The sequence below is a fragment of the Eurosta solidaginis genome, chromosome 2 (assembly GCF_040869045.1).
Source record: "Eurosta solidaginis isolate ZX-2024a chromosome 2, ASM4086904v1, whole genome shotgun sequence".
NCBI classification, from domain to species: Eukaryota; Metazoa; Arthropoda; class Insecta; order Diptera; family Tephritidae; genus Eurosta; species Eurosta solidaginis.
This window is the reverse complement of record NC_090320.1, coordinates 287417337-287489425: the sequence shown is the minus strand read 5'-3', so window position 1 is coordinate 287489425 and position 72089 is coordinate 287417337. Positions and strand designations below refer to the sequence as shown.

Here is a 72089-nt window from a genome sequence, read left to right as displayed (position 1 = left end):
CTGCGCGTCTTTGTAAACGTTTTGCTAGCTCTTCTGCCAGTTTTTTTCGTTCTTTCTCTTCTTCACTTTCTCGTTTCCTTTCTTTCGCTGCTGCTGCTGATAGTGATGATGATAGTTGATGTTCGGTGCCTTGTGTGCAGGCGCAACATTTTGTTAATGGTACTCCTTTCCTTTTGTTGCATGAACATTCCGTTTGGAATTGTTTTCCAATACGTTGACAATGTTGTTCACTCCTACTTTGACTTCTTGAGTGACTGCGTGAGCGGTCAGTACTACGTTTGTTGTCCTTATCTGAAGTCTTCCGGCAGCTGCAACAGCCATTGGTTTTAGTCTGTTTATTGTCCTTTTCTGGAGACTTGCTTGGTGTTGAATCTTTACTCTTTCGGCAACTGCAACAACCAATGGTTTTAGTCTGTTTTTCATTTCGTTTGATCATCGCTGCTTCGTAGTTTTGCGGCGTTTCTTTGTTCGTTCTTTTTCGTGTAAAGCAGCAGCAAGTTTCCTTTTCATTTCCTCTCTCTGGCTCAACTTCTATTTCAAGATCTGCCACTGTTTCATTCTCTTCAATTACAGCTGTATAGTCACTTTCGGTTTTTTCCTCTTGATTTTTACATTCACAGCACATACATCCCCTGGAGTGGGCTTCGGTGTCTTTTGAAAATCTTCTTGATTTCTGCAAATTTTTACTTTTATCTGTAGCTCTATCCCGAGTCAGTGTATAGTCGTCGCTTCTATCGCTTGTTTTCTTTCTTTGTTCTCTGGAGTGTGCTTCGGTGTATGCACTCTTTTCGGTGTCTTTTGAGAATCTTCTTGATTGTTGCAAATTTTTACTTGTATCTGTAGCTCTATCCCGAGTCAGTGTATAGCCGTCGCTTCTATCGCTTGTTTTCTTTCTTTGTTCTCTGGAGTGTGCTTCGGTGTATGCACTCTTTTCGGTGTCTTTTGAGAATCTTCTTGATTGCTGCAAATTTTTACTTTTATCTGCAGCTCTATCCCGAGTCAGTGTATAGTCTTCGCTTCTAACGCTTATTTTCTTTCTTTGTTCTTTGGTTTGGTATTCTTGTTCACTTGTTATACTTTCCTCTCTTATATAACTATTGTTTAGTCTGTTGTGATTGATTGCTAATGAAGATCGTGGTGTTCCAGGCCTGTCTTCAGAGTTTTTACTAAAATTTAATTGTTGCTTTGGTGATTGCTCTGAAATGGTATACGGGAGTTAAGATAATAAAATAATTCGGATCTTATATCGGTAAACTAATCCAATCCAAACTAATGACTAATCATTTGGAAATTAATTTGAATTAATTGATGTGATTAATTGACAAACTATTATTGACTTGTAAATTGTGGGAGTGTTTATTATATTTGATGGGCCTCTCAATTTTTGTTAGTGAGAATTAATTTTTTTGAACACTGGTAAAAAAAAATTTGACTTAATTTCCTTTAATTTTTAGACTTTTGTAACTCAACTCCCAGGGATGATTGATATACAGACTTGATTAAAAATTTATGTTTAAGTGTTCTTTTAAAAAATGTTAAAGATTTTTTATGATTTAATTACTGTTGAGTTTTCAATTTGATTGTTTTGAAATTGTCATTATTTCTATACCACTAGTTTTAGTCTATTAATTTCTTATGAAAAAATAAATTCTATTCCGAGTACAGCTGACTAGTCAGTAATCTTTCTGTTGTTTTTTTTTTTTTTTGGAACTAAAAAACATACGCAAAATTTCTGACTTCTGATTATTCATAAAGTCTTATTCCCTTATGATTAACATTCGAAGAACTCGAATTTTTTTCCCCCAAAGTAAATATATCAGATTATTATATTGGTTTACTAATTTGAAATTGTTTTATTCATGACAGAATTAGTGTTGTTCAGTTAATTCAGTCAATTATTTAGAACAAAATCGTCGCCTGAATATTTTTAATGAGTTATTTGTGCATAGATTAATACACAAATATTTTTATGTACCAAGTTATCTAAACTAATTGACTAACCAGTTAATCCTTGATTCGATTAAGTGATTAATTTATGAATTACTTATTATAATTTTGGTGTCATGGTGGTATTTGTAAATAAGCTCAATTTAAAGGAGAATAGTCGTGGTCGGAAATCTGACGAGTGTAAAATTAAGTTGACAAACTGTTAGTAAAATACTTTTTTTTTTTTACTGAGTTACTTCATTGATTGATCTAGTTTATTGATTACTAGATTGTATTTTGCACTCAGTCAGCAGGTTAGTGATTGGGTACTTAATTTCTAGATCCTTATTTGAAAATCTTGCCTTTTTTCATCATTTTGGAATTAAACGATAATCAGTACATTGACCAACTTTAAGACAAAGTTAATAAGCAGGAATAAACATGTTTAATCAGATCTTCTTGAATTGATGAACTAGCTACATTTTTTATTTAATTTTTGACCATTTGATAGAATTAGCTTAGTGATTATTTAATTGAAATGCAAGGTTAGTTAACTCTTGACTTTTATACGGATTAATTCAGCATGTGATTAACTAATAAATCCCCATTTATTCTACCGCCAAAAAATGTATAGCAATATAATTATGATTATAAAATAAGTAAGCAACGTATTCAAGAAATTTTTTGAAATTTTAAACACTTTTTTAGTTTTAGTTCAGAAAGCTGCAACTGAAAATCAGAAAATACATTTGAAGTTCAGACTTTCTAAATTTGAAATAAAAACTTCATAAAAATAAAATTGAAGTTCACAAAAATAAAATTAATGTTCAGAAAAATACAAATGAATTTCAGAAAATTATAATTGAAAATTCTGAAGGTCGAACTGTTATTTTCAGAACTTTAATCAAAATTTTCTGAGCCTGTATGGTAATTTTCTGAACTTCAATTGCACCTTTCGGAACTAAATTTGGAAAAGATGTAATCTGTGATCTTTTCATAAATTTTATAAAATTTATTTTAATAAGAAATTTTCTAACCACAACTGTAATTCAACAACTTACCTTCAACTTTATATTCAATACTTCCTATGTTCATAGGTTCAGCTGTCTTCTTACAATCACAGCATCTACAGCTTTGCACATGGGTTCTGTCGTCGTCACTTTTGTCACTTTCTGTAGGCCTTTCTCTGCGCTGTTTCACTGCAGGCGCATATGCGCTGTCTGCATCCTCGAGTTCTGGTGCCAGATTGGACTTTTTCATAAAAACTTCCCACATAGCTTCCCGCTCACTTTCTTTCCTTTCAATAACATTTTGGGGAGCTTGTTTATGATTACTTTGCTTCTGATTTCGTGGCTGCGAACGTGTCTCGTTTCTTGCTTGCTTTTCGGGCATTATCTTTACTTCTTCGGCTTGTATCTCAACTTCAATATCACCTACAGAAATATCTGTTATATTATCCGGTACTCTTGTGGGGTTGTGCTGCTGTTTGTTACAGTCACAGCATCTGCAATCTCTCGCATGTTTTTGTGGGACTGAGGGTTTTATAGCTGCATCTTCATCGAACTCGTCGCCCGCTTCATTTAACTCTTCATCGTGGTCTGTACTCTCAGGCGTATGTATGTATTCATCTTCTACAGGTCCATCGTTATTCTCTTCATCACTTTTTTCGTCTTCACTTTCTTCTTCTTGCTTTATCTCACCCATTGGCGCAGCTATTGCGCATTTACAACATTTTTGCGCTCGTTTTGGATACTCCTTGAATTGCGTGCAACAGCAGGTATCCAAAAACGGTTCAATGTCCAAATCTATCTCAATCTCATCATCTGAATAATTACTTTCCTCATCAATTTTTGTATTACACATGCAACATTTGTGTGCCTTCTCTCCATTTCTCTCCTTTCTAATAATCTCCAGCGCTCTTTGACGTTCTCTCCGACAATATTCTTGTATTGCATCTGCTATGGCTTGTGCTTCCGACAGCTTACCCATTTGCCCTTTGCACATGCAACATTGGCAATTCTTCTTTTCGGGTTCTAACACCGCTTGTAGTCCATTTCTCTTTTCCATTCGCCGTATTTCTCTTGCACACTCACAGCAAGTAACCGCTTTCTTTTCTGACCGCCTTTGCCGCTTTGTTGACATTTCTCCTGCTTTTGCTCTCTCTTTCAATACCGCCTCTACTTCTTCTAGTTGTTGTGAGGCTGTAAGTGGCTCCAATGTGTATTTGCACTCACATGATTTTGAACGCGGAAGTCGCGTTTGCGGTTCTTGAATTTTTCTCATCACACAATCGAGATCTTTGTTTTTGTTGTTCTCGCTGATTTTACTATTTTTTTTACAACATAGCTCTACTAATTTGCTATTAAACTCGTCGTCATCGGCTCTCTTTCTCGCTCTGCCTTTGTTGCAATTAAGATCTCCTTCATTCGTAAAACTCACGCTCGAGTAATTCGCTGCGATTACTCGACTCTTACCGTTGCCCATTGTTTCCGTACCAGAAATTCATCGATTTACACTGTTTAACACGTTAAGCACATTGAATAGAGTTGAGCTGGCGGATTTTGACTAAATTTTAAATTTTTTTGCTTCCAAAATTTGTAGAACTTTTTTACATAAAACAATTTTGATGACAACAAAACAAATTGCATTATTCGAAAAGTTGTTTGAAAAACGTGTTTCGTTTTGACTTGAACTAAATCAGGTAACTTGGAACACAGGAACCGCAAACCACAAAAAAAAAAAACAAATTTTGTTCAAAAGTAAAAGTTTTTGCGAATTAAGGGCGGGGTGCTGCTGTGGTGGACGGATGTTTATGTTATAAAGGGATTATTGTTGTCGAGGTCAATACGCGTCTTTTGTCACCTCCCGGGATATTTTTGGTAGCGTATTAGCAGTCGACTCCTCAACTAGACTTTTACCTTATAAAGCTAGTTCGGGTAATTCTTTACGATTGATTCTCTTCAAGACACAGAGTAATAACGATAAGAGAGACACGAAGGGATGATGGTAGTACTATAAGTTCTTACTAGGGGAAGGAAGATAGTGGGCTGTCAACTAGTTCGGTGTGGAACTGGGTTCTACTAACTTACCAGAAAAAGAAGAGCGAGCATGAAATAGAACAGAGAGCAAGATGATCATATAATGTACCGAGCAGCATTGCCGACGCCGTGAGAGCCATGGCCGTCTTAACTAAATATGAAAGAGAGTACTTGACTTAAGCACGTTAGCCTGTGGAAGGCGGTTAAAGACAACTTTATAACAACATCGGGTAGTGCGCAATACTGCGAAGAGCTAGGGTACGAATAGGCCACTAATGGTAGAAAGACACAACATTCAGAAAAAGGTGGTAGGCTTGAGTTCAAGAAGTGGAATGAAATAGTATAGGGGCAGTCAGTGGAATGGCTCGTGTGTACAGCTTGCGAACTACTGGAAATGTGCCCCAGAGGTAGTAAGAAAGTGACAATAGCAATAACGTTTGCACATCGAGAACTGCAAAGAATATACGATATAGTGATAACGCACCAATTTTACTGTTAGAAGAAAGAGCTGAGGAAGGCATTCACAAGCTACAAAAACTTGTATGAGTAAATGTATAGACATTTCTAGTGAGGCTGTGAAAAAGATAAAGAAAAAGAGAGCGGTTCACGTAGTATTGAAGTCTCTTTAGGTGTTCATTGACGCACATTTTTCTTCGCTGAAAAGACGCAGAAGTTGCGGTAGACAGTACTTAAACTTCAATCACAGAGCGAATAGTGCCAGAATTGGGGACTAACTCCAAGATCAAAAATGTGTCTTGCAGGTGCATTCACCGCAATTCTTTGCAAGAACGCCCTATTATTGCCAGTCGCTCCAGCTCCGCCGCTGATACACGGTCCGCCGAACTGTTTGCGGCTATTAGGATCAGACGTCCCAGAAAGATATATAAAATAAACTTATTGTGGTTATGCACTACAATCTCTGGGTCTGTTGTCTTCAAAGGTCACCCCCAAAGTTGAGCACCCTTAGGAAGTTCAGAGTGGTCCAATTCAAGAAGCGTATGTACCTGCCCATTTCCAATCCTTACATCTGCAGGGACATGCTTTTGGAGGGTTCATCATGACTTTATATTGCACCCTGCTAGCAATACCTTTTTCGCTGTAATTGTATTCCTTCAAAGCAATATTTTTTCTAAAATGTACCTCTCCTCATTCCTTAACTTTTTAAATGCTAAGTAGTATATCTAGACATGTTGGCACTCGGAACAAACATTTCCGCTCAAATTACATTTTTGCATGCTTGCTTGTCTAAAAACTTAATTAAACAAAATAAAACTACTAAATTGCCTTCGCGGTAGTCATCTTGCGCGTGTCATACAAAATCTGCTATCAAAGCGCCTCTCTGCAAAGGACGCTGCTACATACATAACTTTCGTTATACGACGACGTAATTATGTAGCTCGCAAATTCTCTCAGCTTATTAAATGTAAAATTAAGTACATGCTATATCAACATCATACATACAATAAACAGAATTAAGGGATAAAAACTTGTAACACTCTAATGCAACAAAATGAGTCAGGGAATTGCCGCCTTCCGCATGACGCATATTTACCGCGCAAGCAAAGCGATTTTCTTCGTTTATTTGCGTTCTCTGTGACCAAATAAAGTGAACAAGTTTGCTACATAATTTCCAAAAAAATTAAAATATTTATATTTCTGTTGTTCTCGTGCACACCACTAAATACCTCGCTGATTACCACTCTGCAAAATAACCATTGAGCCTATTTGCATGTCTAGTGCATGCTGTAAAGGCCGCTTGCTGCAGAGCTGCAGGAAAAAGTAAAATATAACATGCAATTATAGTATATAAAGGGTGTTTCAATAGACTCTATATCTCATCCCCATCCTCATCCTCATCCTCATCCTCATCCTCATCCTCATCCTCATCCTCATCCTCATCCTCATCCTCATCCTCATCCTCATCCTCATCCTCATCCCCATCCTCATCCTCATCCCCATCCCCATCCTCATCCTCATCCTCATCCTTATCCTCATTCTCATCCTCATCCTCACCCTCATCCTCATCCTCATCCTCATCCACAACCTCATCCTCAACCTCATCCTCAACCTCATCCTCATACTCATCCTTATCCTCACCTTCATCCTCACCCTCACCCTCATCCTCATCCTCATCCTCATCCTCATCCTCATCCTCATCCTCATCCTCATCCTCATCCTCATCCTCATCCTCATCCTCATCCTCATCCTCATCCTCATCCTCATCCTCATCCTCATCCTCATCCTCATCCTCATCCTCATCCTCATCCTCATCCTCATCCTCATCCCCATCCTCATCCTCATCCTCATCCTCATCCCCATCCTCATCCTCATCCCCATCCTCATCCTCATCCTCATACTCATACTCATCCTCATCCTCATCCTCATCTGCATCCTCATCCTCATCCTCATCCTCATCCTCTACCTCATCCTCATCCTTATCCTCATCCTCACTCCCATTCACACCCTCATCCTCATCCTCATCCACTATATGTAACATCATCTATTCACCAACACATGCACACTTCCGACGTCCCTGCATCTCACTGCGTTAAACAATACTTATTATTGGTGTTTTGTGCTTTCAGCGATATCACCACAACACAGCGCTAATGCCTCGGTCAGTAAAGCTATTAAACTTTTGCGCCTTTTAATAATATTAACAAAAATATGTTGCAAACAACATTCAATATTTGCGTATGTGTATTTTTCCTGGTTTCGTAGTTGTTGTTGATTGTTTTAGATTGTCGACATTTGCAACTATATTTATGGCGTTATTTCCTGCATCCTGTTTCCGTTGAATGCATGTTTTACGCGCCATATCCGCTTGTGTATATAGTGTCACTAAATTACAATAATAGCATAAAGAACAACAACAACAAGACCACAACAAAAAATGCCTAACAATGTATGCTATTTAATTTTAAAATTATTTATACTCCTATCATATTAAATGTCATCGTAGTTTATGCCTCGAGGGTATGATATACAATCCAAATATAAGCATACATGGTTATTAGAGTGTATCAAGACTTTTAGACAAATATAAATGGTAAGGTTTTAATGTAGCCATCGACATCGAATCAAGTTCGAAAGTGTACGTTGGCTTGTCTATGTTTTGCGAATGAATAAAAATGCTCTACCTAATGAAGTAAGGCATAGAAAGATATCCACTTGGTTTCCCAGCGAGTTAAGGTTATGCCTGATTTGCGAAATTTCACGCCAATCGGAAGCACCAAAGGATATCAAGTCTTACTGTGTCTCCTATCTTAGTAGATGCCTACCTCTTGTTCTGCTTCCAAATACATACGTGTGTTTAAAGTAATAGTTTTTGGGATGGATCGTTTATTGCCACTTAGATGACCTCGACAATGCAAGTCACTCTTCCCAAAAGAGTAACTAAAAAAATAGCTGGTACGAAAAATAAGTTAACCCAAAAATGTATTGGTTGCAGAGAAGTCACGGTTTCCATTAAAGCACAGATTCCCAAAAAGTGTCTGGTTCTAGAAAAGCCACTGCTCCTTAGAAAATCGCCGTTTCCTAAAAGGCCACTCTTTCCCAAAAAAAAGTGTCTCGGTTGCAAAGTCTTTACTATTTCTTAAGAACTAACTCTTTCCTAAAAAGTAATTGGGTGCAGACAAGTAAATTATTCGTATTTTGAGATAACTGAAACTGTTTGATAGTCGTTGTTTTTGTGCCGGATCTACTTCTTACATATTGTAGCGTATTTACTTGCAAATCCTCTTATTTGCAATCTTCTTCTAAGTTCGAATCACTAAACTGTTGAATAAATAACTCCACTATTCAATAATGCAAAATGGCTTTTATTAAAGTACTTCACAATAAATAACTCTACTATTGCTCGACAGATAGCGAGCTTAATCAAAACTGATTCTCACGCCTCTACCGTTGGTGTTTTATACTCTGTGATTTCCTGGTTGCATCTTCTAGGCGCTTCCAGAATTTACTTAGTTACTGCCATATAATTATAACTACATATGCACGTGTAAAGCTTCTCCTATGCGCGTGTATTTGTGAGCGACACTTCCACAATTACAATTGCATATTTTTGGGAGCATCTCAGATAAGATATCTGCATATGTTTGTGCATATCTTCTTCGCTGGGTGTACGTACATATGTGTAGACATAATGATTGATTCGTTTATGTAGATACATAATGATTGATTTATGGATGCGCATACAAGTCATTCTTAGCATCGGCTTAGAGATGACAGTACCCCTTAGTGTTGCTAATATTAGTAACAATATGTTTGCAAATTCGAAGAGAATCTCGGCCTAAAATCTCTTCGGGATTATCGCACCTTACATTTATTTTGTTTTGTTCAAAATCGTAACCAACTTTAATTCTGACAAGTTGAAACGAGATATAATAAAAAAAATATCGAGCTAAATAAGGGAGGGTACGCATTTCATTTGAGTAATGGAAAATATTCATGCATCAGTGATTGTGTCACACTGACTGAAAAATCACGGTAAATCGCAACGACTATATTGACAATAACAATCCCAATCACAATTACCGCTTGCAGCTTATCTGAAACCATATGAATCAACGTATTTGTGAGTGTGCGCTGTCTTCTGTTAGATGTCGCATTAAGAAATTAACTGCGAAATCTGGCATATCAGCATAAATTGCCAATTTAATGATTCAAATTATCGCTGGCAGTTCTTTTGAGGTGAAGAGAACCGTGCCTGGGGTTGCAGTTATTGGGAAGCGTGAAAGTGAACTGTATTTTGGATCATAATTCTATTTTATCAATGACCAGATGAATACAGAGAAAAGTCGCTGCGACTGCCAAGAAGTCACAGACCTCACTGATCGTCAAAAATAAGCAGTGGCTATTTGTCGCGAAAACAAATTGTACAGAATAAAGTACAGTAAAGAAAAACAGACTAAAAATTATAAAAACACCAAAAAATTGCGGAAAAAGAACAGCCCTAAAAGAATACATATTTTTTAAAAAGATTATCACAAATGAATAAGAGTGTTTGTTGAAACAATGTCACAAACAAGTTTTGCTCGCGATTCGAGACGAGTAAGGGGTCCATGTGACCTAGGTATCACTGTTTAAAGAGGTAAAACTGGAAAAAAAGTGTATTTGATTTTTAAGGACCACCCTAATATATATGTATGCATATTGATATTAAATGCATTTCATATTGTAGTTGCACTCAGGATATTATTTCACCTTCAATTAAATTATGTAGCTAATTTTCTGATAACAAATATATAGCAGACAAATACATACACAAACACGTATGTATTACATACATAAATTTCCAAATTTAATCGCACACACTTTTGGATAAATAACAAATTAGTTATAGTGAAAAATTTAATGTGTTATCCAAACAATTCTTTTAACTTGCATTTATTAAAATTACATTGTTTAGCTATTTTAGAAGCATTGGCTGTGGAAAAATTATCCCAATTCAAGATTAAATATTTAGACCACGTGCCTTATTTCACAACAAATCGTCAGTAGATAATCTAGGTGTATACATGTGTTCCATCTCGGAAGTAGATTATTTCTGTCAAATTTTCAACATTCCCTTTTATTTTGCGCTTCCAAATAGAGATTACACTCTAGAAGTGAAACATTTTCTATTAAAAAACTTGCATCTCTAAAACTTGTCCATAATTACCGATTATCGAAGGGACAAATTTATATGGGAAAAATAGTTGTATAATTAAAGATTGAGAGTTAAATACGAAAATGAAGATAATCTCATTATATGTAAACTAGGTCTTAGACTATGTTTAGACTTGAATAGTTTCGAGCTACATATTTAGACCACGTTTACACATGCCCTAATCATCATATATATTATTCCTAATTGCTGTTTTTATGTACGGGTCCCTTTTTCGCTCTTATTCGGAATCCAAATCTATAAATAAAGCTTTGTTTGGAAAGATGGAGATTCGGGCAATTAGCGAGCTTTGGGAAATTTTGGTCGTAGAGCTTTTGTTTAGCTATAGTTTATTAAAATAATTTGTTGAAAATAAACGATTGTGAGCACACAAAGAAATCTATTTGTACTACGGCACTATTGTGAATATTTGCACTGCATTACTGGCAGTTGCTATCATACGCTAGATGGCAGCGCAAGCTGCAAGTTTTAAGTGATTGATAGAACAGCTGATTTTTTTTTGATATTTGATAAGAGGTTGTAATATTGGTTGCGAAAGATGCGCACGGGTCCGGCTCGTATACAACAAATCCACAATAGACAATCTAGGCGTTCACATATATCCCATCCCTAGGAACTTGATTATTGGCTTTAAATTGTCAAATGCTTTTAATTAGCGAGACTTGCTCATATTGCTTGATACAATGGTTTTTGTTATTGATATTAGAGAACAATTGCGAATATTACAAACGGCAATGGGTACAGGATAGGAAATGTTTCTGAATTTCACTTCTTCATCAGCTAGCTGAGTATTGAACTCGAATTTCCAACATTCATACTTCATACTGGTGTAAAGTCAGATGCCTTTAACCACTCAGCCATATGAATGCCCCGCTGCTCGCTTTGCAATTGGACTCTAAGAATTACCTTTTTTGTTGCTATTTCTTTTTTATTCACTATTAGGTACATGCACTCTGTATGTTGTTTAATCCTAATTGTGTGGAATGTTTTAGGGAACCTTTTTGTCATGTTTCTTTTTTATTTTGTTAATCCATACTTTTGTATATGAAGGCATCGGATTCCCTAAAATTTGTCCATTTTTACTGATTATCGAAGGGAAAAGTTTATGCGGGAAACCTAGTTATTGAAAAAACAATTAGGAGTTAATTAGGAATATGAAGATAATCTCGTTATGTGTAAACAAGGTCTTTGTTCTAATTTGGGGATAAATTGGCTGTGAACAAACTAATGTTGCCGCGCACAATACGTACATATATAAATTCAAATGAGATTTCTTAGTTTATAACAAATCGGAAATAGAAGACACTCAGTAGTTAAGTAAAACTAAACATTTTTGTACATACTAGGGCTCCATAAAATTCGACTAAGACCTAGTTTGCATGTAATGAGATTATCTTCATTTTTGTACTTAACTCCAAATCGGTAATTAAGTAACTAGATTTCTCATATAATTTTTTTCCTTCTATAATCGGTAGTTATGAAACAATTTTTATACTCAGCTGAGCAGAGTTCACAGAGTATATTAACTTTGTTCGCATGATGGTAATCCGTAACGGCATAAACTAATCGAGATAGATAAAGACTTCCACTTCTACATCAAAATGATCTGGGCGAAAAAAGAAATTCATTTAGCCATGTCCGTCCGTCCGTCCGTAAAACGATAACTTGACTAAATTTTGAGGTATCTTGATAAAATTCGCTATGTAGGTTCCTGGGCACTCATCTCAGGTCGCTATTTAAAATGCACGAAATCGGACCATAACCACGCCCACTTTTTCGATATCGAAAATTTCGAAAAACCGAAAAAGTGCGATAATTCGATACCAAAGACGGCTAAAACGATGAAACTTGGTAGGTGAGTTAACTTATGACGCAAAATAGAAAATTAGTAAAATTTTGGACAATGGGCATGGCACCGCCCACTTTTAAAAGAAGGTAATTGCAAACTTTTGCAAGCTGTAATTTGGAAGTCGTTGAAGATATCATGATGAAATTTGGCAGGAACGTTACTCCTATTACTATATGTGTGCTAAGTAAAAATTAGCAAAATCGGATGGCGAACACGTCCACTTTTAAAAAAAAATTTTTAAAAGTCAAATTTTAACAAAAAATGTAATATCTTTACAGTATATAAGTAAATTATGTCAACATTCAACTCCAGTAATGATATGGTGAAACAGAATACAAAAATAAAAGAAAATTTGAAAATGGGCGTGGCTCCGCCCTTTTTCATTTAAATCGTCTAGAATACTTTTAATACCATAAGTCGAACAAAAATGTTCCAATCATTGTGAAATTTGGTAGTGGCATAGACTTTATGAAGTTAACTGTTTTCTGTGAAAATAGGCGAAATCGGTTGAAGCCACGCCCAGTTTATATACACAGCCGTCCGCTTGTCCTTCCGCTCGGCCGTCAACACGATAACTTGAGCACAAATCGATATATCTTTACTAAACTTAGTTCGCGTATTTATCTGAACTCACTTTAGCTTGGTATAAAAAATGGCCAAATCCGACTATGACCACGCCCTCTTTTTCGATATCGAAAATTACGAAAAATGAAAAAAATTCCATAATTCTATACCAAATACGAAAAAAGGGATGAAACATGGTAATTGGATTGGTTTATTTACGCAAAATATAACTTTAGGAAAAACTTTGTAAAATGGGTGTAACACCTACCATATTAAAAAGTAGAAAATGAAAAAGTTCTGCAGGGCGAAATCAAATGCCCTAGGAATTTTGGCAGGAATACTGTTCGCGGTATTACATATATAAATAAATTAGCGGTACCCCACAGATGATGATCTGGGTCACCCTGGTCCACATTTTGGTCGATATCTCGAAAACGCCTTCACGTATACAACTAGGGCCACTCCCTTCTAAAAGCCTCATTCATGCCTTTATTTTGATACCCATATCGTACAAACACATTCTATGGTTACCCCTGGACCGTCCACAATTATGGCGATGTCTCAAAAAGGCGTCCACCTATAAAACTAAGGCCCACTACGTTTTAAATAAATAATCATTAACACCTTTAATTTGGTACCCATATCGTACAAACAAATTCTAGAGTCAGGCCTGGTCCACCTTTATGGCGATATCTCGAAAAGGTGTCCACCTATAGAACTGAGGCCCTCTCCCTGTTAAGATACTCATTAACACCTTTCATTTGATACCCATATCGTACAAGCACAATTTAGAGACACCCCTGGTCCATCTTTAGGGCGATATCCTGAAATGGCGTCCACCTATAAAACTATGGCCCACTCCCTTTTGAAATACTCATTAGCACCTTTCATTTGATACCCATATCGTACAAGCACATTCTAGTGTTACCTCTGGTCCACCTTTATGGCGATATCTCGAAAAGGCGTCCACCTAAAGAACTAAGGCCCACTCCGTGTTAAAATACTCATTAACACCCTTCATTTGATACCCATATCGTACAAGCACAATCTATTGTCACCTCTGGTCCACATTTATGGCGATATCTCGAAAAGGTGTCCACCTATAGAACTGAGGCCCTCTCCCTGTTAAGATACTCATTAACACCTTTCATTTGATACCCATATCGTACAAGCACAATTTAGAGACACCCCTGGTCCATCTTTAGGGCGATATCCTGAAATGGCGTCCACCTATAAAACTATGGCCAACTCCCTTTTAAAATACTCATTAACACCTTTCATTTGATACCCATATCGTACAAACAATTCTAGAGTCACCCCTGGTCCACCTTTATGGCGATATCTCGAAAAGGCGTCCACCTATAGAACTGAGGCCCTCTCCCTGTTAAGATACTCATTAACACCTTTCATTTGATACCCATATCGTACAAGCACAATTTAGAGACACCCCTGGTCCATCTTTAGGGCGATATCTCGAAACGGCGTCCACCTATAGAACTGAGGCCCACTCCATGTTAAAATACTCATTAATACCTTTCATTTGATACCCATATCGTACAAGCACAATTTAGAGACACCCCTGATCCATCTTTAGGGCGATATCCTGAAATGGCGTCCACCTATAAAACTATGGCCCACTCCTTTTTAAAATACTCTTTAATACCTTCCATTTGAAACCCATGTCATTCAAACACATTCCAGGGTTACCCTAGGTTAAGTTTGCTAAATGGTGATTTTCCCTTATTTTGTCTCCAAAGCTCTCAGCTGAGTATACAATGTTCGGTTACACACGAACTCAGCCTTCCTTACTTGTTGAGACTCAAATTTTTTTTCATAGAAAAAGTACTACCTCTATAGTGTAATCTCTAATTGGAAGTACGAAATAAAAAAGAAACTTGAAAATTTGACAGATGATAATCTACATGATGAAATGATAAAGGTGATGTCAACGACATAACCTCACTTTTTCCGCAGCTCTATTGCTTTCATGTATGTATTTTAGGGTAGCGAAAAAGGGGAAAAATTTAGTACTATTACGTACTAGGTTTTTGGTATTAATTCAGTTTTTGTGTAAAAAGAAAAACCGAAATACCCAGTGCAACCAGTAGCCTAAAAAAATATATCTTCAACTATCAGACGGCTTGGGCTAACTTAAGCCAGTTAACTGGCATAAGAGGTGAAATTCTAGAACGGCAGAAAAAAATGGTTTCTACAATTTTTAATGGCGGCCACCGTGGTGTGATGGTAGCGTGCTCCGCCTATCACACCGATGCCCTGGGTTCAACTCCCGGGCAAAGCAACATCAAAATTTTAGAAATAAGATTTTTCAATTAGAAGAAATTTTTCTAAGCGGGGTCGCCCCTCGGCAGTGTCTGGCAAGCGCTCCGATTGTATTTCTGCCATGAAAAGCTATCAGTGAAAACTCATCTGCCTTGCAGATGCTTTTCGGAGTCGGCATAAAACATGTAGGTCCCGTCCGGCCAATTTGTAGGGAAAAATCAAGAGGAGCACGACGCAAATTGGAAGAGAAGCTCGGCCTTAGATCTCTTCGGAGGTTATCGCGCCTTACATTTATTTTTTTTTTATTTTTATTTAACCGGGGATTGCCCGTATCGCTTTAAATGTATGAAAATATTTATTTCACGCAATTTTTAATTTTATAATTTATTTAATAATTTGGGAAAAATTTAAACAACGTGACATCAGGACGGAAAAGGCGACAGCTCTTTCGATTATACCTTGTAAATCTATCCAAAGCCTTTTCTGCCGGGAGTGGGGGTCGAACCCGCACTCCTACGATAGTTGAAATGGTTATAAACTCATTCAGATACGTCATGCCTTAGTTGTTGTAAAGTTTTCCCAATTGCCTTCGTTTCGCATATATTATCTTCCACACATCATATAATTCGTATGTAGTTATGTGTTGAAGTTATGCCTGTTTGTAAGCCGGTTTCTGCCTTAAGTTATAGAAAAGTTTGTAACTCACTCTGAAAAGATATAAGGAAAATAAAAGGCACTAAAGTTATTAAAATAAAATTATTTATTTTTCAGAGTCTTGTTTAGAAACTTAATTCAAAATGTATTCGACATTTAAAATAAAGTCGTTTTATTTTTCCATCAAGTCGCGAATCCCTTGATGCGTTTAACATAGTTTCCATAAAATTATTTCCACCAAAAATGTTGTCATCATTTAGCTTGGTAAATAAAGATTTTAGGTCGAGCTTCTCCTCCAATTCGCGTTGTGCTCTTTTTATTTTTTCTTAAAAATTGGTGGGACCTACATGTTTCACGTCGACTCCGAACGTCATCTGCAAAGCAGATGAGTTTTCAATGAAAAGCTTTTCATAGCAAAAATGCACTCGGAGTGTTTGACAAATCAAAGCGACCCCGCTTGGAGAGCCGACTTCCCGGAAAAAAGCACGTCTCCCTGGCACAACTTTGGTCTGGATACTGCAATAGGTTTTAACTTCATCCACAATCATGAATGTAATGTGCCCCACATCTTCCAACACCTTTAAAACCTATGTCTCTTTGGTCCAAACCTGTTGAAACTGCAAGTTTTCTAGGGCTCCTTTTACGGGATAGCTATTAACAGAGACCCAGAGGGCTTTCAAATGCATTCAAACTGTGACCTGTGCGCTCCTAGATATTGAAGTGGCATTCGATAACAGGTGGCAGTCCAGCAGAAGTTTATCACTACTGTGGGGTAGCCTATCTAGAAGAAGAGATGATTCACTACTACTAATGTACCGATTAAACCTGTATAGGGCACTGTCGAGGTGGACAATACTTCAAAACGTATCAAACAATAAAACCTATGCCAGGGCTTTACCGATGACATCGTGAAAAGAGCATTTATCCTAAAAAACAAATGATGTGTCGGTGTGAATTTCAAGGTAAACCCTTTAAAGCCGACCAAACGACCCCAGCGGGTTAAGGGCTTAGAATATTCCCGCGGTTGGCATGCTTGTCGTAAGAACAGACCAAAATGCCCAACACCTGAGTTCGAGGCAATCCTCCACCTGACCTCAACCTCAGTCAAACGAAACCTGGTCATGTTATCCCACAACATCGATAAATTGAGAATAAAAACTTAATATATCAACTTCCGAAGGATACACCAGCAAAACTTACAACGTGGATACCCCACGACAGTGAAGCCGCACTCAATACGTATTCGCTCTTCGAAATAAATTCAGCACTACTTCTGGAATGTGTAGAAAATCGAAACCGCCTAGGAACTCGCAGTGTTGGTTGCTGGTTCCCGGCCACAGACGAATGGAAAGCTATGAGCAAGAGTGATTCAAGAATAATTATTATTAAAGGATATAAACTCAGAGAAAAACGCCGTTCTAAAATCCAGCACCACCGGACTCAACTCAAGCTTTTCATGTTCTTACTTTTTTGTTCTTGAAAAACGAACGACCTGTTCTTAAAACAACAACCTTGTTCTTGAACTGACACCATTTTCTTGAAAAAAGAACGGCCGGTCTTAAAATATGAACAAATGTTCTATTAATGAGAACGATGTTCTTAAATCAAGCCCAAGAAAAAAAAAACCGTACAATTCGTATGCACTACAATGTTAAATACACCATTTGGCACCAGCTATGAAGCGGTTGTAGTGGCCCAGCGGCTATGATGTTGCGCTTGCGATCGTGTTGCGCGAGTTCGATCACCGCCAAACTCTGAATTTTTTAAAACAATTTTTTTTGTTCTATTTTTTTAACTCTAATTTTTCGTTCAGTTCCATTCACATATCCACAGGTAATTCTCAAACTTGTTATGAAATGTTTTAAGTATATATGCAGATTACATCTTTAAATAAGAATAATTTCTCAATAAGAGAAAGGTATGAGAAAATGCTTATTATGTATCTTTTCTTAAACTTTTGAATTTTAATAACAATTTTTTTGTTGTAAGTATTCTTTATTTATGACAAAAATATTATTATTAATAAAAATTAAATAAATATATTTAAAAAAATACTTTCCCTCCCACCAAAGATCAAGCACGAACCGTTCTTAAATTGAGACCGAAAAATGTTAAATCAGCCCCAAATCGTTCTCGAAGCGTGAGAACGAAAAATCCTAAATCAAGCCCAAGTGGTGTTTGAAATGAGCACAGAAGGTTCACACATCAATACCAAAGTGGTCATAAAATACGAACGGTGTGCTTGGAAAAACTGTTCTTAAAACAAGCCCATCGGTCACAAGTTAAGAAAAAACGTACTTAACAGACTTTTGTCAACGAATGTTCTTAATTTTGAACTTGTTTCGTTCGTTTTAGAACGATTTTTTCTCTAAGTGTAATTGCAAAACGACCAAATGTTACGTACCGATTTTTTGAACTATCAGCAGAGAATGTGGAGCAAATTTTTGCGCTCATCGAACAAACGATGAGAAGACCGACTTGCGGAGATCCTGTTTTAGGAAAAAATGGTTATATCTTTTTCGAAAACTAATTTTTTTCCAAACTTACAATATATTTCCGCAATTTTTCGATTGGGTTTTGTCAACGAATAATTTTTTTTAAAGAGAAATTCAAATCAAAACCATGACAGAAATAAAGTAGTGCCTACCAATTTATTTTTGGATGTTTGCTCCCATTATGTTCATTTCCGTATGGAAGTATAGTAAATTATGTAAGCTTGGTATCACTTTATTACATACATATTTTATGCATGCCGATCTTGTCAGAATAACGGAAAACGTCAATGGCATGCAAACACCTGAAATTTCATTTCATCATGATAATCTAGTTCCTACGGATTGAACATATATAAATGCGCAGCTTTTATATTGAGGATTTATTGCAGATTACTGCATGTGTAAACGTGGTCTAAACAAGCAAAAAAAATGTCTTCGCTGATATCAATTTAACGACGAACGCAAAGTTTAGTTCGCTTAACCAAAGGCTGTTAGACGTATTAAAAATCGATTTAAATTGAAAAGTTCACAAGCTTAGTTTCTTAAACTGTTATCATCTCTCGTTCTCTCTTCTTAGTTTGAAACTTTTATTGTATTGAAATCAATTAATGCGTTAAATAAAGGAGCATGAACGGAAAGCTGTAAGGACAAACTTTAGAAAAGTTTAAAATTCGTTGAGATAGTTTTACAAACTGAGTGCATAGGGATCAGGTCTGAAAAGTGGAGAACGGTAGACTAGTGAAAACTAAATTTCAAGAGGCAAATATTTTTTAGCTGTAGTTTAATGTAAGATTTAGAGTGGTTATAAAAAAGATTCTACTTAAGAAACCAGTGGATTCAAAAAATAACCAGTTTCAAAAGAGTAACCGATATTAAGCACTAACTGCTTTCAAAGAAACAGTTGGCCCAAAAGGGAACTCGGTTTTAAAATAAGTAACTAATTCCAAAAACGAAGGGAAATGTTTTAAGCAACGAAAGGTTAAAAAAACCATCTGATTTCAAAATAAATACCGGTGCTCAAAAACTAACTGGTTTGAATGATGTATATAAAATGAAGACTGCTGCAAAGAAAATTCAGTTTCCCAAAAAGTAAAAACTAATTTCATTTCATTTCATTTATTGGTTTATAATTCAGTACAAAGATTTCAGCTTATATTATATTCATATTAAAAATGATTATATCAAAAACTAAAACTAACATAAACACTTAAATTAATAATAGTTTACAATATAAAATCAAACAATATGAAATCAAAGGTTTAAGATTTAAGAGTTAAAAATATAGTAGTATTATTTAAAATACTTATATATTAACTTTTTAAATTGCATTGCGTTGCTGACTAATTGTAAATAGGGGGGTAGTCGATTCCAAATTCGTATGGCGTTAATATAGAAACGTTGATCTGAAAAAGCAGTGTCATATTCTATTTCAATAATATGGTTTCCTCTTTCTGACCTGAAGAAGTTTAGTTTTCGGTAAAGATAATCCGGTTGTCGTGTGTATATTATCCTATGAAGGTATATTAAAGTTTGACAGTTTAAAAGGTTCTCGAAGCTAACACCAAAAATGAGTTTGGAATAATGAGATATTCTGTCAAATCGTCGTATGACATATATATGCATATCTTGCAATACTATTAAAAGCCACATTTAATTTACGTCTACTGGTTGCGTCACAACTTGAAAACAATTCACAACCGTATAGCAATGTCGGTATTAAATATGATTTAGCCAGAATCATTCTGATTTCCAGTGGTATGAACCATTGGCTACACCACAAACTTTTTAACATCCCGTATATTTTGCCGGTTGTGATGATAATGTGATCATTCCAGTGAAGGTGTTTATTAAATGTGACACCAAGAATTTTTACTTTATCCACGTATGCAATTTTAGACTCACCGAGAACTAAATCGGGAAAAGATGTTACAATTTGTGTTTTTTTGGTGACCAATATATATTTGGATTTGCTTGGATTGAGACATAAACAGTTAATTGCAGCTCAGGTTCTTACACTGTCCAAGTCAACATTAATTTTGCGTACATAATCATCAATATCTGATGCTGTAGGGTTCTTATTATTTTTATTTAACTTTGCATTTCAGTTACTTTGAACTTTGTAATTTTAAAATGTTTTATCAATATTTTAATTTTCAATATTTATTTTTCAATTTTCAAAAATTTTAATTATGGTGAAAAATTTAAAAACATATTGACGCATACATTTAGGCGTATTCTTTATTGAATAAAACTTTCTTTATACATAAAACTAAAAGTGCTTTCAATCACCACAGATGCTTTACATAGTGTGTTCTTTTCAAAAAAAATGTTACGCTCACGTTGCACTCTTAAATTCTCACTATTGAACTAGGTCGAGTGGCGCTATGCAGAATGGCCCTTTTCTTATTCAGAGGAAAATATTTTATAAGACAAACGCTTTGCGTGCCTTCTAGAGAGGGCTGAGAAGAACCAACTGGACGACACTATTTTTAGAAAGAAAACGCCATAGCTTTCTAATAAGCTCCAGTTCCCGATAAAAAACTATACGATTCTTCAACTTAACTCGATTGCGTAAAAGTTCTTGTTACACAAGAACAGTCATTGGTTTCAAATGAAGTATTCGGCACAACAAACATAACTGTTCCCAAAAAAGAACATAGTCACTGATAAGTGGCTGCCTACAAAAAAAAGCAATGATTCCAAAATATTACTAGGATGAAAAAAAAAAATAACTAGTCGCATAAATCACTGCATTGAAGAAAGTAACTGTCTCTAAAAAATTAACTGGTTGCAGAAAACTCTCCGCTTCCAAAAAATCTCTAGTTATAAGAGAGTACCCGAATGCAGAAAACAAGTTTTTTGCATTCACTGCTCCCAACAAAAATTTGTATTATGTATGATCATAAATGCAACCATGTCAATTAATTAATAGAATAAGCAAAAATACTTCACTGTAAAGGAAATAAAATGGAAGAAGGAGAAGATGGTGGACTTCCGGTTCATTATTGGATTGACGACTGAAGAATAAAGTATTAAGATAATTAATCCGGACGTTTCTGCTGTTTTATTGACCATCGAAGGTAGAAGTTACATCTCAGGTTTGCTAACGAACCTCGCGCACTATTATAAACAACTATTTTGTAAAATCGATGCTCAAGAAGGCATTATTAAAGTTTTAACTGAAAATAATGTGGATTTCCCTCCTACTACCAACATTATACAATTACGCAGATTACTGCAAAATGTACATAGTTGGGGTGGGAGATAATAGCTCCGCAAATTCGATGAATACCCCTCCGAACACAAATATATTGGAGAACATTCCAGTTGAAATGATTGAGATAAACGCTGCCGTTTCTATTGATTCCTCTGCCGCCACTGCCGTTACCGCCGTTTATACTGCCGCCACTGCCGTCTATTCTGCTGCCGCTACCGTCTGCTTTGCCGCCACTGCCATTACTGCCGTTCATACTGCCACCATTGCCGTTCCAACTGCCTCTGCTACCGATGTTTTGGTTGAATTCAATTCAACACCTGCTATTCACGATGTTTTTGCTGCCGCCCCATCAAACTCTTCCCCAATTGACGTAAGAGCCAGATGACGAACTGGTGGCGCTACGAAAACGTATGGAGATGTTAAAATTAATGAAGGAAATCGACGAGCTAAGAGCTAGTACTGGGGTACAACAGCAACGTAGACTGGATTTTGCCGATATAGAGCATGCTGTTTCCAAGTTCAGTGGTGATGATATATCAATGACGGTGGGACATTTTCTTCAAGATTTCGCAGAAGTAATGCAGTCGTCAAGAGTAGACGAACGATTTAAATTGCTGGCTCTTCGCCGCTGCCTGGTGGGAACAGCCAAAGTTTGCCTTACAACCACCAAAGTGTTAAGCTATGCGGAGTTAAAAAAGGCCCTTACGATGGAATTTGATGTGCCGATACAGAGGAACGAAGTTTATAAAATGTTGGCAAGATGCAAGTGGGACAAAAATAGCGAGTCATTGCATTGCTACGTTCTATTGATGCAGGCAGTAGGAAAACGGGCAAATATATGCGAAACAGAAATCATCGATTTCATAATAAACGGCATAGGCAATGTAGTGCCAAATGCACTTCTACTGTTAGCGGCCAAGAAACTTGATGAGTTGAAAGAATTAGTGAGCCGTTTTCAAAGAAAATATTTCACAGTAAAACCAGACTAATATTTGTTGGAAATTAAGTTATACTGTATCGAGGTCGATTACAGTGTCAGATTGGCCGAGCTGTAACTCTTAACACAAATAGCGAATTGTATTAGTTTAGGTATTAAACTTAGATTATATATTAGATTAAGAAATGTACGATAGTGAAGATAGAAATTAAGTTATAATGTATCAAGTTCAATACAGTGCGAGCTATAACTCTGAACACAAATAGCGAATTGTATCAGATTAAGAAATATACGACAGTTAAAATATAAATTAAGATAATGTATCGAGGTCGATACAGTTTCAGGTTGGCCGAGTTGTAAGATCATAAATGCAACCATGTCAATTAATTAATAGAATAAGCAAAAATACATCACTGTAAAGGAAAGAAAATGGAAGGAGAAGATGGTGGACTTCCGGTTCATTATTGGATTTACGATTGTAGAATAAAGTATTAAGATAATTAATCCGGACGTTTCTGCTGTTTTATTAACCATCGAAGGTAGAAATTACAATTAAAAAAACTGATTGGCTTAGAGAAAAAACTTGTTCCAGAAATTACTGGTCCTAAAAGACAAAGCGAATTTGAAACAGTAGCTGATTTCAAAATAACGACTGATTTCAAAAATTATCTGGTTCCAAAATGCCATGGTTAAAAAATCAGTTACTGCTTCCAAAAAATTTCCTAGTTCCAAAAATAGCTGATTACAGAAAAGTCTCTGGTTTTAAAAATAACTGGTTCTACAAATCAATGCTCTCAAAAGTATTACTGTTCCCAAAAAAAAATTGCTGTTTTCAAAAAAGCGACGGGTTCGAAAAAAGTTCTGGGGCATAAAAGTTACTACCTCTCAAAACATTGATTGCTTTCAAAAGAGATTAGCTGGTGACTAGTTACAGAAAATTTGCTGGTTCTAAAAATATTTGGCATCAGAAGTCACTGGATAAAAAAATTCTTCCAAAACAAAAAAGATACTGCTCCCAAAACCTACAGGCTTTAAAAAAGTTTATTGGTCCTTACCAGAATCTGTAAAAGTTACTGCTTCCAAAAAATCGACTAGTAACAAAAAAAAACTACTGGTTCCAAAACAAACGCCAGCTCCATATGAGTAACTGATACCCATAAGGTACCAGTTCCAAATATTAATTACGTTGCAAAAAACAGTCCCTTTACGCGGACTTCTTTCTAAAATAAATTTTGAAAGAAATTCTATATTAATTAAATGCGCTAGCCAATAATGTGCATTCTTTTTTTTTTTCAAATTTCAACTTTGAATAACGCGAATCCCGAAATAATTTGAATAACAAAACCAAATCTAAACAGAAAAATAAGAAAACCGAAATGGAATCGAAGCCAATGGCATTGTTAGTTTGTACAGTTTTCAAAACCAAAACTTATTCTATAATAATTTTAAGATTTTAACCAATACCGGAACAAACGAAATACTTTCTCAATACGAGACAATTCGCCAAAGAAAACATAATTGCCAATCTGAACCGATATTAATTTGAAGAACGAATACAAAAACGAAACTGAAAGACTTTGCAAAACAGAGCCCAATTCTAAACCGAAACCGCTACTAATTTGGACACCGATACCATTACCGGAATCGAAGTGCATTTCAAAACCAAAACAAAACTCAATATTAACCCAACTAAATCGAAATAGAAGTAAATAACAACTTGGGAAACGAAACAAAATACGAATTTTATATTATATATATTTAAAAAACTTTGCCAATTCGAAATAATTTGAAAACCACAACCAAATGGAATATATTTAGGGAACAAAATCATAATTCGGAACAGAAAACTGTATAAAAGTTAGAACCCAGCATATATAAGTTTTAGGAAAGAACTCAAAATTGGAACGGGAAAAACATTGAATTCTATGATAACTTCAATAACTAAATCGAAATAGCAAATTTGAAAGCGAAACGTCACCGGAACCCATGAAAATTTTAAGAGCACAAGTGAGTCCGAAATCCTTTGATAAACGCAAACTGATATTAATACGAGGCACGAGGTAAAACCGGATCCGAAACTTTGTATACTCGAAAGTGAGTACCCCACAAATTTTAAGATCGAAACTGAAACCCATACCTGAACTTAGATGCCTACTGAAGCCACAAATGTGTTCAAACTTTCCATTTCCGGCTTCACTGATAAAGCAAGGCCTAACAATTATCAATTATGTAAAAAACAATAAATGAGTAAATAATATCTAAGTAATTCGTCCTTTAAAAAAAGTTTACGGATTTAATTTTTATTATTTTAAAAAAATATTAATCTACTTACAACTTTATGTGACTAGTAGCTTGGTAATTCTTTACTTCAGCTCTCAACTGCTAAACCTCGTCCTAAAATATGGGGAGAGGCGTTTTGGACCCAGGACGACGAATCTGGAAGAGGAAAATAAAACTTTAACTTCTGTCAAACAAAATTTTCCCTGGTTGGGTCCAACACCAGTTTGGAGACCAAAACTATATCCGCGCAAAACACTTTTACCCACTGTTTTTTTTTTTTGTGGTTAAGACAAATCATCAAAATTACAACAACCACATGAAAATTTTGTTTGAAAATATCTCTGGAAAGAATTAAAATTTTCAATTTCTGCTTTCGGATACGTGGTCCTGGGTCCCAAGCGCGTCTTTTGACATATTTGCCGATATTTTGAGTTGTGAGCTAAAGTAAAGAATTGCCAGTAGCTGAACTGAATGTCAAATTCGATTTTTGAAATTGAAAATTAAACCTCTTGAGGTAATTTCCAATACAGAAAGTCCCAGTTGAAAGCAAGGCTTTGTCGAAATAGCGCTATCACGGTCGCCATGAAATAGGGAACAAACTCGAGGTTTTCTTGCTCGTTACTTCTTTGGCGGCACATTATCTTTGAAAAAACCATTCACATTGCCGGGCGGATCATAATTTGCAACAACCCAACATTTTTCGCCACTAAAATTAAAAAAATTCTGGTTAAAAAAAATCATATAAGGACAATGATAAACAAAACCACACTTACTTCAATGCATATGCCACGCCCACTTGTTTGGTATCACGCCATATAAGCTGAGTAAAATGACCTGTGTATGGATTAAATATTGATTTGGCAAAATCGTATTTAGCAATTTCGTCGTACCACATTTTTACGGGCATTTCTGGCGTCACTTGCTGACCGCTGCTAAAATAAATATTCTCACCAAATTTGCCATCGGGACTATGCTCCATTTTTTGGCGTTTGGCGAGGTCCTTTGAGATGTGATTGGGCATTAAAATTCAAGAACTGGAAGTCAACTTCTTACCTGCGCCCATTTCGCTGCCGTTCCTGTCAACGTTGGATTAATGGTGAGGGGCGGTGTTCCATGCATGGCTCTGTATTTATTATGCATTTCGACGCAAGCTTTTTCATAGTCATTTTGTGCCATTGTTATGGGTATGGGTGGCGGTTGATTGGGATTACCCCCAGGTGGCACCTTTTTTATAATAACGGTGTGTTTTACAGTAGCCATGTTCTTTCATTAAGCGCGATAAGCCAGTTTTAGGGCGCTGAGAGACCTTAATTTGGAGTAAAAACTAGGATTTTTTTATATTATTTTATCGAAAATTGTTTTCAACATGAAAACCTCAAATAGGTATTAGAAAAATTGACAGCATTTATTGAGTGAGTTTTTTTTTAAATTTTTTTTTTTGTTTCGAAGTACTAAAAACAAAACTACACTAGGTTGCACCAAAGCGTGTTAATGAACCAGCAATTTTTAATTATTCAGGGGGTCAATTCCGTAACTATTATGGTTCAATTATATGGTCGGCTCATCTCATCAGCTGATTTTATTTATTTCATTGCATGGCCGAAGGGATTGTCAAAAGGAGATGGCAAACTCCAAATGAAACCAACACATTGGCAACATTTTCTTACACATACAAAAACTGCTAAGTTTTATGTTTTTCCATATAATTCCCACCAACACCAATACACAGATTTTGAAAATTTGAGCAGACATATTTTGTTGCTTTACAGATGAGCCAACAAGAGCCAACCATATAATTGAACCATGGTAACTATGAAAAACTGAAAAATGTACACTTATTAAAAACTCATTTGCACAAAAAATTTATACTTTAAATTTTCATGCGATTCTGTAAAGTATTGTGCAGATTATTTTGTTGAACGAGCGCTGAATGTAAAATTCATATGCCAGTGAGCAAATGTTGATCAAAAGCCATGAAAAGAAAAAAGTTATTCTGCTACAGTGCGTATGAATTTTGAACGTAACAATAGTGTACATTGGCTGTCAAAAAAACTCACGAAGATTTAATCAGTGAGTTTTCTTGTTCACAGTTTTGCTTTACAGAATCAGAATTTCAGAGTTTACACAATTTCTTGTGTACACTTTAAAACTCACAGATAGTAAATAGGGCCCCAGGTTTTGGAATGCGAACCTCAACACATATAGAAATTTTATAAGGTCTCCTAATTTCCTCGTATGCTATTCTTTAATAAAATTTTACACTGGGAACGATGGAAACAACTCAAACATTAAAAGTTTACATGAATACGACACTCTTGTGAGTCATAATTATGGGAGAGCGAGTGCTTCCACCCCCTTAGCCATATGGCTGCCCCGTTTCACACTTTTCTTACATTTTCGACAACTATATTGTATATCTGAAATACAAAGTTTTGAGAACACTTTTAGACGCGTTCCACGGAACTTTGTTTATTGCATAATAAGAAACAGGTGCCAGTGAGATTCGAACGGCCGCACTTTGCATTTTTCATAGCAGCAAGTTCAGCCGCAACAATATATTCTTTACTTAGGTTTAAATAAAAGCATATCATATCAAACTTAAAAGTATGCAGCAAAAAAAAGTAGTACACTTCTAATGTGTAGGTATTACAGTTTTAATGTGACGTTGCCAAATCTGAATCAAATGCAAGCTTAATTTTACAGGGATCATGGGAAAACGAAAATCAACAACTAAGGCATGACGTAGCTGAATGCGTTTATAACCATTTCATCTATCGTAGGATTGCGGGTTCTACTCCAACTTCCGGGAGAAAAGGCTTTGAAGAGATTTAAAATGTATAATCGAAACAGCTGTCGCCTTGTCCGTCCTGATGTCACGTTGTTTAAATTTTTCCCAAATTATTAAATAAATTATAAAATTAAAAATTGCTTGAAATAAATGTTTTCATATATTTAAAGCGATACGGGCAATCCCCGGTTAACTCATATAAGTAGACAACATTTGGTTAATTCGTTGTAGTTCTATAAATAGAACAAAACAACAACAAATACCAAGTTTCTCTAAAACCCGCCTTACAAACATGCATAACTTCAACACATAAGTACATACGAATAATGTGATGTGTGGAAGATAATATATGCGAAAGAAAGCAATTGGGAAAAACTTTACAACAACTAAGGCATGACGTAGCTGAATGCGTTTATAACCATTTCTACTATAGTAGGAGTGCGGGTTCGACTCCCACTCCCGGGAGAAAAGGCTTCGAAGGGATTTACAAGGTATACTCGAAACAGCTGTCGCCTTGTCCGTCTTGATGTCACGTTGTTTACATTTTTCCCAAATTATTAAATAAATTAGAAAATCGTTAAAGTTGACTTTAAAGTGAGGAGTAGTTTATCTGCCCGGTACGTTTATTGATCTTTATTGGGTGGATGAGAAAACGGCCCTAATTAAACCTTGTCTCTCATCCTCATCTGCCCTGTAAATTAAACCTTGGACTTGATGAAGATACGGCAATTTCACATGAAAACTGTAATACTTTCAGATTAAAAGTGTACAACTTTTTTTTGTTGCATACTTTTAAGCTTGACATGATATGCTTCAATTTAAACCTAAGTAGAAATTTTAAAGGGCAGATGAGCTGCCAATAAATTTTTCGCCCGGTAATTTAAAAAGGAATTGAAACCGCCTTACCAACAAGCATACCTTTAACATATAATTACATAAAAAGTATGTAGTGTGTAAAAGAATAAAATATGCAAAGAAAGCAATTGGGAAAAACATTACAACAACTAAGGCATGACGTGGCTGAATGCGTTTGTAGCACTTCAAACATCGTAGGAGTGCGGGTTCAAATCCCACTCCCAGGAGAAAAGGCTTTGAAGAGATTTAAAAGGTATAATCGAAACAGCTGTCGCCTTGTCCGTCCTGATGTCACGCTGTTTAAATTTTTCCCAAATTATTAAATAAATTATAAAGAACTCGAGCAAAGGAAAAATAACCTATAGGCAGGATAAAGTGAGCTCTAAAATTAAAGGCTTGATGAAAAAACGGCCCTTAAAGTCACGAAGTCACGCGAACCATAGAAAGCGCCTAAAGGTATGCCCGCAACTCTGTGGTTGACAAAAAATGTATTTAACTTGTCTTTAAAAGGAAAAACAGCAGTATAAGTTAAATAAAAAAAATCGTGCCACGAAACGTGGGACAGTCCTAATGCTCTATACTATCATAATTACAATTCTTAAATTTATTTTGCCAATTAAATTCTCTTTCTGTTCGCAAGCTAAGAGCACAAAGCGAGGTTTTAATAAGTAGCTTTATGTTGTCTACCTGTAAACATATATTGCACTTATTTTTGTTAGTGCACTTACGTTAAATGCCTACATATTTACAAACACTTAAACGAAAATTGCGTGCATTTAGCTTTACGAACATTTGAGCATACTTTGCTAACACTTGAAGTCGGTCTCTTGACCGGTATGAATGCATACTTAACACGTAATGATAGTGGGCTACTTGGTATCAGTAAGTGCGAAAATATATGCTGTAAGATTTGCTGAACTATTTTGGCAAATGTGGTAAAGTTGTAAAAAAGTTGGATCATATATCAGTGAAAGCAATTGTAGGAAGTGCAGACTGCGGCTTTATGTTCTTATTCTGTCCTCAGGAGATTAATACAATATTATTAATAGGGCTTTATAGTTCGATCGTCTAACACATTCAGTATTTACAAAATGGCAGACCTTACTCAAATATATGCCATTAAGCAAATAAAGAAAAGCGAGCGTGGGAACTCCCGAGTTAAAATATTTGAAAAGATCTAGAGGCTGTTTATCATTTACTTTGAAAGGCTTTTCATAAAGTTATTTTCAAAGAATTTTCTCCGACAGTGCGCTAGTATATTGCAAGTCTCTTGGATAGCGAATACTTCGAAAGATACTCGACCTTAGTCCGAAGGTTATCCGTTATAATAAAATTGTTGAATCTTTTTAAAATAAAAATAAGGATAAAAGCAAAGAAACAGGAAAATAAAAAGAAATATAAAGGCGGCCACCGTGGTGTGATGGTAGCGTGCTCCGCCTACCACACCGTATGCCCTGGGTTCACACCCCGGGCAAAGCAACATCAAAATTTTAGAAATAAGGGTTTCAATTAGAAGAAAATTTTTCTAAGCGGGGTCGCCCCTCGGCAGTGTTTGGTAAGCGCTCCGGGTGTATTTCTGCTATGAAAAGCTCTCAGTGAAAACTCATCTACCTTGCAGATGCCGTTCGGAGTCGGCATAAAACATGTTGGTCCCGTCCGGCCAATTTGTAGGGAAAATTAAGAGGAGCACGACGCAAATTGGAAGAGAAGCTCGGCCTTAGATCTCTTCGGAGGTTATCGCGCCTTACATTTATCTTTATTTAAAGGAAAAAAGAGCATAAAAATAGTGAGAACACGAGAAACAGAAACAAAAAGAAAAAAATTAGAATAAAATAGAAATAAAAAAGTGGAAGAAAAAAGTGAACAAAAAAATTAAATAAACGAAACAAATCATGAGGAAGAGAAAATGAAAGATATAATAGAAAAATAAAAAGAAACAAATAAGGGAGGCTAAGTTCGGTTGTAACCGAACATTACATACTCAGCTGAGAGCTTTCGAGACAAAATAACGGAAAATCACCATATGTGAACGCGTTTTCGAGATATCGACCAAAATGTGGACCAGGGTGACCCAGAACATCATCTGTCGGGTTGCGTTAATTTATTTATAAATTTAATACCGCGATACTATTCCTGCCAAGATTCCAAGGGCTTTTGATTTCGCCCTGCAGACATTTTTCATTTTCTTCTACTTAATATGGAAGATGTCACACACATTTTACAAAGTTTTTTCTGGAGTTATATTTTGCGTCAATAGATCAATACAATTACCATGTTTCATCCCTTTTTTCGTATTTGGTATAGAATTATGGCATTTTTTTCATTTTTCGTAATTTTCGATATCAAAAAAGTGTGCGTGGTCATAGTCGGATTTCGGCTATTATTTATACCAAGATAAAGTGAGTTCAGGTAAGTACGTGAACTAAGTTTAGTAAAGATATATTGATTTTTGCTCAAGTTATCGTGTTATCGGCCGACCGGAAGGACAGATGGTCGACTGTGTATAAAAACTGGGCGTTGCTTCAACCGATTTCGCCCGTTTTCAAAGAAAACAGTTATCGTTATAGAATCTATGCCCTGCCAAATTTCACAAGGATTGGTAAATTTGTATTTGACTTATGGCATTAAAAGTATTCTAGGTAAATTAAATGAAAAAGGGCGGAGCCACTCCCATTTTGAAATTTTCTTTTATTTTTGTATTTTGTTGCACCATATCATTACTGGAATCGAATGTTGACATAATTTACTTATATGCTGTAAAGATATACAATTTTTTGTTAAAATTTGACTTTTAAACATTTTTTTTTAAAATGTGGGCGTGCTCTTCATCCGTTTTTGCAAATTTTTATGTAGCACAATATAGTCATAGTGGTAACGTTCATGCCGAATTTCATCATGATATCTTCAACGACTGCCAAATTACAGCTTGCAAAACTTTTAGACTACCTTCTTCTAAAAGTGAGCGGTGCCACGCCCGTTGTCCAAAATTTTACTAATTTTCTATTCTTCATCATAATGTCAACCCAACTACCAAGTTTCATCGCTTTATCCGTCTTTGGTAATGAATTATCGCATTTTTTCAGTTTTTCGAAATTTTCGATATCGAAAAAGTGGGCGTGATTATAGTCCGTTATCGTTCATTTTAAATAGCGATCTAAGATGAGCGGCCAGAAACCTACGTACCAAATTTCATCAAGATACCTTGAAACTTACTCAAGTTATCGTGTTAACGGTCAGACGGACGGACGGATGGATGGATGGACATGGCTCAATCAAATTTTTTTTCGATACTGATGATTTTGATATATGGAAGTCTATATCTATCTCGAGTCCTTTATACCTGTACAACCAACCGTTATCCAATCAAAGTTAATATACTCTGTGTGCAAAGCACGCTGAGTACAAAAAGGAAAAGGCGACGAGAATGGAAAATTAGTAGAAGAGGGAGAAATAGCAGATGGCTGAGAAAGGATGAAGGAAGGTGATGGACGGAGGTAGAAAGAAGGTGGTGAACTGGCTGCTGGAGAGAAAACTAGAATTATACATTGTTTTGTGTGTATTTTAGAAAAGTTAGGACAGACGACATGTAGCGTGTCGTCTACTTAATTATTATGGCTTATACCAATTTCACACATAAACTTAAAGGGATCACAACTTTGTTTCATGAAATAATACATTTTTCTTCCATAATTTACTACGTCATTAGGGAATATCCGTCAGCAGCCACAAAAAATAGTACGCTGTTAACCAAGAGCCGTTTCCTCCTTAGTTTGAATAAAATGCCTGCACAAATATTCATAGATGTTGCATGATATAGTTAAGAATTCGTTTTTTGTAGGAAACATTGATTTCAATAAGGGGGTGTAGAAAACTAATTATTTCATTAACCCTCTGTGTGAAATCGGTATTAGACGTGTTTGCCCACCTTTTTTATACTCAGTTGAGCAGAGCTCACAGAGTATATTAAGTTTGATTGGATAACGGTTGGTTGTACATATATAAAGGAATCGAGATAGATATAGACTTCCATATATCAAAATAATCAGGATCGAAAAAAAATTTGATTGAGCCATGTCCGTCCGTCCGTCCGTCCGTTAACACGATAACTTGAGTAAATTTTGAGGTATCTTGATGAAATTTGGTATGCACGTTCCTGAGCGCTCATCACAGATCGCTATTTAAAATGAACGATATCGGACTATAACCACGCCCACTTTTTCGATATCGAAAATTTCGAAAAACCGAAAAAGTGCGATAATTCATTACAAAAGACAGATAAAGCGACGAAACTTGGTAGATGGGTTGAGGTTATGACGCAGAATAAAAAATTAGTAAGATTTTGGACAATGGGCGTGGCACCGCCCACTTTAACAAGAAGGTAATTTAAAAGTTTTGCAAGCTGTAATTTGGCAGTCGTTGAAGATATCATGATGAAATTTGGCAAGAACGTTACTACTATTACTATATTTGTGTTAAATAAAAATTAGCAAAATTGGATGAAGAACACGCCCACTTTTTAAAAAAAATTTTTTTAAAATTCAAATTTTAACAAAAAATTTAATATCTTTACTGTATATAAGTAAATTAAGTCAAAATTCAACTCCAGTAATGATATGATGCAACAAAATATAAAAATAAATAAAAATTTCAAAATGGGCGTGGCTACGCCCATTTTCATTTAGTTTGTCTAGAATACTTTTATTGCCATAAGTCGAACAAAAATTTACCAATCCTTCTCAAATTTGGTAGGAGCATAGATTCTATGACGGTAACTGTTCTCTGTGAAAATGGGAGAAATCGGTAGAAGCCACGCCCAGTTTTTATACACAGTCCACCGTCTGTCCTTCCGCTCGACCCTTAACACAATAACTTGAGCAAAATCCGATATATCTTTACTAAACTTAGCCCACGTACTTATCTGAACTCACTTTATCTTGGTATAAAAAATGGCCGAAATCCGACCATAACCACGCCCACTTTATCGATATCGAAAATTACGAAAAATGAAAAAATGCCATAATTCTATACCAAATACGAAAAAAGGGATGAAACATGGTAACTGGATTGGTTTATTGACGCAAAATATAACTTTGGAAAAAACTTTGTAAAATGGGTGTGACACCTACCATATTAAGTAGAAGAAAATGAAAAAGTTCTACAAGGCGAAATCAACAGCCCTTGGACCCTTGGCAGGAATACTGTTAGTGGTATTGCATATATAAATAAATTAACAGTACCCGACAGATGTATTTCTGGATCACCTGGTCAAAATTTGGTCGATATCGCGAGAACGCCTTCACATATATATCTAAGGGCCACTCGCTTTTAAAACCCTCATTAATACCTTTAATTTGATATCCATATCGTACAAACACATACTAGAGTCACCCCTGTCCCACCCTATTGGCGATATCTCGAAAAGGCGTCCACCTATAGACCTAATGCCCACTCCCTCTTAAGATGCCCAGTAACACCTTTCGTTTGATACCCATATCGCACAAACATTCTAGAGTCACCCCTGGCCCACCCTAACGGCGATATCTCGAAAAGGCGTCCACCTATAGACCTAATGTCCACTCCCTCTTAAAATGCTCAGTAACACCTTTCGTTTGATACCCATATCGTACAAACATTCTAGAGTCACCCCTGGCCCACCCTAATGGCGATATCTCGAAAAGGCGTCCACCTATAGACCTAATGCCCACTCCCTCTTAAAATGCTCAGTAACACCTTTCGTTTGATACCCATATCGTACAAACATTCTAGAGTCACACCTGGCCCACCCTAATGGCGATATCTCGAAAAGGCGCCCACCTATAGACCTAATTCCGACTCCCTCTTAAAATGCTCAGTAATACCTTTCGTTTGATATCCATATCGTACAAACATTCTAGAGTCACCCTTGGTCCACCTTTATGGCGATATCTCGAAAAGGCGTCCACCTATAGAACTAAGGATTACTCCCTTTTAAAATACTCATTACCACCTTTCATTTGATACCCATATCGTACAAACACATTCTAGAGTCACCCTGGCCCACCCTAATGGCGATATCTCGAAAAGGCGTCCACCTATACACCTAATGCCCACTCCCTCTTAAAATGCTCAGTAACACCTTTCGTTTGATACCCATATCGTACAAACATTCTAGAGTCACCCTTGGTCCACCTTTATGGCGATATCTCGAAAAGGCGTCCACCTATAGAACTAAGGATTACTCCCTTTTAAAATACTCCTTACCACCTTTCATTTGATACCCATATCGTACAAACACATTCTAGAGTCACCCCTGGCCCACCCTAATGGCGATATCTCGAAAAGGCGTCCACCTATAGACCTAATGCCCACTCCCTCTTAAAATGCTCAGTAACACCTTTCGTTTGATACCCATATCGTACAAACATTCTAGAGTCACCCCTGGCCCACCCTAATGGCGATATCTCGAAAGGGTGTCCACCTATAGACCTAATGCCCACTCCCTCTTAAAATGCTCAGTAACACCTTTCGTTTGATGCCCATATCGTACAAACACATTCTAGAGTCACCCCTGGCCCACCCTAATGACGATATCTCGAAAAGGCGTCCACCTATAGACCTCATGCCCACTCCCTCTTAAAATGCTCAGTAACACCTTTCGTTTGATACCCATATCGTACAAACATTCTAGAGTGTCCCTTGGTCCACCTTTATGGCGATATCTCGAAAAGCGTCCACCTATAGAACTAAGGATTACTCCCTTTTAAAATACTCATTACCATCTTTCATTTGATACCCATATCATACAAACACATTCTAGAGTCACCCCTGGCCCACCCTGATGGCGACATTTCGAAAAGGCGTCCACCTATAGACCTAATGCCCACTCCCTCTTAAAATGCTCAGTAACACTTTTCGTTTGATACCCATATCGTACAAACATTCCAGAGTCACCCCTGGCCCACCCTAATGGCGATATCTCGAAAAGGCGTCCACCTATAGACCTAATGCCCACTCTAAAATGCTCAGCAACACCTTTCATTTGATTCCCATATCGTACAAACACATTCTAGAAACACCCCTGGTCCACCTTTATGGCGATATCTCGAAACGGCGTCCACCTATGGAGCTAAGGATCACTCCTTTTCAAAATACTCATTAACAGCTTTCATTTGATACCCATATCTTACAAACATATTCTAGAGTCACCCCTGGTCCACCTTTATGGCGATTTCTCGAAAAGGCGTTCACCTATAGAACTAAAGCCCATTCCCTTTTAAAATACTCATTACCACCTTTCATTTGATACCCATATCGTACAAACACATTATAGAGTCACCTCTGGTCCACCTTAATGGGGACATCTCGAAAAGGCGTCCACCGATAGACCTAAGGCCCACTCCCTCTTAAAATGCTCAGTAGCACCTTTCATTTGATACCCATATCGTACAAACAAATTATAGAGTCAGCCCTGGTTCACCTTTATGGCGATATCCCTAAATGGCGTCCATACATAGAACTATGGCCTACTCTCTCTTAAAATACTCTTTAATACCTTTCATTTGATACACATGTCATACAACCACATTCCAGGGTTACCCCAGGTTCATTTTCCTTATTTTGTCTCCATAGCTCTCAACTGAGTATGTAATGTTCGGTTACACCCGAACTTAGCCTTCCTTACTTGTTCCTAATGTAGCACCCATACTCAAGATGATATTGTAGGCCACGTCATTTTTTCCTACGTTTCTCAATTATACAGTTATTATGGTAAGCTTGCTTTTGGAAGAAATTAGATCCGTATAAAATAATTGTTGCGTAATACCATTTCCAATCTCTAAAATTCCATGCATAAATATTTTCAGGACTTTATACCCAAAACGCATAATTTTTTATTGATCCATGTACATAGATTTGTGTATAGTTGCAATTAATATGGTCGTGTGGCAATTAAAATGCAAATCAGTCTCTACGCATCCAGCCCTACTAATGAATGAATACTAACGATGGTAATGGTTTACGTTACATAACATCAATTTTCCATGACACTCATTTGCTCTAAGCAATCTGATACACTGGCTCGCTTGTTTCCATATACAAGTATAGTATATTTGTTGCTGGAAATATATGTATGTGTATTTGGGCACTGATAAAAATTTGCAATAAAAACTAAAAGTCCAATGTGCTTAGGGGAATATGTATATATGTGTGTGTGCTGGTGTTATATTATCATAACTCGTTGGCCTTCAAATCAACTTTCTCATTAAAAATAGTAACAGCATCAACACCCATTAGCCGATGGTCTTCAACACAAGAACCACACAACAAGTGTGTAGCTTAGGCGTTTGCTGTTTCCAGTTATTTTCACCCTTTATTATCGAGAAATTTACGCACGAAAATGGGCAGTCGGAATGCCAATTTTATTACCAACTAAACTATGATAATAGAAATTCACGTTTTAAGCAGAAATCAAGTCGCTTGACGGCACAAGCATAGAACAAATATACAGTGACTCGAAACTCTTATCATGTAATGCTATCTTTAACAATATTTCATTTGATAGATTTTTTCAGAATTTGTTTCGAAAACGCTTTATCTGAGAATTCGGGTGTCCTTTAACCGAATTCTAGGACAGAGTGTTTGCCAATTTTTTTTTTTTTAATAGGACGCTTTCAAACTGCAGTCGAGGTAGGGTGATATTCCACACAGCAGTCGATGCACTTCTTTTGCTGAACTTGATTTCCATCCAAATTTTGTTCCGAGTTTCGAGAAACTGAAAGAAGAAGCTAAATGTTATGCAAATAAGAGATGCTGGCTCAAGTAAGTGAGAAAGAAGAAACACTTGCAGACGAGATCGGTATGCTTGAATTGCCTTACAGTGTATTTTAACTCCCAAAGAAGACACATAGACCCCCATTAAGGTCAAAGTTCCTAGGTAATAGTGGTTATCCATCAAAATGGCAGTGCAAAGATAGCCTGGAGTTTGAAAAGATCTTGAGTTTGACGTTTTATGTTGGTTTCAGTTCATACATATAGTTTAAACTTTACAGTGACTATTTGTCACACTATTTTGGGATCACTTCTTGACTATTTTCCGATTAATAAGGTTTTCTTTTTCGATCACATAGATGTTGTTTCGATATTACGGGAAACAATTCTGGACCATTTCGGAATCACTTCATGACTATATTCGTTTTAAATGGCAGCTGTAACGGTCCTTTTTTAATGTTTCCTACAAATTGGTGGGAACAAGGTCTACATGTTTTATGCCACCTCCAAACGGCGCCTGCAAGGCAGATGAATTTTCACGGAGAAGCTTTTCATGGCAAGGAGCGACTCCGATTAGAAAATTTTTTTTTTTTTTTTTTGTTATGGAAAAAACTTGTTTACTTTGTTACATTGCACGGAAGTTGAACTCTAGACCCTTGGTGTGGAAGACGGTGCACGCTACCACCACACCACGGCGGCCGCCAAATATTTAATAATAGGAAACTATTTCGGACTAACATCGGGATTGTTTTTCAAATAATTTGCGAGCTATTTTGTGACGGAATTAAGTCTGGACTCTTCTGGAAGCATTTTGTTACTATATCGGTATGATTTCGGGATGGTTTTCCAAATACTTTCTGGGCTATTTTGGGAATTTTTTTTTTTTTGATAAATTGATTATTTCCGCTATCATGTCGGTGTTGTCACCCTTCCATTACTCTCTCTGCATTATTTCGAGATTAATTTGGGTATCATTACAAAGTGATTATTACGGAACCATTGCGGGAGTATCTCTAGGTCAATGCGAGATTATCACCAGAAACATTGCGGGAGAACTGCTAGACTATTTTCGGATAATTTCGAAATTGTGTACGGGATAATTTCGGAACTATTTCGGTATAATTTCAGGACTATTTTTGGGGTGGTATTACAGTACTTATAGAGACTGTCTTATTGAATTTCAAGTCCATATTTGGATCATAAAAATGGTTTTCGAGATATGGGATGTTATTACAGATCACATTCAATATCATTTCCGATTTTTTTCATGATCACTTCGTCGCTATTTCGGGATCGCGTTAGAACTATCTGCGGATTATCTGAAATCGATTTAGTTATAATTTCCGTAATATTTACAGTTCATTTCAAGATTGTTTGCGAAACCGTTTGGAAATCATAAAGGGCCTATGCACAGGTCAATTCGAGCCTAGTTCAAAATCATTGCGGAAATATCTCACGATCACTTTGTAACTTTGAGATCATTTCAGAAAGAGTTCTAAATAATTTCCGAAATATTTTTGGTGTCATTTCACTTCCTTTTCATTTACCTTACAGAACTGTTCGTGACGTTACTTATGTAGATATTTGCAAACAATATGTGGCTTGAGAGATAATTAAGGGGCTATTTGAGATCATTTTGATATTTGGGTCTTTGTATAATTTCGGAACTGTTTGCGACGCTCTTTCGGGGTTCATATATCAATGGCTTATTCGGTCTAATTTCCGGATTGTGTTGTTATAATTTTGTGACTAAGTGGGAATTGCCTAAAGCAATATTTCAAGACTATCTCTCGATTATCTCGGGGCATATTTTGAAACTATATTCGGATAATGTTGAGCTCGTAGTTGGAATCATTTAGAGATCTTTTACAGTTCATTTCGCAACAATTTTTCTCCAGGTAATTGTAAAACTGTTATTTAGCTAATTTCGGGATACTTACTTGATTATTTTTGGGTCATTTCGGGATTATTTCATCAAAGATTTCGAGAATTGTGGATGATATAAGGGATCATTTTGGGTCTATTATTAGATCATTTCCGTACTGTTTGGGGATTCTGATAGTATCAAAAGTGTTTTCGAGACCATTTCGAGGTTCGTTCAACGATCTGTTGTGTGTATGTCTTTGAGTTTTTTTCAAATTTATTCAGCAGTCACTGTATACATCTTGTACATACATACATACATAGAACAAAAATAACACTCACATTTGTAGGTCAACCAAATTTAATATTCTGCTTAATGCGTTTTCAACATCTTTCCACTCATTCAACACAAAACGGCCACACTCCATGACTGCATCAACCATTGAACGATTAGTCTACCAGCCAATCTTTTTATACTCAGTTGAGCATAAAATTTTAACAAAAAATTTAATATCGTTACAGTATATAAGTAAATTATGTCAACATTCAACTCCAGTAATGATATGGTGCAACAAAATACAAAAATAAAAGAAAATTTCAAAATGGGCGTGGCTCCGCCCTTTTTCATTTAATTTGTCTAGGATACTTTTAACGCCATAAGTCGAACAAAAATTAACCAATCCTTTTGAAATTTGGTAGGGGCATAGATTTTATGACGCTAACTGTTTTCTGTGAAAATGGACGAAATCGGTTGATGCCACGCCCAGTTTTTATACACAGTCGTCCGTCTGTCCTTCCGCATGGCCGTTAACACGATAACTTGAGCAAAAATCGACATATCTTTAATGAACTTAGTTTACGTACTTACTTGAACTCACTTTATCTTGGTATGAAAAATGAACGAAATCCGACTATGACCACGCCCACTTTTTCGATATCGAAAATTACGAAAAATGAAAAAAATGCCATAATTCTATACCAAATACGAAAAAAGGGATGAAACATGTAATTGGATTGTTTTATTGACGCGAAATATAGCTTTAGAAAAAACTTTTTAAAATGGTTGTGACACCTACCATATTAAGTAGAAGAATATGAAAAAGTTCTGCAGTGCGAAATAAAAAACCCTTTAAAGCTTGGCAGGTATTACATATATAAATAAAATAGCGGTATCCAACAGATGATGTTCTGAGTCACCCTGGTCCACATTTTGGTCGATATCTGGAAAACGCCTTCACATATACAACTACCATCACTCCCTTTTAAAACTCTCATTAATACCTTTAATTTGATACCCATATCGTACAAACTCATTCTAGAGTCACCCCTGGTCCACCTTTATGGCGATATCTCGAAAAGGCGTCCACCTATAGAACTAAGCCCCACGCCCTTTTAAAATACCCATTAACACCTTTCATTTGATACCCATATCGTACAAACTCATTCTAAAGTCACCCCTGGTCCACCTTTATGGCGATATCTCGAAAAGGCGAACACCTATAGAACGAAGGCCCACTCCCTTTTAAAAATACTCATTAACACCTTTCATTTGATAAAAATATCGTACAAACAAAGTCTAGAGTCACCCCTGGTCCACCTTTATTGCGATACCTCGAAAAGGCGTCCACCTATAGAACTAAGGCCCACTCCCTTTTAAAATACTCATTAACACCTTTCGGTTTATACCCATATTGTACAAACACATTCTAGAGTCACCCCTGGTCCACCTTTATGGCGATATTTCGAAATGGCGTCCACCTATGGAACTAAGGATTACTCCCTTTTAAAATACTCATTAACACCTTTCGTTTGATGCCCATATTGTACAAACGAATTCTAGGGTCACCCCTGGTCCACCTTTATGGCGATATCTCGAAACGGCATCCACCTATAGAACTAACGCCCACTCCGTTTTAAAATACTCATTGACACCATTCGTTTGATTCCCATATTGTACAAACAAATTCTAGGGTCACTCCTGGTCCACCTTTATGGCTATATCCCTAAATGGCGGCCACCTATAGAACTATGGTCCACTCCCTCATAAAATACTCGTTAATGCCTTTGATTTGATACCCATGTCATACAAACACATTCCAGGGTTTCCCTCGGTTCATTTTCCTACATGGTTATTTTCCCTTATGTTGTCACCATAGCTCTCAACTGAGTATGTAATGTTCGGTTACACCCGAACTTAACCTTCCTTATTTGTTGTTGTTATTTTCGTTCACTCAACGAGTTTTGTACGTCCTGTCATTTATGGAACAAATATTTATTGCCATTTTGAGATTAGTGTTTGGGGATTAATTGCGCTACAGGAATACCAAGCAAATTTCATGCTTAACAAATGCTTCCTGCAAAAAATGTGATTAGTCGAGGACGAATATGCGATGTGTCCCAAAGGAGTATGCGACTAATGCCAGTTTTAATCTCTTTGTATGCGTTGAACTGTTCCCTTATGTTTGAGCATGTCCTATGAGGAGACTAATTGTACCCATTTATACCCGATCGGGAACGATAGGATCAATCCCTTTTGTACGCATATGGGAACGAATGAAGACAAATCCCTTTTCAATCAGATTTAATCTTTTTTATTTACTCATTTCGTTGCCGTCTTTTTAATGTTTCCTAAAATGAGCTAAATAGATTTTAAATTGACTAATTTCAACCGTATCCAAAAGGGGCTTGAGAGGATTAATTATGCCCCACTGTAGGCAAAAGAGATGAATCGGAGACCACTCTCTTCAAGAATTAATCGACCGATTTTTCGAAAGGGTGCTAATGTGTGTGTATGCATTTGTGTATGTATGACTTCATATGTATACGTATTTGCATAAAGAAATAGCCTTTATGTACGTGTGTCAGTGTATGCATAAATGTTACTTGGCTTAATTGTTGTTGTTATTACTCCAACGATTACTTGGTGCTAAGTTTAGTTATTAGATTTGCGCCTGCGCCTGCGCGCCTTCTCTTGTTATTACGCCATTTTGCCTGTAGTTGCATCTCCGTTTGACTCTGATTCTATTTTTGGCAAAAGTAATTTAAACTTTGTTGCCAATAAAAATAGTTGTAAAATTTCTGTGTCTCAAACGTTCGTACTACATACATATGTACATACATATTTATATCAAAATATTGCAAAGGCTTTACTTAGTAAATATTTAACTCTTTCAAAGTTTAAGCACTCGCTACTTGCCTGCCTTTCAACTTGTACGAAGGCATTAGACAAAGTTTTGATACAAAATTCTTCATACGCAAGTTTGGGATCTTCCGTTAGTCACCAATCTACACACACATGCGCACAAAACTATTGCATGAATACAGTTATATATTTACAATTGTCACACACGAGTGCCCTGAATATGCAAATAAAATTGAATTGGGGATTTCAACCGCACAAGGCAGTTTGATGGACGTTTTTGTTTATAAATTCAATTGTAATTATAACTTTAATTGAAGTCGAGGCGAGTGTAAACAGTCAAATCGGAGGTTATGGGAGGTCGGACAAGACTTGACATTTAACAAGTGAGTGTGGCAAAACAAGTTTATTATTTGATTTTATTTGATTTGACTTTATAGCTTACGGAAAAGAAAACTAAGAGTCAATAGATATTGGGTTTTTCTAAAAATTTGTTATTTCAGAGCTATTTTGGGATAATTCCCGTTATAATTTTGGGACGGATTTCAAATAGTATTAGCGAGAATTTCAGTACTATTTTTCCGCAATTTCGAGAATATGTCGGGACTACAGCCGGATCATGACGCAAATGCTTTGGAGAACTAGTATATCTGGATTGTGTCGAGATTGCTTTCGAGATCATATCAACTACATTTCGGGGCCATCTTAAGATAATTTATGAACTTTCTCCTGGTCATTGCCGAACTGCTTTGGAATCATTTCGAGTTTAGATTTGAGTACGTTTTTAACTAATTAATATTTAACTAATTTGGAAGATATTTTAGACATCTTCCGGAACCATTTTATCTATCAACAATAATTTCGTGGCTCCTTCGGGATTGTTTTCGTTAAATTTAAATACAATTTGGGAACTATTTTACGTTACCTTCGAGAATATGTCTGAACTATGTTCGCATCATATTGGGATTACTTTAGAGATCATATCAAGAACATTACAGAACTATCTGTAGATAATTTTGCTACTATCTCTATATATCACTATATTTCTGTTTGTCAATGCAGAACTATCTCCGGTTCATTTTGAAATGGGTTTTGGATTCATTTTGTGACTACTATTTTAGAATAAGGAAAAATTTATTTTTAATATTAAATTTAAAATTTTTACAAACGACGATGGTTACTAGGACATATTTCCGAATTTCACTTCTTCATCAGCTAGCTTTTCGGGAGCTGAGTATTGAACTCGAAATCTCCAACATTCATACTTTATGAATATATAGTATATTTTATACTTTAGACTTTAAACCACTCAGCCATATGAATGCCCCGCTGCTCGCTTTGCAATTGGTCTCTAAGTATTGCCTTTTTGTTGATATTCCTTTGTTCACCATTTAGGTACACACTAATTTTATATGCTTTTTAATCCTAATTGTGTGGAATATTTATAGGCGCGCTTAAGAGCTTAGTAGCATTGGATTTTTATAGCAGTGGTTTTATTAGCAGTACTTCCTCTGTTCACTGTTATACTAATTTCGAGTTCAACGCTCAGCTCCCGAAAAGCTAGCTGACGAAGAAGTGAAATTCAGAATTATGTCCTAGTAACCATCGCCAATTGTAAACTTTTGCAATTTTTCTCTAATATCAGTAACAACAAGTAAGAGGAAGGTTAAGTTCGGGTGTAACCGAACATTACATACTCAGTTGAGAGCTATGGTGACAACATAAGGGAAAATGAACCGAGGGAAACCCTGGAATGTGTATCAAATGAAAGGCATTAAAGAGTATTTTGTGAGAGAGTGGGCCATAGTTCTATAGGTGGACGCCATTTAGGGATATAGCCATAAAGGTGGATCAGGGTTGACTCTAGAATTTGTTTGTACGATATGGGTATCAAATTAAAGGTATTAATGAGGGTTTTAAAAGGGTGTGGTGGTTGTTGTATAGGTGGTCGCATTTTCGAGATTTCGCCATAAAGGTGGACCAGGGGTGACCCTAGAATTTGTTTGTACAATATGGGTATCAAAAGAAAGGTGTTAATGAGTATTTTAAAGGGAGTAATCCTTAGTTCCATAGGTGGACGCCGTTTCGAGATATCGCCATAAAGGTGGACCAGGGGTGACCCTAGAATTTGTTTGTACAATATGGGTATCAAAAGAAAGGTGTTAATGAGTATTTTAAAAGGGAGTAATCCTTAGTTCCATAGGTGGACGCCGTTTCGAGGGTTGCCCCTAGAATTTGTTTGCACGATATGGGTATCAAATGAAAGGGGTTAATGAGCATTTTTAAAGGGAGTGGGGCTTAGTTCTATAGGTGGATTTTCGAGATATCGCCATAAAGGTGGACCAGGGGTGACTCTAGAATGAGTTTGTACGATATGGGTATCAAATTAAAGGTATTAATGAGAGTTTTAAAAGGGAGTGGTGTGAAGACGTTTTCCAGATATCGACCAAAATGTGGACCAGGGTGACCCAGAACATCATCTGTTGGATACCGCTAATTTATTTATATATGTAATACCTGCCAAGATTTTAAGTGGGCGTGGTCATAGTCGGATTTAGTTCATTTTTCATACCAAGATAAAGTGAGTTCAAGTAAGCACGTGAACTAAGTTCATTAAAGATATGTCGATTTTTGCTCAAGTTATCGTGTTAACGGCCATGCGGAAGGACAGACGAACGACTGTATTTAAAAACTGTAGGTGGCATCAACCGATTTCGCCCATTTTCACAGAAAACAGTTAATGCCATAAAATCTATGCCCCTACCAAATTTCAAAAGGATTGGTTAATTTTTGTTCGACTTATGGCGTTAAAAGTATCCTAGACAAATTAAATGGAAAAGGGCGGAGCCACGCCCATTTTGAAATTTTCTTTTATTTTTGTATTTTGTTGCACCATATTATTACTGGAGATGAATGTTGACATAATTTACTTATATACTGTAAAGATATTAAATTTTTTGTTAAAATTTTACTTTAAACATTTTTTTTTTAAAAGTGGGCGTGGTCCTTCTCCGATTTTGCTAATTTTTATTAAGCGTACATAAAGTAATAGGGGTAACGTTCCTGCCAAATTTCATCATGATATCTTCAACGGCTGCCAAATTACAGCTTGCAAAATTTTGAAATTACCTTCTTTTAAAAGTGGGCGGTGCCACGCCCATTGCCCAAAATTTTACTAATTTTCTATTCCGCGTCATAAGTTCAACTCATATACCAAGCTTCGTCGCTTTAGCTGTCTTTTGTAATGAATTATCGCACTTTTTCGGTTTTTCGAAATTTTCGATATCGAAAAAGTGGGCGTGGTTATAGTCCGATATCGTTCATTTTAAATAGCAATCTGATATGAGTGCTCAGGAACCTACATACCAAATTTCATCAAGATGCCTCAAAAGTTACTCAAGTTATCGTGTTAACGGACGGACGGACGGACATGGCTCAATCAAATTTTTGTTCGATCCTGATTATTTTGATATATGGAAGTCTATATCTATCTCGCTTCCTTTATATATATACAACCAACCGTTATCCAATCAAACTTAATATACTCTGTGAGCTCTGCTCAACTGAGTATAAAAATAATTGCATTAAGCAATATGACCATGTCTCCCCAACTAAACACAGATGAAAATTATTTTAGAGATAATCTCCCAAGTGATTCGGGGTCATTTCATAACTATCTCCTTATCATTTTGGGATTATTTTCGGTATCCTTTTAGATATCATATCGTGACTATTTCGAAATCTTTTCGGAACTGTTTTAGGTTCGTGTAATTTCAGAGTTAATTTTAGTACAATCGCGAGATTGTTATAGAATAAGATAAGGTTTCGGGTTTATAACTGGATTGTCCTTGAAATTAAATCATCAAATCATAGTAAAATATTTATATTTATATTTATTTCTTTATATTTATATTTATATTTTCGGTCTAAAAAGTACAAACTTCCTTACAGACTAGTTAAAAATAGAGAAAAGTTCAAGCTTAAATTTATAAATGCTATTATTAAAGTTAAGAAAACCACTATATCGATTTGCTAGGTGTAAAGCCTTGGATATGGGTTCATTCAACGCGTAATTCGTTCGATGAGTTACTTCAACAAATAGTCTGGTGTGCTTTAGATCACGTGGTGGAATATATGAAACGAATAAATTAGATAAATCAGGGCAGTTTATATTACCGTTGATAACGTTATAGGCAAGCATGAGTGAGATACAAGTTCTACGGTCATACAAAGCCTGGAGTCCGAGCAATTTACGCCTGCTGATATATGATGGGAGGCCATCGGGCCAGTGAAGCATACGCAAAGCAATTTTGGTGAAAATTCTTTGAACTCTCTCAATTTTATGTGACTACCTTCATAGAATGGACTCCATATAATCGAGCAATATTCCAGACGACTTCTTACCAATGCCGTAAAAAGTGCCTTCAAAGTCATCGGATCCTTGAAGTCCCCGGAATTACGTCTAATAAACCCAACCATTGCAAAAGATTTGGAAATAATAAAGTCGATGTGATCAGAAAAAGAGAGTTGGTTGTCAAAAATTACACCCAGATCTTTTATCTCTCGACAACGGTTTAAAGATCCAGCATTTAATTTGTAGTTGAAAAAGGTGGTAGTGACCCTTTTAGAATAGGAAACCACGCAGCATTTGTTAGTATTTAAAAGTAGGTTATTACTTGAACACCATTCATTAAAAGAATCGAGATCATATTGCAAGTTAATGCAGTCAGAAGTATCCCGTACGGTTAGAAAGAGTTTGACGTCGTCTGCAAACATTAAACATTTAGCAAATTTGAATTTTTGAGGCAGATAATTAATAAAAAAAGTTGTTCACAGAGGGCCACAGTGGGTTCCCTGTGGGATTCCAGACCAAGCGTTAATAAGCGCAGTATACTGGTTGGCTCCGATTGACACAAAAAGCTTTCTATTCGGTAAGAAACTTGAGAAGAACTTCAGCAAACTTCCGGTCACTCCGTACATCCCCAGTTTTTGCAATAGTATAGAGCGGTCGACCTTGTCAAATGCTTTGGAGAAGTCAGTATAGATGACGTCTAGTTGCGCATGGTTCTCAAAGGCATCTACAATTTTGCTAGTGACTAAAGCCAGATTGGTAGAAGTAGACCTGCCAGGAAAAAACCCATGCTAACACTCAACAATAGCCTTGACTATGTAGTCAAACAATTTGCTATGAAGGATACTATCGAATAGTTTTGCCAGAGTACTCTGTTTAACAATAGGTCTGTAGTTGCGAATATCACTGCGGTCACCAGACTTAAATACCGGATTTATGGAGCATAACTTCCAAGAGTCTAAAAATATCCCATGGTTCAAGCATCCTTGGAAAAGAATTGCCAGGGGTTCAGAAATTGTAATTGAACATAGTTTGAAGAATAACGGAGAAAATCCCTCGCTATCTGATTTCGGACTATTATTCAATTTTGAAATTGACAGAAATACATCTTCGGCTGTAATATCAAAAGAAGAAATTTGACGTAGAGAACCAGAGTAGAATGTCGGACTAGGTGAAGAGGTAGGATCTGAGTATACCTTCTGAAATAATTTGGCAAATAAGTTACAAATATCTACCGTATTACTGGACGATACACCGTCATACTCCATGCACGTCGGAAATCCGTTAGTCTGCCTCTTGGAATTAATCACCGACCAGAAACTAGATGGATTCGTCTTCAGTTTTGATTCCAGATTATTCATATATTGTCTAAACAAGAACTTATTGAGATAGTTAAAAGTCGATTTAAGCCTGACAATGGTAAGACGATCAGATTCACTCCTGCTCCTTTTATATTTCTTAAAGGCCTTACGTTTTTATACTCAGTTGAGCAGAGCTCACAGAGTATATTAAGTTTGATTGGATAACGGTTGGTTGTACATATATGAAGGCATCGAGATAGATATAGACTTCCATATATCAAAATAATCAGGATCGAAAAAAAATTTGATTGAGCCATGTCCGTCCGTCCGTCCGTCCGTTAACACGATAACTTGAGTAAATTTTGAGGTATCTTGATGAAATTTGGTATGTAGGTTCCTGAGCACTCGTCTCAGATCGCTATTTAAAATGAACGATATCGGACTATAACCACGCCCCCTTTTTCGATATCGAAAATTTCGAAAAACCGAAAAAGGGCGATAATTCAATACAAAAGACCGATACAGCGACGAAACTTGGTAGATGAGTTGAACTTATGACGCAGAATAGAAAATTAGTAAAATTTTGGAAAATGGGCGTGGCACCGCCCACTTTTAAGAGAAGGTAATTTAAAAGTTTTGCAAGCTGTAATTTGGCAGTCGTTGAAGATATCATTATGAAATTTGGCAGGAACGTTACTCCTATTACTATATGTACGCTTAATAAAAATTAGCAAAATCGGAGAAGGACCACGCCCACTTTTAAAAAAAAATTTTTTTTTAAGTAAAATTTTAACAAAAAATTTAATATCTTTACAGTATATAAGTAAATTATGTCAACATTCAACTCCAGTAATGATATGGTGTAACAAAATACAAAAATAAAAGAAAATTTCAAAATGGGCGTGGCTCCGCCCTTTTTCATTTAATTTGTCTAGGATACTTTTAACGCCATAAGTCGAACAAAAATTAACCAATCCTTTTGAAATTTGGTAGGGGCATAGATTTTATGACGTTAACTGTTTTCTGTGAAAATGGGCGAAATCGGTTGATCCACGCCTAGTTTTTATGCACAGTCGTCCGTCTGTCCTTCCGCATAGCCTTTAACACGATAACTTGAGCAAAAATCGACATATCTTTAATGAACTTAGTTCACGTGCTTACTTGAACTCACTTTATCTTGGTATGAAAAATGAACGAAATCCGACTATGACCACGCCCACTTTTTCGATATCGAAAATTACGAAAAATGAAAAAAATGCCATAATTCTATACCAAATACGAAAAAAGGAATGAAACATGGTAAGGTAATTGGATTGTTTTATTGACGCGAAATATAACTTTGGAAAAAACTTTATAAAATGGTTGTGACACCTACCATATTAAGTAGAAGAAAATAAAAATTCTGCAGGGCGAAATAAAAAACACTTAAAATCTTGGCAGGTATTACATATATAAATAAATTAGCGGTATCCAGCAGATGATGTTCTGGGTCACCCTGGTCCACATTATGGTCGATATCTGGAAAACGCCTTCACATATACAACTACCACCACTCCCTTTTAAAACTCGCATTAATACCTTTAATTTGATACCCATATCGTACAAACTCATTCTAGAGTCACCCCTGGTCCACCTTTATGGCGATATCTCGAAAAGGCGTCCACCTATAGAACTAAGGCCCACTCCCTCTTAAAAATACGCATTAACACCTTTCATTTGATAACCATATCGTGCAAACAAAGTCTAGAGTCACCCCTGGTCCACATTTATTGCGATACCTCGAAAAGGCGTCCACCTATAGAACTAAGGCCCACTCCCTTTTAAAATACTCATTAACACCTTTCATTTGATAACCATATCGTACAAACAAATTCTAGAGTTACCCCTGGCCCACCTTTATGGCGATATCTCGAAACGGCGTCCACCTATGGAACTAAGGATTACTGTCTTTTAAAATGCTCATTAACACCTTTCATTTGATACCCATATCGTACAAACATATTCTGGAGTCACCCCTGGTCCACCTTTATGGCGATATTTCGAAACGGCGTCCACTTATAGAACTAAGGCCCACTCCCTTTTAAAATACTCATTAACACCTTTCGTTTGATGCCCATATTGTGCAAACAAATTCTAGGGTCACCCCTGGTCCACCTTTATGGCGATATCTCGAAACGGCGTCCACCTATGGAACTAAGGATTACTCCCTTTTAAAATGCTCATTAACACCTTTCATTTGATACCCATATCGTACAAACGCATTCTAGAGTCACCCCTGGTCCACCTTTATGGCGATATCTCGAAACGGCGTCCACCTATGGAACTAAGGATTACTGCCTTTTAAAATGCTCATTAACACCTTTCATTTGATACCCATATCGTACAAACAAATTCTAGAGTTACCCCTGGCCCACCTTTATGGCGATATCTCGAAACGGCGTCCACCTATGGAACTAAGGATTACTCCCTTTTAAAATACTCATTAACACCTTTCATTTGATACCCATATCGTACAAACATATTCTAGAGTCACCCCTGGTCCACCTTTATAGCGATATTTCGAAACGGCGTCCACTTATAGAACTAAGGCCCCCTCCCTTTTAAAATACTCATTAACACCTTTCGTTTGATGCCCATATTGTGCAAACAAATTCTATGGTCACCCCTGGTCCACCTTTATGGCGATATCTCGAAACGGCGTCCACCTATGGAACTAAGGATTACTCCCTTTTAAAATACTCATTAACACCTTTCATTTGATACCCATATCGTACAAACGCATTCTAGAGTCACCCCTGGTCCACCTTTATGGCGATATCTCGAAAAGGCGACCACCTATACAACAACCACCACTCCCTTTTAAAACCCTCATTAATACCTTTAATTTGATACCCATATCGTACAAACGCATTCTAGAGTCAACCCTGATCCACCTTTATGGCTATATCTCTAAATAGCGTCCACCTATAGAACTATGGCCCACTCCCTCATAAAATACTCTTTAATGCCTTTCATTTGATACACATGTCATACAAGCACATTCCAGGGTTTCACTCGGTTCATTTTCCTACATGGTTATTTTCCCTTATGCTGTCACCATAGCTCTCAACTGAGTATGTAATGTTCGGTTACACCTGAACTTAACCTTCCTTACTTGTTTATTTTTAATATTATTAAGTTTAGTATTGAACCAGGGTGGCCTGTTTTTCAGAATTTTCCGTTTTCGCGGAACAAAATTCGAGACTGCTAATGAAAGCCTTTGCTTTAAGAGTTTATAAGAAGCCTCAGTCCCATTAGCGGAGTCCAAGAAGGACCAGTCAGTGTCGAGGATAAACTCGTTTATCGCTGGAGCATCAGCCTTGAAATAGTTATATTCTGAAATATTTACAACTGGGTTTTTATGAAGGTCAAAAACAGAGATCAAGGTTGAAGCACCTTAGAAAAGTAAGCAATGTACAACGAAGTTGGACCTCATAGTCCATAGTCCCGACTTTTAATATCTAGAAATTTCTCAGAAATTCTGACAGAACACAATTCAAGCAGGCTGAATAACCAATGTGACGATATTCCCACTAGAGAATAAGCAAAATCCCGAAAAATCTAGATATAATTAAACGGATTTTCAAAAACAAAGTGTATTTTATATGTAGTGCAGGTTTCAACATTATGATTGGTTATGTGCCAGTATGAAATTTGGGTGGGTTTAGTCTTGATTGAAATAAGTAAAAAGAGAAGGGAAGTTATGGTATTGTGATTTATTTAGTGTATTTTCTTGTTTCTTTATTTTATTGTTAAATACCTATTGTAAGTACAACAACTTTTCGGTTTTGCAAGGTTCAAATATTTCGTCAGAGTTAGTAGGAATTCTTTGGGATGAACTAGACTTCCTCTTTCTCTCTGACTCTCGTTATTTCATGCCTTATTTTTGTCCTGTTTGCTCAATCGTTTGAACTTTTCGCGATATTAATTGTATCGCAATATTCAAACCAAATGAAAGCTTCATTAAGTCAAATAAAACTTTCTTCAAGTCAAATGACACTTTTTTTCGCTTTGTATTAATTAAGCGGGGATTGCTCTCATTGCTTCAAGGCGAATTCAGTGCCAGGTTTTGTTATCCCAACAGCTGATTGCTTCTTCCTGATTATTTTCCATACAGCGCCTTGTACTTTAATATGCCAATAAATCGAAGGCCCACTCCCTTTTAAAATACTAATTAACGCCTTTCATTTGATACCCATATGGGTCAAACAAATTCTAGAGTCACCTCTGGTCCACCTTTATGGCGATATCCCTAAATGGCGTCCACCTATAGAACTATGGCCCTCTTAAAATACTCTTTAATACCTTCCATTTGATACACATGTCATACAAACACATTCCAGGGTTTCCCTAGGTTCATTTTCCTACATGGTGATTTTCCCTTACTTTGTCTCCATAGCTCTCAACTGAGTACGTAATGTTCGTTTACACCCGAACTTAGCCTTCCTTACTTGTTTTTCCCTACTTTTCCTATTTTCCAGCAATATCTGTGATCTTATATGTCATGCGATTTCTGCGGCGGCCACCAAGACAGAATCGTCATGACTTTTATGAAGAATTATTACTATTATTATTATTTTTTTTTTTTTATTATTATTATTATTATTATTATTATTATTATTATTATTATTAAGACACAAGTGAGACAGAGTCTTTTAACGTGCCACATTTAATTTGATACAATACTTTCTTAAGATTAAGGATTAAGGGATAAATGACTGAAATCTACAAGTTATTTGAACTTCGCAATAAATTTCAAGATACATAGATCAATATGCAAATAAACATAAAAGGAATAAAGGAGAACATAGAGAAAGAAGGAAAAAAAGAATGGGTGTATTCAATATTTTTAGGTATACATGCAGAACTTCAGTGATATCATAATTTGAATTTGGATAATAATAGTATAAAAGTAGTATTCGATAGTATCTGATAATCATTATTGTGGAACACCCTGTTAAATTTAGGATTGGGATTGAATAGACAGTTTGAATTGACGTGGATTTGCTACCATTTTTAATTTGTTAGGCAGTGAGTTCCACAACTGCACGGCTCTAACGAAAAACATTTTTGAGGTAGCTGAATATTTAAAGTGTGGTACTATAAGATTGCATGTTCTAGTTGAGTGTGCAAAGGTTAATTTTGAGAAGAGATAACTCGGACAACGGGTATGGATTAGCCTATGTATAAATAACAATAAACGGCATTAAAAAAATTTTGATAAACTGCAACCAAGAATTTGTACGGATAGTTCGGATATATGTATGGTAATATTTTCTTTTTAAGTGTACATATCTAGCTGCGTTGTTTATTAATACTTGTAATTTATTCATGGAACCCTTATCAAGGCAACCATATACTAGTTCTTGATATGAGATTATGGGCACTAATAGAGTCTTAACAAGTTTTAGCTTAATATCCAGACGGATATGAACTGGGGTTCTCCAAAGCTGTCTCAATACAGAGTACGACTTAGAAATTGTTGCATTTATATGATCAACGTATGAGAGGGAGGTATTCAACCCAAAGCCTAGGGTTTTAACAGAATTCTCATATTTGATAATTGTACCATTCAGTCTAAGAGGAGAAACATCATCCATGCTATATGAACAATGAGATCGGGCAATAGCTTGTGTCTTGGACGCATTCAGGTTAAGCCTATTATGCTTCGACCATAAATAAATTGATTCCAGATCCTCGTTTATTCTGAACACCAAATCCTCTCTAAGCCCCAGAGGTGCGGATAGATATACTTGCGCATCATCAGCGTAAAGATGAAACATGAAACATTTGTACAGCACTTAACAATGTCGTTGATGTATAGACTAAATAAAATGGGACCAAGAATAGATCCTTGGGGTACCCCAGCTGTAATTGGCACCAAATCAGAGCAGTTATTTTTTAGTACGACCTTTTGCCATCTGTTTGTAAGATAGCTTGCAATCAATCCAACTTACTTACTTACTTAATTGGCGCTTAACCGTCTAAACGGTTATGGCCGTCCAACAAGGCGCGCCAGTCGCTCCTTCGCTCCGCCAACCGGCGCCAATTGGTCACACCAAGGGAGTTTAAATCGTTTTCCACCTGGTCCTTCCAACGGAGTGGGGGCCGCCCTCTACCTCTGCTTCCATAGGCGGGTTCCGATAGAAACACTTTCTTGGCCGGAGCATCATCTTTCATTCGCATAACATGGCCTAGCCAGCGCAGCCGCTGCGTTTTAATTCGCTGGACTATGTTGATGTCTGCGTATAGCTCGTACAGCTCATCATTAAATCTTCTTCGGTACTCGCCATCGCCAACGCGTAGAGGTCCATAAATCTTTCGAAGAACTTTTCTCTCGAACACTCCCAAAGCCGCTTCATCTGCTGTTGTCATGGTCCATGCTTCTGCCCCATATAGCAGGACGGGTACGATAAGTGACTTGTAGAGTATGATTTTCGTTCGCCGAGAGAGGACTTTACTTTTCAATTGCCTACCTAGTCCAAAGTAGCATTTATTGGCAAGATTGATTCTTCGCTGGATTTCAGTGCTGATGTTGTTGCTAATGTTGATGCTGGTTCCCAAATAAACGAAGTCTTTTACTATTTCGAAATTATGGCTGCCAACAGTAGCGTGGTTTCCAAGGCGCATATGCGCTGACTCTTTGCTCGATGACAGCAGGTACTTCGTTTTGTCCTCATTCACCATCAAACCCATCTTTACCGCTTCTTTTTCCAGCTTGGAGTAAGCAGAACTAACAGCGCGGGTGTTTAGGCCGATGATATCAATGTCATCAGCATATGCCAGTAATTGCACGCTTTTATAGTATATTGTTCCAGTGCGGTTAAGTTCTGCAGCTAGTATAATTTTCTCCAGCATTAAATTAAAGAAATCGCACGATAGGGGGTCACCCTGTCTGAAACCTCGTTTAGTTTCGAACGGCTCGGAGAGGTCCTTCCCAATTCTGACTGAGCTGATGGTGTTGCTCAACGTCATTTTGCACAGCCGTATAAGTTTTGCGGGGAAACCAAATTCAGACATAGCGGCATATAGGCAGCTCCTTTTCGTGCTGTCGAAGGCGGCTTTAAAGTCGACGAAGAGGTGATGTGTGTCGATTCTCTTTTCACGGGTTTTTTCCAAGATTTGGCGCATTGTGAAAATCTGGTCGATATTAGATTTACCAGGTCTGAAGCCGCACTGATAAGGTCCAATCAGCCGGTTCACGGTGGGCTTCAATCTTTCGCACAATACACTTGAAAGGACCTTATATGCGATATTAAGAAGGCTAATTCCACGATAGTTGGTGCATTTTGCAGTATCCCCCTTCTTGTGGACTGGGCAAAGAACACTTAGATTCCAACCGTCGGGCATGCTTTCGTCCGCCCATATTTTGCTAAGAAGCTGCTGCATGCGCCTTACCAACTCCTCGCCGCCGAACTTGAATAGCTCCGCAGGCAATCCATCAGCGCCCACGGCCTTGTTGTTTTTCAATCTGGTTATTGCTATTCTAACTTCGTCATAATCGGGCGGGGGGACATATATTCCATCATCATCGATTGTGGGATCGTGTTCTTCATCTCTGCGCGGTGAATTGCTGCCTCCATTTAGGAGAGCAGAGAAGTGTTCCCTCCATAATCTAAGCACTCTCTGGACATCAGTTACAAGGTCGCCGTTTTCATTCCTACAGGAGTTTGCCCCGGTCTTAAAACCTTCCGTCTGTCGCCGTATTTTTTGGTAGAATTTTCGGGCGTTATTCCTGGTGGCTAGCAGCTCAAGCTCCTCGCACTCACGCCTTTCTGCTTCTGCTTTTTTCTTCCTGAAAAGGCGTCTCGCTTCCCTTTTCAACTCACGATAGCGTTCACACACTCCTCTTGTCGCGCTCGCTTTTAACGTAGCCCTGTAGGCAGCGTCTTTTCTTTCGGTTGCAACGCGGCATTCTTCATCATACCAGTTGTTTTTTCGTGGCCGCCGGTAACCAATTTTTTCCTCGGCGGCAGTATGAAGTGCTTTGGAGATATGCTCCCACTGCTCCTGTATTCCTTCAGGATGAGTTGTGCCCTCAGAGAGCAGGTGTGAGAGTCGAGTTGCGAAATCATTGGCAGTCTATTGTGATTGAAGCTTTTCGACGTCTAGCTTTCCTTGTGTTTTTTGTTCCTTGTTTTTAGCCGCGTTGAGGCGGGTGCGTATTTTGGCTGCAACGAGATAATGGTCCGAATCGATGTTAGGTCCTCGGATCGTTCGCACATCTAAAACACTGGAGGCATGCCGTCCGTCTATCACAACGTGATCGATCTGATTGCGAGTATTTCGATCAGGAGACAGCCATGTAGCTTGATGTATCTTTTTATGCATGAACCTCGTGCTTGATATGACCATGTTTCGAGCACCGGCAAAGTCAATCAGCCTCAGTCCGTTAGGATAAGTTTCATTGTGTAGGCTGAACTTTCCGACTGTAGGGCCAAAAACACCTTCTTTGCCCACCCTGGCGTTAAAGTCGCCAATCACGACTTTTATATCATGACGGGGGCAGCGCTCGTATGTGCGTTCTAATTGTTCATAAAAAGTGTCTTTCACCTCATCGTCTTTCTCCTCTGTCGGCGCATGGGCGCAGATGAATGATATATTAAAAAATTTTGCTTTTATTCGAATAGCGGCGAGACGCTCGTCCACAGGCGTGAACGCCAGCACTTGGCGACAAAGTCTCTCTCCCACCACGAATCCGACGCCGAAACTGCGCTTATTCGCATGGCCACTCCAATATATGTCACAATTTTTGATCTTCTTTCTTCCTTGCTTCGTCCAACGCATTTCTTGGATGGCGGTGATGTCAGATTTTGCTTTGACGAGGATATCAACCAGCCGGGCATCTGCACCAATCCCATTCAGGGAGCGGACGTTCCAGGTGCATGCCCTCAATTCATTGTCCTTCAAACGTTTGCCATGGTCGTCATCAATAGAGAGTGTATTTATCCAAGGCTTGTTGTTATATTTCATTGGAGTATGGTTTTACGTGGCGGGTCCCAAGCCCAGCGCACAACCCGCTCAGCGGGGGTGAAAATATTACTTGGCACGTTTATATAGCGAGCCGCTTGCTCCAAGACAGACGCCCGCTTGCAGCCGCACCTAGAGGTGTACAGACGCTGCCGATGAAATCTCCCCCAGCTAGCCCTTAAACCGATTATGTCAGAGTGGCCTAGCCAGGTTGTCGCCTTCTCACATTAGCTTACCGCTAAACGGGTGTTTAGCGGCTACCCAGAGGATACTTGGCCGCAAGCGACCGGCAGTAGTGAGCTGCTTGAACCGCATGCAAAAGAATCGCTCTGGCCATTCCCAGGTGAATGGCGGTCAGAAGCTTTCCCCACTTTCGTGGACTTCTACACACGGCCCCACCCTCCACGTCCAAAGTACGCGTAAAGTTTTTGCAAAAGAATCTTATGACAAACGACGAATTGGTTGAATTCGATTTGCCACCACCTGGTTTGGATTCGCCTTGCATTGTTTTTATATGCATGAGCACATTTATTTGAATCATGTTTTTGTACTTGTTCACGGATACAGGAATCGAGATAGATATACACTTCCATATATAAAAATCATCAGTATCGAAAAAAATTTGAATAAGTAATGTCCGTATGTCGCCTGTCCGTCCGCCAACACGATAATTTGAGCAAATATTGAGATATCTTCACCAAATGCGGTGTACGGGCTTATCTGGACCCAGAATAGATTGGTACTCAAAATGAGCGAAATCGGACGATAACCACGCCCACTTTTTCGATATCGAAAATTTTGAAAAATGAAAAAAATTAGCTAATTCAGAAACGAATACCGCTAAGCTTATGAAATTTTGGTTTTGCAAAACATGAAATAAATTGGTGACGCAAAACATAAAATCCAAAAAAATTTGGAATATGGTCGTGACACCACCCAGGTTTAGAAGAAGAAAATTTGGAAGTTTAACAAACCTTAAACCAAAAGGCGATAAAGATATTGCATGGAAATTTAACAGAGACCTATACTTTGCAAATTAAATAGACTGAGTGAAGAAAATCAAAATTGGTTAAGGGCCACGACCACTTTCCACTTAAAGTCTAACCTTAACAAAGTTTACAATAACTCTATGGTATTTAGCTACATTTGACTGATTTTCTACCTCAAATTTTAAAATCGATTTGAAATAGGCATGACCCGCCACTTTTTTTGTTACTCCTTCCAAAATACCAAAATACTTTTAATGCTATAAGTGGAAACAAAAATCTCGCAATCTTAACGAAAATTTGGCATACTAATTTTCTTTCATAGCTACAACTGTTAAACAGCATTTTTTCCCGCTCAAGTTTAGTAGTGCTAACCTCTGTATCCTTTTTGCTTCTTTTGAACGAAAATGTGTTCAGAGAAGAACCATATATATATTATCGCGCGGCCTTATAACACTCTTACTTGTTAAATTTTATTTATTTAATAATTTGGCAATTGAAGCAACGTGACATTGGGGCGCACAAAGCGACGGAAGTTTCGATTATACCTTGTAAATCTCTTCAAGGACTTTTCTCCCGATAGTGGAATTTGAATCCGCACTCCTACATGGCTGAACTGTTCCAAACACATTCAGTCACGCTGTGCCTTAGTTGTTGTACAACTTAAACCAATTGCCTTTCCTGCAGAGCACAGTATTGTATTTTATCGTGTGTCAAAGCTACGCTTTTTGTTGTTGGCGGTTTCAAAGAACTGGTATTTAAAAAAAAACCCAATATTTTCTGTTTATATCAGTTAAGCGGTGATTGGTCCCAATGTTTTTATATGTATGGAAACATTAATTTGAAGCAATTTTTTAAATTTAATTTATTTAATTAAGATTTTTTAAAATTAATGAGATTTACACCGGTAAACAAAAATTGTTATTCAATTAATATTTTTGTTTATTGCGATAAACTGAGCTCATCAATTCATAAAATTTTAAGTATCTTAAATTGAACCAAACCTGTTAAGCAATGATTACTAATGATCATGATTACCCATTCAATTGATTATTTTCTTTAAAAGCCATTTAATGATTACTTTCGATTATTATTAATTTTTTGATTTTTTGCTCGGGAAAAATCGTGGTTTTCTTTTTCTAATGGTAATCAATTGTAAAACTTTGTATGAACTAAAAGGCCGTAGTTAAATAAAACACAATATTTAACCCTGCCTTCATAACGTTATTTTGTACCCCTTAATTCATAACGATACGCCTGCCAGGCGTATAATGCTTAAGGACATCACCTGATGACAAATATAAAAAAATATAATATAAATAATAATAAAATATAAATATAAAAAAAAAATTATCATGTTTCAGATATTTCAATGTTATTTTTTTAATAAAAGTCATTTTTATAAAAAGCAATTTCTTATTTTAATACTTTTTTTAAAAAAGTTTTATTGTCATCCAAAAATCAACAAAAAGGGCCAGTAGTCTCTGCGAGGAACTAAAAGTTTCCTTAAAAACTAAAATAACAATTCAATGGTAATTTCCGATCAGTTTTATTAATTTATATGTAGTTTTTCAGCTTTACTGATCTATTAGGGTCAAGTGCAAATAAAATGTTATTTATTCCACCATTTAGCCCAACGTTTCGATAATTATTCTTATCTTCTTCAGGGGCGGTATTGGTATTTAAAAAACGATTTTATTATTACTTTACAAAAAAATTAATTAAATGCTACCATCACTATTTGACAAGTTTACCATATAGTGATGGTAGCATTTAATTAATTTTTTTGTAAAGTAATAATAAAATCGTTTTTTAAATACCAATACCGCCCCTGAAGAAGATAAGGATAATTATCGAAACGTTGGGCTAAATGGTGGAATAAATAACATTTTATTTGCACTTGACCCTAATAGATCAGTAAAGCTGAAAAACTACATATAAAATAACAATTTTTTTAATAATTCAAAAGTTACCAATATTTCATTTATACAATGTTAATTCATAAAAGTACAATTATTAATTAATTAACATTCTATAAACTTAATTAATTAAATCTATATAATTAATTAACATTCTATATACGTGAGTTGCAAATAATACTTTTATGTTCGATGCATGCGGGCTTTGAACATTTCGTACAAGTCATTTTAGACATACGTCGAAATTTTGATGGGCAGAATTTACAATGTATATTACTGGCTTCGAAAGATCTTTCAGGTAAACTTGCTTGTATACTGCTGCGCAAGGTACGTATTAGAGATATTTCAACATTTGTCCACTGCGTAATTTCGGATATTATTTCATCCGTGAAAAAGGCATCAAAACAAGAGATAGGTTCGCAAAAAGATTTACATGCTCGGGTAGGACCTCTGGCTGTTCGAACGATGTTCATTGACAGCATTCTGCCAGCATTTCTTCAACTTCGTATTGTGGGCTTAGGTACTACAACTATGCGCTTATCGAAGGATGGTGTGTCATTTAAGGCTTCATGTGGCTCATCCACGTCTGGTTGTGTATTCTCGATACTATCTTCTTCATCAACGTTTTATCTTCTGTGTCACTCCAAACAACATCTTCTAATAACTCGTCTTCTACTTCACTATCCTCTTCCGAGGAACTGTAGTCGCTGGAAAGGTTTTGCAGATACTTAGCTATTTGCATGTCGTCTAGTCCTTGATTTCTTGCCATTTTTGAGTTAAAATTTCTACGAAGATGGCCTAGGTAGCTTAATTTAAAATAAATTTAAAGCGTAAAATAACACAAATCATAACGATACGTCTCTCAAGTGTATGTAACGTTCATATTTCATGAAATACGAAACTTACTCTGCAAAATCAACCACCACTGCAAAGCTGTGAGCATTGTTTACTATATAGTTTGGCAGCTTAGTTCGAGGCATGGTTCAACTATATACAGGTTGGCTCATCTGTAAAGCAACAAAATATGTCTGTTCAAATTGTCAAAATCTGTGTATTGGGCTTGGTGCGAATGGTATGGAATGGAAACATAAAACTTAGCAGTTTTTGTATGTGTAAGTAAAATGTTGCCAATGTGTTGGTTTCATTTTGAGTTTGCCATCTCCTTTTGACAATCCCTTCGACCATGCAATGACATAAATAAAATCAGCTGATGAGATGAGCCAACCTGTACATAATTGACCCATGGTTCGAGGTTATGTTGCGAATAGAGTGGAAGGCACTCGCAGGCCGTGAAAATAGGCACTCGAATGGAGTGGAATGAAGAACAGTAGGAAGACCAGAGTTGCATTGGATCAATCATTGCATCAATATTAAAGATACATTTGGAAAAAATAATTATATACTTGATTATAAGCAAACATTTTCTTTCAATTACTGCAATTAAGTTGTCCTAGATGCTATTTATTCCGAATTTATAACATTTTATGTCTGTTTAAAAATTTAACTTCAATTTCCCTAAGATTTCCGTAATATGGTCATTAGTGATGTTTGTGTGTGTGTGCAAATTTTGAGCGATCAGCTGTTAGTTGCGCTACTTGGTAAAGTTTACAATGGCTGTGAGTAACGACTGAGATAAATGTTAGTATGAGTTTGCTGAGACAGCAATTGTAAGAGGGAGACCAAAAATAAAAAATGTGATATGCCTCGCAGACGTATGTATGTACGTTATGAAAGCAGGGTTAAAATTGTATTTTAGTTTTTAATTCGCCGATATTCCGATTTCAGTCTGAAATCATTTTCAGGACTGTCAAATACAATTTTAAATATTGTGTTCTCTTTTAATACCGCCTTTAGCTCATAATTGTGTTTACCAGTCCTGTAGATGATTTCAGGCTGAAATCGACATATCGACGAATTAAAAACTAAAATACAACTTTAAATATTGTGTTTTATTTAACGACGGCCTTTTAGCTCATATAAAGTTTTACAATAACGAATACTAGCAAGGCTATCAAAAATCATCAATAATGGTAATCAATTGCTAAATGCTTTTTTTCGGAAAATAATTGCAATAATCATTGACCATTAAAACAGGCATCTAATTAATTGATTACTTATGATAATTCAAATCTAACAGGTCTGAATTGATGTACCATTAAACATGCAAGTATTTAGTTTAATTTTTTTAAATTTCATATGGAGCCATTTTTTGCTTTTAAGATATCGGTCACTTATAGTGACTCAGCTGTCAACTTAAGTAATTGCCAATATATTTATGTGCTAACAAACCCGACGGACATTGCTCTGCCTAAATTTGGTATATCTTTTGACATTTAAGAGGTTTTTATCTTAGGCTCCTTTTCCCCTATCCCACTTTCCCGCTCCCTTATTTTTCCTTTGCCTCTCCCTTCCTACTTTATTTTCTATTTTTATCCTTCTCTCTCCCTCTATTTATCTATCTTTGTCTTACTCTATCTCTTTCTCTATATCTCTCTACTTCTCTCGTTCTTTCTATCAATCGTTTCCCTTATCGAAGCTTCTGTTTACAAAACATCGCACCGTTAAAGGTTAGACCCTCGCAAGATTGTTAAGATACTAACAGTCTCAACACACGAACAATTGTAGATTAGATAAGAGTAATAACTTCTGCATAGACGTCAAAATTACAAATAGAACCGTTCACTTGATGTTTAATTGATTATCGTGGTCTTATTCTGTATCACCCGCTGCAGATAATCGGCCCTATTGAACATCCTGCCAAAACGCCGCAAAAACGCTAAAAAGTAGCCACCTTGAACATCCTGCCAGGCCATGGCGCATAAGATATCACACTTGTTTTATCCACAATGGTATATGCTATGTCTCAATCAAATGGAAACAACTTAGGTAAATCTTGAATTTTTACAGTGGCACAACAATCTTGTGAATTGCCTTAGTATAACTAAAACACAACACGTAAATTTTTGAAAACAATACGATTTTTTCGTTGTCTTGAATATATTAATAAAATATTGAAAACTATTCCTCTAATAGGGTATCTTGTTACAAAGTTTTACTTAAGCTAATTCAAATATTCTTTTTTTATTTTATGGACTGCAAAACGTTCTTTTGATATTCACCATTATAATTACCAGGCGGATCGTAATTTGCAACCACGAAAGTTGTATGCCCACTGTAAATTGAATAAAAATAAAAAAAAAATCAAAGTAGGTAATGAAGTAAATACAATTTTCAAAATTTACTTCATAAATTCACGTATTTTGTTTACCTTCGCGCCACCCCTACACCCAAACGTTGACTACCCTTCCAAACAACCTGCGTAAAGTGTCCCGTACTGCCACCAAAACCTCCATTCTTAAAACTGTAATTGCGCACTTCATCATACCAACGTTGCACAGCGTCTTGAGCGCTCACTCCATTTTCATTACCCATTGTCATGTAAATATTTTCACCATAAGAATTATTCGAACGATGTTGTAAAATGTTACGGTTGGCCAAATTTCTAGCCCATTCCTGTGCATAATTGCAAAGATCTCGATCGAGTGACGATGGTGGACTGCCATGGTGGGCGCGATATTTGTTGTGTGCTTCAAGAAAATTCAACTCGAACTCACGGAAGGACATTGTGCGTTGATCTAATTGATTTATGCCATAGTTATGGCTTTTTATTTATAAAAATTTCAAAAATTTTCGTTTCAATGAAGGTACATATGTACACATAATAAATATGCTTTTGATAAAAATTAGATAAAGATAAGTAATTAAATATAAAAGTTTACTAGAAATTTTGTTAACAATGTTATTTAGTTTTTTTGTTGACGCATCGAAGCATTGGAGCACCTTCGAAAATCGGTAAATCAAAAGGTATTAAGATAAGTGCTAAAAGTAAAAACGAAATATTTTTATGGTGGAGTCTTCGCAGTTCAATAAATAATTAGGGTGCGTTATTTCGGGTACGTGGCATATTATATACTTAGCTCTGATCAGTTGCGCCATATGCCATACACCCAGCCCCAGAAAATATAATTTTTTATACTCAGCTGAGCAGAGCTCACAGAGTATATTAATTTTGTTCGCATAACGGTACCCCGTAACGGCATAAAATAATCGAGATAGATATAGACTTCTATATATCAAAATAATATGGGTGAAAAAAGAAATTAATTTAGCCATGTTCGTCCGTCCGTCCGTCAGTCCGTAAACACGATAATTTCAGTAAATTTTGAGGTATCTTAATGAAATTTGGTATGTAAGTTCCTGGGCACTTATCTCAGATCGTTATTTAAAATGAACGAAATCGGACTATAACCGCGCCCACTTTTTCGATATCGAGTATTTCCAAAAACCGAAAGGTACAATTCGTTACCAAAGACGGATAAAACGATGAAACTTGGTAGGTGGGCTGACCCTATGATGCAGAATAGAAAATTAGTAAAATTTTGGACAATGGCCGTGGCACCGAAATTTTTAAGTCAAATTTTAACAAAAAATTGAATATTTTTACAGTATATAAGTAAATTATGTCAACATACAACTCTAGTAATAATATGGCAACAAAATATAAAAATAAAAGAAAATTTCAAAATGGGCGTGGCTCCGCCCTTTTTCATTTGATTTGTCTAGAATACTTTTAATGCCATAAGTCGAACAAAAATTTACCAATCCTTGTGAAATTTGGTAAAGGCAAAGCTTCTATGGCGATAATTGTTTTCTGTCAATCGGTTGAAGCCACGCCCAGTGTTTATACACAGACGATCGTCTGTTCTTCCGCTCGGCCGTTAATACGATAACTTGAGCAAAGATCGACATATCCTTACTAAACCTAGTTCACGTACTTATCTGAACTCACTTTATCTTGATATCGAAAATGACCGAAATCCAACTATAACCACGCCCACTTTTTCGATATTGAAAATTTCGAAAAATGAAAAAAACTGCCATAATTCTATACCAATTACGAAAAACGGGATGAAATATGATGAATGGATTGGTTTTTTGACACAAAATACAACTTTAAAAAAAACTTTGTAAAATAGGTGTGACACCTACCATATTAAGCGGAAGATGAATGAAAAAGCTCTGCAGGGCGAAATCGAAAGCCCTTGGAATATTGGCAGCAATACTGTTCGTGGTATTACATATATAAATAAATTAGCGGTACTCAACAGATGATGTTCTGGGCACCCTGGTGCACATTTTGGCCGATATCGCGAAAACGCCTTCACATATAAACCTAAGGGCCCTCCCTTTTAAAATCCTCATTAATACCTTTAATTTCATACCCATATCGTACACACACATTCTAGAGAAACCCCTGGTCCACCTTTATGGCGCTATCTGAAAAGGGCACCCACCTATAGAACTAAGGCCCACTCCCCTTTAAAATACTCATTAACACCATTCTTTTCATACCCATAATGTACAAACGCATTCTAGAGTCAACCCTGGCCCATCTTTATAACGATATCCCGAAAAGGCGTCCACCTATAGAACTAAGGCCCACTCCCTTTGAAAATACTTATTAACACCTTTCATTTGATACCCATATCGTACAAACTCATTCTAGAGTCACCCCTGGTCCACCTTTATGGCGCTATCTGGAAAGGGCACCCACCTATAGATCTGAGGCGCACTCCCCTTTAAAATACTCATTAACACCATTCTTTTCATACCCATATTGTACAAACGCATTCTAGATTCAACCCTGGTCCATCTTTATAACGATATCCCGAAAACGCGTCCACCTATAGAACAAGGGCCCACTCCTTTTGAAAATGCTTAATAACACCTTTCGTTTGATACCCATATCGTACAAACACATTCCAGAGTCACCCCTGGTCCACCTTTATGGCGATATCTCGAAAAGGCGTCCACCTATACAATTAAGGCCCACTCCCTTTTAAAATACTCTTTAATACCTTTCATTTCAATTTTCGATATCAGCGTGCTTTGCACCCAGAGTATATTAACTTTGATTGGATAGCGGTTGGTTGTACAGGTATAAAGGAATCGAGATAGATATTGACTTCGATATATCAAAACCATCAGTGTCGAAAAAAAAATTGATTGAGCCATGTCCGTCCGTTCGTCTGTCCGTTAACACGATAATTTGAGTAAATATTGAGATATCTTCAGCAAATTTTGTACACGAGCTGGACCCAGAATATATTGTTATTGAAAATGAGCGAAATCGGATGATAACCACGCCCATTATTTATATATAAAACATTTTGGAAAACACAAAAAACCTGATTATTTAGTAAATAATATTTATAGATTGTTGAAATTTGACTTGTGAATTGATATTGTGACTCTTGATAAAAATTAGAAAAAAAAAATTTAAATGGACGTGGCACCGTCCACTTGTGATAAAATCATTTTTACAAATAATTTTAATAATCTTAAACGAGCTCTAGGCCACACATTAAATAAAATACACACACTTGTTGTATATATTTAGTGATATATTTAGGTCGATATTTCGATTTAAATTTGAAATCATCTTCAGGACTGAAAAATGTTGTTATAATATTAATAAATAAACACATAAAACCAAATTGCACAAAAGTATATAATCATATACCTACATTCTTGACTTCACCTAATCGACTAACTTAATATTTAAAGTTAAGAACAGAGGAATATGAACACAAAAAAGGTAAACAAACAAAAGGAAACACCGCTATGGTAAACAAAATTAAATACAAACAACAACACATGAAATGCTAAAATGAATATGTACATATATATGTATAAGAGAATCTTCCATATAAATAAGTATAATACAAGGCGAAGATGAGGATAAAAAAGGAATTGATGTCACCCTCAGCATTTCTGGTTACTGTTCTGCGTTATCAGCTGTCTGTATGCGTGGGCAACTCCACCGTCAGTGTCGGACTTGAAATTCATGCGATTTTCGTTGTGAGTACCGATAATATACAACATCTCTAAAATGAAGCGTTTATTGTAATGTGATTCCTGTTGTAAAATTTTTACATCATCAAAATCTGGAGAGTGTCCCAAAGTTTTACAATGCTGGGATGTCATTATAGTGATCGCGATTGAGCAGAGCTCACAGAGTATATTAACTTTGATTGGATAACGGTTGGTTGTATAAGTATAAAGAAATCGAGATAGATATAGACTTCCATATATCAAAATCATCAGTATCGAAACAAAATTCGATTGAGCCATGTCCGTCCGTCCGTCCGTCCGTCCGTCTGTCCGTTAACACGATAACTTGAGTAAATTTTGAGGTATCTTGATGAAATTTGGTATGTACGTTCCTGGACACTCATCTCAGATCGCTATTTAAAATGAACGATATCGGACTATAACCACGCCTAATTTTTCGATATCGGAAATTTCGAAAAATCGAAAAAGTGCGATAATTCATTACCAAATATGGATTAAGCGATGAAACTTGGTAGGTGAGTTGAACTTATGACGCAGAATAGAAAACTAGTAAAATTTTGGACAATGGGCGTGGCACCGCCCACTTTTAAAAGAAGGTAATTTAGAAGTTTTGCAAGCTGTAATTTGGCAGTCGTTGAAGATATCATGATGAAATTTGGCAGGAACATTACCCTTATTACTATATGTCTGCTTAAAAAAAATTAGCAAAATCGGAGAACGCCCACTTTTTAAAAAAAAATTTATTTTTTTAAATTCAAATTTTAAAAGAAAAGTTAATATCTTTACCGTATATAAGTAAATTATGTCAACATTCAACTCTAGTAATGATATGGTGCAACAAAATACAAAAATAAAAGAAAATTACAAAATGGGCGTGGCTCCGCCCTTTTTCATTAAATTTGTCTAGGATACTTTTAATGCCATAAGTCGAACAAAAATTTACCAATCCTTGTGAAATTTGGTAGAGGCTTAGATTCTAGGACGATAACTGTTTTCTAAGAAAAAGGGCGAAATCGGTTGAAGCCACGCCCAGTTTTTATACACAGTCGACCGTCTGTCCTTCCGCCCGGCCGTTAACACGAAAACTTGAGCAAAAATCGATCTATCTTTACTAAACTCAGTTCACGTACTTATCTGAACTCACTTTGTATTGGTGTAAAAAATGGCCGAAATCCGACTATGACCACGCCCACTTTTTCGATTTCGAAAATTACGAAAAATGAAAAAAATGCTATAATTATATACCAACTACAAAAAAAGGGTTGAAACATGGTAATTGTATTGGTCTATTGACGCAAAATATAACTTTAGAAAAAAACTTTGTAAAATAGGTGTGACACCTACCATATTAAGTAGAAGAAAATGAAAAAGTTTTGCAGGGCGAAATCAAAAGCCCTTGGAATCTTGGAAGGAATACTGTTCGTGGTATTACATATATTAATAAATTAGCGGTACCCGACCGATGACGGTCTGGATCACCCTGGTCCACATTTTGGTCGATATCTCGAAAACGCCTTCACATATACAACTGAGGGCTACTCCCTTTTAAAACCCTCATTAATACCTTCAATTTGATACCCATATCGTACAAACACATTCTAGAGACACCCCTGGTCCACGTTTATGGCGATATCTCGAAAAGGCGTCCACATATAGAACTAAGGCCCACTCCCTTTTAAAATACTCATTAACACCTTTCATTTGATACCCATATCGTACAAAAAAATTCTAGAGTCACCCCTGGCCCATCTCTATGGCGATATCTCGAAAAGGCATCCACCTATAGAACTAAGGCCCACTCCCTTTAAAAAAACTCATTAACACCTTTCATTTGATACCCATATCGTACAAACAAACTCTAGAGTCACCCCTGGTCCACCTTTATGGCGATATCTCGAAAAGGCGTCCACCTATAGAACTAAGGCTCACGCCCTTTTAAAATACTCAATAACACCTTTCACTTGATACCAATGTCGTACAAACAAGTTCTAGAGTCACCCCTGGTCCACCTTTATGGCGATATCTCGAAAGGGCGTCCACCTATAGAACTAAGGCCCATGCCCTTTTAAAATACTCATTAACACCTTTCATTTGATAACCATATTGTACAAACGCATTCTAGAGTCGCCCCTGGTCTACGTTTATGGCGATATCCTGAAAAGGCCCACGCCCTTTTAAAATACTCGATAACACCTTTCATTTGATACTCATATCGTACAAACCAATTCTAGAGTCACATCTGGTCCATCTTTATGGCGATATCCTGAAAAGGCCCACGCCCTTTTAAAATACTCGATAACACCTTTCATTTGATACCCATATTGTACAAACGCATTCTAGAGTCGCCCTTGGTCCACGTTTATGGCGATATCCAGAAAAGGCGTCCACCTATAGAACTAAGGCCCACTCCCTTTTAAAATACTCATTAACACCTTTCATTTGATACTCATATCGTACAAACCAATTCTAGAGTCACATCTGGTCCACCTTTATGGCGATATCTCGAAAAGGCGTCCACATATCGAACTAAGGCCCACGCCCTCTTAAAATACTCATTAACACCTTTCCCTTGATACTCATATCGTACAAACCAATTCTAGAGTCACCTCTGGTGCACCTTTATGGCGATATATCGAAAAGGCGTCCACCTATAGAACTTAGGCCCACTCCCTTTTAAAATTATTATTAACACATTTCATTTGATACCCATATTGTACAAACAAATTCTAGAATCAGGCCTGGTCCACCTTTATGGCGATATCCCTTAATGGCGTCCATCTATAGAACTATGGCCCAGTTCCTATTAAAATACTCTTTGATACCTTCCATTTGATACACATGTCATACAAACACACTCCAGGGTTACCTTAGGTTCTTTTTACAACATGGTGATTTTCCCTTACTTTGTCTCCACAGCTCTCAACTGAGTATGTAATGTTCGGTTACACCCGAACTTAGCCTTCCTTACTTGTTAATATTGGATTTGTGCGCGGAAATCCTCGTTTTTAGTCTGGATTTAGTGGTCCCAATATATACCTTAAGGCAAGGTACCTGGGATCCATCACCATTGCATTTAATTTTGTATATAACTTCGGATTTATCGTATTTCCCGATCTTACTCTTCGCGTTGCTATATATTTGTTGCAAAGTGTTGTGATATTTGAAGGCAATTTGAAAATTTTCCCTGTCGTATAGATTTGAATATTTGATTCTATGATTTTTACAAATATTATTATCATAAATCAAAAATCGTTAATCCTATCGTAACACAATTCGGCAGAGAGGTTGCCTTTACTATAAGGAATTATATGAAGAAAAATTAACGAAATCGGTTAAGGACCACGCCCAATTTTATATAAAAGGTTTTTTAAAAGGGTCGTGGACGAATAAAATTCGAAATATCTTTGTAAGAAAGAGCTTTATATCAATGGTATTTCGGTTCCCAAGTGGATTTATAAAAATAAATAGGAAAAACTTCAAATTTAAAAAAACGGCCGTAGCACCGCCCATTTTATGACGAAGCAATTTTCTGTTTCAGGAGCCATAACTCGAAGAAAAACTAACGGATCGTAATAAAATTGGGTGCACAGATTTTCCCCAAAGCAGGAAATATTTCTAGGAAAAGTGGGCGAGATCGGTTAAAGACCACGTCCACTTTTATATAAAAGATTTTTAAAAGGGTCGTAGACGAAAATAAAAAGCTATATCTTAGCGAATAAAGAGCTTTGTATCAATAGAATTTAATTTTTTAATTGAATTATAACATTAAATTCGAAAATACTAAAAATGTTTAAAATGGGTGTGGCACCGCCCTTTTTATGACTAAGCAATTTTATATGTTTCGGGAGCCATAACTCGAAGAAAATTTAACATATTGTAATGAAATTGTGTACACATATTTTCCTAGTAAAAACGGACGGGATCGGTTAAACACCACGGCAACTTAGATACAAAAGAAGTTTAAAAGGGTCGTAGACTAGAATAATAAGCTATAACTTAGAAAACAATAGTTTTGAATCAATGATATTTCAATTTTTATTGTAAGAGGAGATGGGGAGAAACTTTTTTTTAAACGGGCGATGCCACGTGTTATGTAGAAAAGTAGTTTATCTGAAATGAAATGTGCAGTTGATGCTCACGCTGAGTATATAATGTTCGGTTACACTCGAACTTAAGACACCTTTACTTGTTAGTATTACCATTTGTATGTATCCATGAAAAAGAAAATTTTGTCTCAAAAGCTCTTAGTTGAGTATATAATGTTCGGTTCCTTACTTGTTATTGACAGGTTTAGATAAGCATGCAATGTAGATAACTTTATTACTTCCTCTTATTGAAAAATTGAAAAGGCTACTGATTTTAAATCTATACACCCAAAGAAGAAGGCAACATACAAGGGAGACGCGAGTTCGATCTGCGAATTGTAAGAGGCTACATAAACTTTTACTCATCGAAATAAACTTCTGCATGCGGAATGGTTCCACATGGCATACTTGAAATATTCAGCAAAAAAAAAAAAACAAAAAAAAAAAAAAAACAAAAAATAGAAAACTTGTCCCAAGGATCTCTTAAGCACTGTTGAAATATAGATTGATAGATTGTTATGGGGATGTGTACTGCGCTTTATGGATCTATTTTACCCTCATTACCTTCCTTGCTTATCGTCCCAGCCGAGCTCTCTGAGGAAGTCCAGCCTGGTGCTAGAGAGTGCCGGTACCTGGTGTCCAATTTTACTAATTCAGGGATTCTTGCATTCTTCTCGTGATGGCATAGCGTTTGAGAATTATGTGTTTTGCAATCTCATACTGGCTATCGCAGAGGCTAGTAGAAATTTGTGTAGTTTTTGCATAGGGCTTTTGAGTCTACATAGACCTGTGTTTGGCTGCTTTCTGCGTGGTTATCTATGGAATTTTACTGCTTCGTGTTGTAATCGGCTATCAGTGTCTTCGCATGCCTATCCGATCGCTTCTATTCACGCCGTTACCCAAGCCAAGCTAACCGCATTGCTAGCTTTTATACGATTCACTCTCACCACGCGCTCAAGGAATGTTGCTGATCTAATCTCAGCTGAAGATATTAGCTTGAAAACTAATCATTTGCATACATATGAAACAAGCATGGAAGACAAAAAAATGCATTTTAATAAAAAAAAATCCCAAATAGTTTTTTTAACTTCGAATAATTAGAATTAACTTTTTGGTTAATTATTGAGCTCAAGGCTGGTATTATAATTTATACGAGCTGGACCCGTGAGCATCTTTCGCAACCAATATAAAAGCCTATTATCAAATATCAACAAAAATCAGC

General features: G+C 36.5%; 2 protein-coding genes across 2 annotated transcripts in view; both read right to left on the bottom strand.

Moving 5' to 3' along the window:
• LOC137241882 (caldesmon-like) overlaps nucleotides 1–4410 on the bottom strand; it is a 17384-nt gene extending 12974 nt beyond the window's left edge. Inside the window, exons 1-2 of the mRNA XM_067769242.1 lie at nucleotides 2988–4410; nucleotides 1–1197 (exon numbers count right to left, since the gene is read on the bottom strand). The exon at nucleotides 1–1197 is cut by the window's left edge and continues 500 nt beyond it. Of these exons, the coding sequence (XP_067625343.1) occupies nucleotides 1–1197; nucleotides 2988–4410 (2620 nt within the window). The remainder of the gene's footprint in view (nucleotides 1198–2987) is intronic.
• A 20631-nt stretch (nucleotides 4411–25041) lies between these two features.
• On the bottom strand, nucleotides 25042–63502 carry LOC137241881 (uncharacterized). The gene is made up of 6 exons (XM_067769241.1): nucleotides 63136–63502; nucleotides 62962–63039; nucleotides 60475–60673; nucleotides 25965–26174; nucleotides 25685–25911; nucleotides 25042–25617 (listed from the first exon to the last, which is right to left on the bottom strand). Exons 1-6 carry the CDS (start codon nucleotides 63489–63491, stop codon nucleotides 25530–25532), a joined length of 1158 nt encoding a protein of 385 aa, XP_067625342.1. The 5' UTR covers nucleotides 63492–63502; the 3' UTR covers nucleotides 25042–25529.
• Nucleotides 63503–72089: the final 8587 nt, after the last annotated feature.

What these genes read in the sequence shown, in the direction of transcription:
- LOC137241881 (XM_067769241.1), bottom strand. Translation starts at nt 63,491, where the DNA reads ATGTCCTTCCGTGAGTTCGAGTTGAATTTTCTTGAAGCACACAACAAA. An exon ending in TATCAAAAGAACGTTTTGCA is followed by an intron (nt 60,674 to 62,961) that starts GTCCATAAAATA and finishes TTTTAAATTAAG; the next exon opens with CTACCTAGGCCATCTTCGTA. An exon ending in AAACGTTGATGAAGAAGATA is followed by an intron (nt 26,175 to 60,474) that starts GTATCGAGAATA and finishes GCTTAATGAAAG; the next exon opens with AACATGGCTACTGTAAAACA.